This window comes from Sinohyriopsis cumingii, chromosome 10 (assembly GCF_028554795.1).
Source record: "Sinohyriopsis cumingii isolate HCF-2022 chromosome 10, ASM2855479v2, whole genome shotgun sequence".
NCBI lineage: Eukaryota > Metazoa > Mollusca > Bivalvia > Unionida > Unionidae > Sinohyriopsis > Sinohyriopsis cumingii.
The window spans coordinates 8,439,762-8,494,846 of record NC_142970.1 but is presented as its reverse complement, the minus strand read 5'-3'; the positions used below and the strand labels follow the sequence as shown (position 1 = coordinate 8,494,846).

The following is a 55,085-nucleotide window of genomic DNA, read 5'->3' as shown; positions in this document are numbered from 1 at the left end:
GGATAAAGTAGCGTGGACCCATTTCCTTTGCAATTGTAACGGGCAAGCCTCGTTTCTTTATAATGAAACATGTATACATCTCCTGGTATATGAGTGATACAGTGTACATACTACACACACACACACACACACACACACACACATATATATATATATATATATATATATATATATATATATATATATATATATATATATATATATATATACTACAACAAATACAAAAAACAGTCCCTATGTTTAGCTACCTTATTAAACAATAAAGCTAAATATAACACTCATATATTATACAAGTGTGCAACCATCGTAACAAAATTTAGTAGGCCAACTGAGGAATCGAAGATTAAACGAACCTGTATGCTTTGCCATCCTAACTTTATTTAATCAAATTCATAATAGATCTAAGATGTATAATTTGATATCTTGAATTTGAGTTTTGCTTAAAACATCTCAAGCATACAATTAAGGTTAGCATAACATATACTTATAATTCAGTAAGATTGTATAGGAAAATCATCTCCAGTATTTACAGTTCAATTGAACTACAGTCTGTTGATCGGTTTCATCGTAATATCCCATACGAATCCGTTAACTAAGTTTGACATGTTGCTCCATTAGCACTAAACCGGCGGTATAGGTAACACCAGAAACAATAAAAATTATTTCCACGATGTGTCTGTAACTAAAACACGGGTTGAGAAATGTAGTATTTTCTAGAGATTAATATGCTGAATGTTCGACAGTTCAACTAAATAAAAACTTAATGAGATACAATTTATAACGTTACATATTAATGTGACCCTATGCACTCAAAATTATATATGCAGACATCATTTAGGTTAAAGTCAGTGTTTATATCGTTACTTATCTTTTTATGCGAGCACCCTTATAAGGGTAGACACGATTTGCGTTTCACCAATATCTGTAGTACGAGATAACATTGATACGTGATCAAGGATCCGCGACTTATGATATCGAAAAATATGAATGTTATGTATGCACGCCTTTAAGTTAGACAGGTATAGAGAACGTTTGAACCTATGTGGATATGTGAGAAAGCTTGCAAGTAGTTTATCGATGGTCGGCGGTTCTTTCCGGGGTTTTCCCGGGTTCTTCCTACACCATCATTACTGTCCACCATGTATAGTCGAATTTGTGCTGAAAGATGGCGTTACACGAGACAACAACATTAACAACAAAAACAACGACGTTTGAACAGGGAATGCAAATTAAATCCATAAGACTCTGCCCGGTCATGAATAGTTAAACGACATAGGTCTTATGTTAATGTGAGTGTGTATGAGTCTGAGTGCGTATGTTTGAATGAACGAAATTATTTCTTCTTCTTACCCTCTAAATAATTGTCACTGACTACAAACTATATATATATATATATATATATATATATATATATATATATATATATATATATATATATATATATATATATGTGTGTGTGTGTGTGTGTGTGTGTGTGTAACTGTTATCATGGTCCTTCCCGAAGCGGTCATACGTTCTCTTCCGCAACGGACGTTTGACATTTCATTGTTATATACCAGAAGAGAGACACAGATAGACATAGGAAGAGACAAACCTTGTCTAGTGCAACTTTATACAAGAAAAAGAATCAAAATAAACAATGTATTTTAAATCAAGTGCATAGTTTATGAAGAGACAGCATTAATGACAAATACATAGGAAAGAAGGAAAAATGTGTATATCTTGTTTCATATTTTTTTAACATACACTTTCTATGGCAACACGAAAGTGAATACAAAATGTTATGTCAGCTACTAATTCAAGTAACCTCACACTGTTAACATCAATTATGCGAAGATATTTGGAAGGTGGTGGGGCAAAAAATGACCCTTATCCTATATAGTCCTTTCCAATCCTCGACAAGTTGTCATTCCACTGTGAAGCCACATGCCGTTGGTAGACTCATCAATATGGCTCTGTTTTTCTCACCCATGCGACAGAAAAACCTAGCTATTTTGCCACCCTACTTTTCGTACCTCAGTCTGTTTTTCTAAGTCAGGACGTAATATTCTTGATATTCTCGCGCCGCTTGGATCTACTTCTCGACAGAAGAAACTCCTGTTGTACCCTCCTGTGCTTGGCGGAGTTGGTGCAAAATCAAACAACAATATATACATAATAAGGATAAATTAACCTATAGAGCAACTTAACGTTGATCACACACCATACAAGTTGAGAAACTGTTCTTCTTGGATTTGATGCACCAATTTCCAACTGTCATCATTTTGGGTTAAAAATCAATCACAAGTATCGTTATTAACACTTTCTTAGCTCATATAATAAGATATAGTTCATAACTTTAAAACTGGTGTAATTGGCATTATCATCAACCAACATTTCCAGAAGGAAATGTAAATATAATGATGAACTACGTTTAGAATCATACAGTTTCATGTTAAAGGTAGCCTGCATTTTAAACATTCATTGGCAAAACTTCCTACATGCAAGGTTCAAACCACAACATAATGTTTCTTTCAAGGCCGGATGTGCGAACAATCTTTAATTTAGCAAACATTCATATCAAAACAAAGAACCCAAATGTGCAAACAATTACTAGCCTGAAAATCAGATGTCCCGACATCTACTACTGTACCTCTGAATGACTTACGTCGCGACTAACACTTTAACGAACAACAGTTAGATAAAAATTGTATACTGCACATTGTGCTGGTTTATATGTGCTAGTTTAAATCAATTTTAGGAAGTCTTCGTGAATCATTGTTCCCAATGTGCGCGAATTATCACAAATGTTGAGCGATTAACGCATTTGTGTCACGGACTTGCACACGAAGCATGTAAACAACAACTACATAGTCTCGTACTACAATTGGCAACGAATATCATAGCGATTTGTTTCGTGACCGTGACAGGTGTTTGTTGACAGTGGAATATAGATCAAACGAGGAATATTATATATATATATATATATATATATATATATATATATATATATATATATATATATATATATATATATATATATATATATATATATAATTACAACCGACCAGCAAACAGTGGCCAGTCAGATTGTGAGAAGCTTATTATGGGTCTAACCGTGTATTGGGTCGAAATATGACTGCGACCGAATGTTTCACGATCGATATATTATCTCCTTTTTCAGTCAGAAATATTTTGTTTAGAAACTATACCACTCTCATGAAAAGCAATAATGTGCTCTCCACATGTTCTAAAATATTGCTTTAATAGTTGTGGGTGGTTATATCTGGATAGGGTTGGAAAAAGTTGAAGGTCTAGTTTCGCGTTTGTTTTGGTGGAAATAGGTTTATATCTTCGTCTAATCTTTTCATAAATAAATACATTGCTATTTGTTCTTAAGTTATCGTGTATTATATATAAATATGCATGCATAAACATATTTGAAAGATATACCTTTCTCAAGAGTCCAAATATGGCACATATATCTTTTGCAGCACCCCTATCCAGTGAGGTACAGTGAAGGTACAGCAAAAATTGCGTCAGCTTCATACCAATGTGTTTTTCAGTGCTTTGTGTATTAAGGCAAAGCTATTATGTCTGTTACGTCACGTTTAATGAAGAAGACTGACGGTTTTATTAACAGTGATGTAATAATGTATTCTCTAGTATCTCTACCGACCATTTTGTACAAATGGAGGTCATCCAAGCGAGATAAAACCTGTTGTAGTCTCTGCCCCAGAAAGGGGTCAAAGGGTCAGTGTTCCATATGAATATAACCTTCATCTTCAAAATGTATGTTATTATTATTATAGGGTCAGGTACATGAACATATTGTACTGTTTCTTACATTTATGATTATATTCGTGGCTACATATCCGGTTCTTCTATTAGCTCTACAATGCAGGTGGACCCAATGTATATATTTGGTTAAAAAATAAACTGTACACACCGCTTGCTTTATCCTAAATAAATTTTGGTAGAAAAAAACGCAGATTTCATTTCATTTGCGTAGTCATAGATTGGTTCTTTTTATGTAGTTACTGATAAATTGTGGAAACAATCACATATCTGATCAATACAATCTCCCCAAATGACACATGTGAATAATTACAAAACTTTTAACAGATCTCGCATAATAACTTAAGTATACATGCCGTATCAGCTATCAGAGTGAGGTTCTATAAAGACATACAGACAAGCAGGCAGGTATACTTAAAGTGTCAAATAGATCATATATATATATATATATATATATATATATATATATATATATATATATATATATATATATATTAGAACTGAATTGTTCAAAAGCATATATTGTTCGGTAATCTAAATACGTCTCAAGCTTGATTTCTAATGAAATGCCTTCTGTCTTTTACATTGCGTCATCCATAGGTTATTGGAAATATGCGATCAAGTTTCATCTTTACAAGATCATCGATTAAGGAATTTACCATATTGTGATCATTTAGATAGTTTTGATCTCTAATTTATTGGGGTTCCAAGTGGCCGAGTGGAGCTCTCCGTTACGGATCACTGCCATCTCACCTCTGTCTGCGTCGGTTCGAGTCTCGGATTGGGCTAATGTGGGTATGTGAGAAAGCTTGCCAGTAGCTTCTCGTGGGTCGGTGGTTCTTTCCACGGTTTTCCCAGGTTCTTCCTCCACCATTAATGCTGGCCGCCATGAATATCCTATCGTTTGATGAAAAATGGTGTTAAACCCTACAACAACAACAACAACAACAAAATACCTCTAATTTCTTACAGAATAACAGCCTTCGATCGTTGTAGATGGTAACCATCTTCTTATTTTAAATTTAATCAAATCATCTGTCAAGCTCCTTCTTAAAATTGTTGAAAATCATTTCGAGTTTAGCATACACGTTTCAATAATGGATCACGATTGATCTATAACTGGCTTACACATTAAATACTTGAACAGCCCAATTTTTATTACAATAATAAAATACTATGAAGATTTATTTATAGGATGTCCGATCAGCGCGAAGATAATGTATCATTCTATGTATTTATTTTGTTCACGTTGTTTAGTTGTGTCATTGTATGATAGTGTAAGTGAACTTTCTTATACTGTATTATCTCTTACGTAATAAGAGTTTCTTTCGTCAAAAAGCTTTTGCTATTATAAAAACAAATTGTGTTGAGATAATTACCTTCTATTAGCGCATGACCTGGACGGATTAGCTGGTTTTTTTTTTTTTTTTTACATCGAAACAAATTATGAGGGCTTTAGTTATGTGTCCTGTTTGAGGCGGTGTCGTGAACCAATGTACTACAACTCGAGTGTGGACTAACATGCAAAACGGATGATCGCTATTGAGATAAGGAAAGAAGATGTCGCCTTGCACGGAATTTCGAGAACAATTTGTACATGTCAACGATCACTTCAGTAAAATATACGATATCAAGAGATTTTTATTGCATACATAACATGTTATCATATATGTAAACGGATACACATTTTACGGAAAGAGATAAACGGGCAATAATAGAAGTTAAGAAGGAAATAATGCAAATGTATCATATGCGCTAAAGTTTAATAAAATGTATACTATAGTAACTCATATATATATATATATTTTATATTAGCTTCTGTTAGGTATTTTTATATTTTAGGTTTTGAATTATTTTATACGTTTTTTAGTTTAAGTATTCTGTACAAAATCGGACTTTAGGAGAACATTGACTATTATTAAGGACAGATCGGTGTATTCTGTTTTGACAATGAATTTGATCCGTGAGAGAAGTTATAAAAAGGTTTTTATTTCAATTTCATATCAAATAAATATATCACCTTAACACAGTGTTTCTCAAACTTAGAACATTAGCGCAAACCGATATCGGCATACTCCTTCTTCCAGTGATGTAGTGTTCTATTTTTGGTGCAAATTTGTAGTGATTTATTTTCTGTCACGTTCCACTTGAAACCCTTTCGCCTATCATCGTTGGTACACTTACTACTCGTTTAGGATACATTGCAATAACATATTTATTAACTTTGACAAATATGAAGCATTGTGGAAATGTCTTAATGATTAGTCGCTGACTGTGGGAGGAACCACAGTCTTGATACACGGTTCACTATTTGCATAACAATAGTTAATAAACACGTGCATATCTTGCATTAAAATTTGTAAATATTAGTGTTCGGTAATATATACTACATATATGAAACTCTGTGAATCAGTCAGCAGGGCAATGTACACAGTGATAGCAAATATTAGGGTGATACAAAGTATGTAACACTAATACGGCTGTCAATATAATGACTGTCTCCATAATGACGGTTGTGCTGTAACACATACACATACATACACACTTATATATATATATATATATATATATATATATATATATAGAGAGAGAGAGAGAGAGAGAGAGAGAGAGAGAGAGAGAGATAACCAGTAGTTCCGAATAAGCAATACTATTACACTTGTATGCTTCCCAATTCTCCTGTCAATAATCTTGAAGTTCAAAAACAAAATCGTCATGGGTGAAAGAACGATAGTAGTTAAGTGGGGCACTAGAGCTTCAATGGGAATTAGCATTACAGAGACCCCTGGGCAAATATAGCCTCAATGGAAATTTAACATGGAGAAAAATCGTGCGCAAATATAGCCTCAAGGGGAATTTAACATGGGAAATAGTCTTGGGCTACTCTAGCCTCAAGGGGAATTTAACATGGGAAATAGTCTTGGGTCACTATAGCCTCAAGGGGAATTGAACATGGGAAATAGTCTTGGGTCACTATAGCCTCAAGGGGAATTGAACATGGGGGAATAAAGTGTGGGTCTATCTAGGGACAAGGGGAATTGAACATATGGAAATTGAACATGGTGGGTCTGTATAGCGTCAAGGGGAATTGAACATGGTGGGATTGTCTAGGGACAATGATGGTAGAGGGTCAAACACAAGAGAGACAGAAACATACATACACTAGTACAAGCGTGAGATTTATATATAAAGCATTACCAAGACCTGAAATCTTGCTGGGGTGTTCAAAAATTTGCATAATTGTAATGATGCTATAAATAGCTATAATCAAGGAAATGCTCAACGACAAAATGGATGTGACTAAAAGTAACGCTAAAATGACGAAATTGTCCCAGAATTTAAAGGAAAATAAACATATCCCCGAAAATTAAGTTACAATGGTTTAGACTAAAATGGATAAAATTAGTAACTACTTACAATATCAACTTCTGTGACGATCGTGAATAAATACCTATGTATCTATAATCAGCTGAAATTCCTATGAAATCCCACTATCTATTTATAGCTCCAACTTGTGGGTTTTTCCTTTGGAAAATCCCACTATCTTTTTATAGCCTCAGCTTGAGTGACGTTCCTGCATAGCTACAAAATGTGGAAATCCCCAAGTCGATATTTATAGTCTCAAAATTTCCAGCGTCAGTGACGTCACTGTACTGAACACTAGGGGATAAATGGCAACAGTGTTGCAAGTGGCTGACCTGAATACGCGCTACTGTAGGTAGGTAGGTAGAGTGTATCTGATAGGGATAAAGTGAGTTTTATAGGGACAAACAGAGACCAATACACACACACACACACAACATACGCGCGCAGACACACTCACACTCGCACACACACACACACACACACACACACACACACACACACAGAAGAGGAAAAAACAAACCCCAAATATACTATCAACACAGAAGGGAGATAATACAAACCCCAAATAAACTATCCACACAAACGTACGCGAACGCATACAAACCCAAAATATACTATCCACATAACGTCGCTAACGCATACAAACCCCAAATATACTATCAACACAGAAGGAGATAATACAAACCCCAAATAAACTATCCACACAAACGTACGCGAACGCATACAAACCCCAAATATACTATCCACACAACGTCGCTAACGCATACAAACCCCAAATATACTATCAACACAGAAGGAGATAATACAAACCCCAAATAAACTATCCACACAAACGTACGCGAACGCATACAAACCCAAAATATACTATCCACATAACGTCGCTAACGCATACAAACTCCAAATATGCTATCCACACTCTGGAGGAAGAAGAAAAAACAACCAAATATATGATCTACACAACGTACGCGAAGACACCCACCCACACACCCCCCCCCCCACACACAGAGGGAAGAGGAAAAAACAAACCCCAAATATACTATCCACACTCGGGAGGAAGAAGAAGAAAAACAACCAAATATGCAATCTACACAACGTACGCGAACACACACACACACACACACACACACACACACACACACACAGAGGGAAGAGAAAAAACAAACCCCAAATATACTATCAACACAGAAGGGAGATAATACAAACCCCAAATAAACTATCCACACAAACGTACGCGAACGCATACAAACCCCAAATACACTATCAACACAGAAGGGAGATAATACAAACCCCAAATAAACTATCCACACAAACGTACGCGAACGCATACAAACCCCAAATATACTATCCACACAACGTCGCTAACGCATACAAACCGCAAATATACTATCCACACTCGGGAGGAAGAAGAAGAAAAACAACCAAATATGCGATCTACACAACGTACGCGAACACACACACACACACACACACACACACACACACACACACACACGCACACCACAGAGGGAAGAAGAAGAAAACCATTATACACTATCCACACGCAGTGAAGAAATAACCCTTTATATATATACTATCAACAGAGAGTGAAGAAAATAACCCATTATATTCCATCAACACAGAGTGAAGAAGAAAAAGTTTTTTGAAAGCACCTAAGCCCTCACCTGCAATGACCAACTCTGCCAATCACCTACACCCCACCCACCCCCACTCCCAACACTACAAAACCCATTTAACCCGTTATTTTATGGCATCAGTGTGTGATTTAGGAAACATCAAGACACAAAATGATGGACGAATAGACTGACTATTGTTTACGGACTTGCATGCCTAAAGAGCGTGCGTGAAGGAAAACATCCTTCCATTTCAATTCTAACTAAAACATGATCCAGAGGGATAGAGAGAGGTGAAAGAGCACAATTTCATAAAGTGTGAGTAAAAACAAAACACGCCATCCTTATTATACAATGTCAAGACCAAGAGACACTTACGTTTTCTTTCTGGTCTATTCTCTTTTAGACGGTAGTATGAAATTTCACATCAGGGCCAACGCATCGGCTCACATTGTCAATTTTTCCATTTCCATGTTTTTACTGGCACAAGTTCTTCATCATCTTCAATTTCTTCTTCTTCTGAATCCCTCTTCTCTGTTTCGTCTTGTTTTTGTTTCTTCTCTTTTCTCGTAGGGCACTCTGAATTCCAGTGTCCTTTCTCCTGACAACGATATTAGGTATCTTGACTTTTGTCTCTCTTTCTTAGACGAAGCAGGTATTCTGGAGACAAATACCCATTTACCTTTGCAGATATAGCAAACTTCATTAGCACTTACACACTTTCGTATGACTCTCATCAAATCAACGACCAAAAGAGTAAGTTTTGTTGCCACTTTCGCATGTGAATTATGCTTTCGTATGACTTTTAGCAAATATTTGACCAGCAGGTCGATCTGTGCTGACTCTTCCATCTTCTTGATCGTTTGAGAGCGGAATGAATGCTCTGACGCTAAGACACTCTCCTTACATACATGGACCTGCTGCGTATGAAACCTAGTCAAATGTAATTTTGCAATAAGATGAAACGATTTCATTGAGGAAGTAAAAAGCAATGATGAACCGTATCGCCTCACACAAAACCTGAAGTTTTAGTTAAAATCCGTGTCAGCGATTTCGAAGACGACATAACTGAGCTTTAATCAATGCTCTCCAATTATGCCACAAAACCACGAGTCCTGATTCACGCCAAAAGAAATTTCGTTCGGTCCATAAAAAATAGTATCACATCTGAGAAACGCAAAAACGAACTTCCAGAAAACTGAGAACGACGGCTTACACCTACAACGTAAATACAGTGCGCTACTTGAACTCACACATTTACGTTGTAGGTGTAAGCCGTCGTTCTCAGTTTTCTGGAAGTTCGTTTTTGCGTTTCTCAGATGTGATACTATTTTTTATGGACCGAACGAAATTTCTTTTGGCGTGAATCAGGACTCGTGGTTTTGTGGCATAATTGGAGAGCATTGATTAAAGCTCAGTTATGTCGTCTTCGAAATCGCTGACACGGATTTTAACTAAAACTTCAGGTTTTGTGTGAGGCGATACGGTTCATCATTGCTTTTTACTTCCTCAATGAAATCGTTTCATCTTATTGCAAAATTACATTTGACTAGGTTTCATACGCAGCAGGTCCATGTATGTAAGGAGAGTGTCTTAGCGTCAGAGCATTCATTCCGCTCTCAAACGATCAAGAAGATGGAAGAGTCAGCACAGATCGACCTGCTGGTCAAATATTTGCTAAAAGTCATACGAAAGCATAATTCACATGCGAAAGTGGCAACAAAACTTACTCTTTTGGTCGTTGATTTGATGAGAGTCATACGAAAGTGTGTAAGTGCTAATGAAGTTTGCTATATCTGCAAAGGTAAATGGGTATTTGTCTCCAGAATACCTGCTTCGTCTAAGAAAGAGAGACAAAAGTCAAGATACCTAATATCGTTGTCAGGAGAAAGGACACTGGAATTCAGAGTGCCCTACGAGAAAAGAGAAGAAACAAAAACAAGACGAAACAGAGAAGAGGGATTCAGAAGAAGAAGAAATTGAAGATGATGAAGAACTTGTGCCAGTAAAAACATGGAAATGGAAAAATTGACAATGTGAGCCGATGCGTTGGCCCTGATGTGAAATTTCATACTACCGTCTAAAAGAGAATAGACCAGAAAGAAAACGTAAGTGTCTCTTGGTCTTGACATTGTATAATAAGGATGGCGTGTTTTGTTTTTACTCACACTTTATGAAATTGTGCTCTTTCACCTCTCTCTATCCCTCTGGATCATGTTTTAGTTAGAATTGAAATGGAAGGATGTTTTCCTTCACGCACGCTCTTTAGGCATGCAAGTCCGTAAACAATAGTCAGTCTATTCGTCCATCATTTTGTGTCTTGATGTTTCCTAAATCACACACTGATGCCATAAAATAACGGGTTAAATGGGTTTTGTAGTGTTGGGAGTGGGGGTGGGTGGGGTGTAGGTGATTGGCAGAGTTGGTCATTGCAGGTGAGGGCTTAGGTGCTTTCAAAAAACTTTTTCTTCTTCACTCTGTGTTGATGGAATATAATGGGTTATTTTCTTCACTCTCTGTTGATAGTATATATATAAAGGGTTATTTCTTCACTGCGTGTGGATAGTGTATAATGGTTTTCTTCTTCTTCCCTCTGTGGTGTGCGTGTGTGTGTGTGTGTGTGTGTGTGTGTGTGTGTGTGTGTGTGTTCGCGTACGTTGTGTAGATCGCATATTTGGTTGTTTTTCTTCTTCTTCCTCCCGAGTGTGGATAGTATATTTGCGGTTTGTATGCGTTAGCGACGTTGTGTGGATAGTATATTTGGGGTTTGTATGCGTTCGCGTACGTTTGTGTGGATAGTTTATTTGGGGTTTGTATTATCTCCCTTCTGTGTTGATAGTGTATTTGGTATTTGTATGCGTTCGCGTACGTTTGTGTGGATAGTTTATTTGGGGTTTGTATTATCTCCCTTCTGTGTTGATAGTATATTTGGGGTTTGTTTTTTTCTCTTCCCTCTGTGTGTGTGTGTGTGTGTGTGTGTGTGTGTGTGTGTGTGTGTGTGTGTGTGTGTGTGTGTGTTCGCGTACGTTGTGTAGATTGCATATTTGGTTGTTTTTCTTCTTCTTCCTCCCGAGTGTGGATAGTATATTTGGGGTTTGTTTTTTCCTCTTCCCTCTGTGTGTGTGTGTGTGTGTGTGTGTGTGTGGGTGGGTGTGTGGGTGGGTGTCTTCGCGTACGTTGTGTAGATCATATATTTGGTTGTTTTTTCTTCTTCCTCCAGAGTGTGGATAGCATATTTGGAGTTTGTATGCGTTAGCGACGTTATGTGGATAGTATATTTTGGGTTTGTATGCGTTCGCGTACGTTTGTGTGGATAGTTTATTTGGGGTTTGTATTATCTCCTTCTGTGTTGATAGTATATTTGGGGTTTGTATGCGTTAGCGACGTTGTGTGGATAGTATATTTGGGGTTTGTATGCGTTCGCGTACGTTTGTGTGGATAGTGTATTTGGGGTTTGCATTACCTCCCTTCTGTGTTGATAGTATATTTGGGGTTTGTTTTTTCCTCTTCCCTCTGTGTGTGTGTGTGTGTGTGTGTGAGTGAGTGTGTCTGCGCGCGTATGTTGTGTGTGTGTGTGTATTGGTCTCTGTTTGGCCCTATAAAATTCACTTTATCCCTTTCAGATACACTCTACCTACCTACCTACAGTAGCGCGTATTCAGGTCAGCCACTTGCAACACTGTTGCCATTTATCCCCTAGTGTTCAGTACAGTGACTTCACTGACGCTGGAAATTTTGAGACTATAAGTATCGACTTGGGGATTTCCACATTTTGTAGCTATACATATATACTAGAATTCATAAACAGGAACGTCACTCAAGCTGAGGCTATAAAAAGATAGTGGGATTTTCCAAAGGAAAAACCCACAAGTTGGAGCTATAAATAGATAGTGGGATTTCATAGGAATTTCAGCTGATTATAGATACATAGGTATTTATTCACGATCGTCACAGAAGTTGATATTGTAAGTAGTTACTAATTTTATCCATTTTAGTCTAAACCATTGTAACTTAATTTTCGGGGATATGTTTATTTTCCTTTAAATTCTGGGACAATTTCGTCATTTTAGCGTTACTTTTAGTCACATCCATTTTGTCGTTGAGCATTTCCTTGATTATAGCTATTTATAGCATCATTACAATTATGCAAATTTTTGAACACCCCAGCAAGATTTCAGGTCTTGGTAATGCTTTATATATAAATCTCACGCTTGTACTAGTGTATGTATGTTTCTGTCTCTCTTGTGTTTGACCCTCTACCATCATTGTCCCTAGACAATCCCACCATGTTCAATTCCCCTTGACGCTATACAGACCCACCATGTTCAATTTCCATATGTTCAATTCCCCTTGTCCCTAGATAGACCCACACTTTATTCCCCCATGTTCAATTCCTCTTGAGGCTATAGTGACCCAAGACTATTTCCCATGTTCAATTCCCCTTGAGGCTATAGTGACCCAAGACTATTTCCCATGTTAAATTCCCCTTGAGGCTAGAGTAGCCCAAGACTATTTCCCATGTTAAATTCCCCTTGAGGCTATATTTGCCCACGATTTTTCTCCATGTTAAATTTCCATTGAGGCTATATTTGCCCAGGGGTCTCTGTAATGCTAGTTCCCATTGAGGCTCTAGAGCCCCACTTAACTACTAACGATACCTTAAACGTAATATGCTCTTAATTTATTTTTTGTTGTAAGCTTCGTGAAACTAAACAGGGTGGCCCTCTGGTTTGCACTAAATAACATTGCCTCGAGCCAAGAGTACATAAGTACTTGTGTAAATGAGAAATTAAATAAGGATATCAAACTAAAAGTAACTGTCATAATGGCAAAATCGGTTACATATATTGATGGTCAATAAATTTGTAATTGAAAATCTAAATCCCTATGTTAGACAATGGGTGCATCCCAAAATAGTTCGTACTCTTAGTTAGTAATATCTCATCAGTATACCAGTTTTCTAGCTTAACATAATTATTGGCCCCTTTACGAATGAAATGACTCATAATCATTCATCCTTTACAAACATCATTGCTGTTGACTGAGTTATATAAAACGTAAATATGGGATAACATACTTGTTAACACCAGACTAACATAGTGATAACGTTGGTTTACTTCGACTTGTTTTCCTTTTATACAGGAGAACGCAAAACAGGAGATTAATTCAAAGTTTAAGTGAATTGTATCATAGATAAAAGTTGAAGATGCAACTGACTACTGCCCTCATGGTACGTACTGCGTTTGTTGTATTTGATATGCAACCTTTTGATACAAGAATATCCTAGATATGATCCTTTTTCCTGTTGCAATCTATCTATGTATCTATCTATGTATCTATCTATCTATCTATCTATCTATATTTGTCATAATTATTTTTCTAGTTGCAAAGATATTGCCCTTTTATTTTCAAATTATGATTAGTATGTACTGACACAAATATCTTCTCTATTTTCTTGTACAAATTCGAGCTAAACAATAGAGATTGATGGTCATTCAGATTTTAACATTAAATTCATTTTTTGGGGAGTATATTGAAGGCGAGGTTTACATCAATACTATGCTCCCCGCTCATTATGTTCATATACCTTCAGTGTGGGGTTCATTCCCATGGCCGACAAGATCCAATCATGTAGACAAAATAAGTTATGTGTATCTACTCAGAAATTACATATACATGGAGACTTTGTCACCTAAAATATCAATAGTAACAAAAATGACCGCCAAACCTAAACGGGGATGTCCGGCATTGTTACAGTTACAGCTGTGATGTCTTGGGTAGAAAAATTTTGCAAAGTAGGTAGCCCATAAATCAAGGTACTTGAAGTGGGTGGTTAGGTGAACGGTATGCAGGCTCTGTTTCATGTCTATACTGAAAATGTTCTCAAGGTGATTTCACTTTCGTGTATACCACAGACCGCAATGGAAATGAACAAATACTTTTTAAATATCTTTAAACATGCTGAATGAGCGTATCCGCTAGCTGTGGCTTCCTCTCTTTGTCACCAGTGTAGGTTAATTCTCACCGGCTATATTTTACGCGAGAGCTTCAGAATGAACAGAGAAAGAGGAACAATAGTTAAGTAGCTGAAGTTATCCTGAAGCATAAACTGGTCAATGGCTGTTTGTTTTGTCCCGGTGACAATCGGACAGCCTTGTCTCATCTCGGATGATTCATTTATGACTCCCCATACAGCACTCTTTTAAATGTGGATGTCTGTGAAGCCTCAGTAGGGATTGTTTTTGACTAGGCATATTCATTGTGAACAATATGCACTATCTGTTGGTAGGCGTCAACCAAACATCAGTTGTAATAGCCGCGATATATTGCACATATCCTCATCTACGATGTATTTTAGGATGCGTTGATCTTTTCACGACTCTCACGTTTTTTACGGAGAGTCTTAGATAAGTATTGACCATTTCGGATGTTGTTTCAGTGTTAAATTCACGCCCAGGTTCACAATTAAGATCAGCGTATTGATGTGGGCTAAACTGGCTGGAGTAGGGCATATAAGACGGTAAAGGTTATCAGCAACATGGTTAACTGGATAGGCATGTGCATGTTTAGGCTAGTCAATGTTGCCAGGATGAGTTGTCAACAAAATATTTACCAAATAAATCGTTTTGCTGTGGTCTGATTTTCACATGGTCAACCATTTCTTATACCCTTTACTCATCTTTATCAAGATGTAGAACTTTATTTGAGTGTACTAGTCGCTAGCGAGAGAGAATTTAAATAAAAATAGTTGCAGGGCGAGCAGTGGCTATTAAAGACCAAACAGCCACCCCACAAATAAACAACGCGACAATATCAGCATTGCCAACATTGGCCAGAGGATTATTTTCTTCAAAACCTTCCACCTCAAAAAGGCGAACAAGGTACTAACATCCATAAAGTCAATTTTGGCATTGCACAGGCGCCAGTCGAAGAAGACCATTCTAGGTAAAGCTGCCAAAGGTGTAATCAGCGGGCAAGATCAAAGTCATTGATAAACTCGATGTGCAGATTCATTCAATCTAGGACGCGCAGTCCCGATCTAGATCTACAGGATGCATTTTGACCGCTTCATATCTGCCTACTCAGTCATGGAGCGCATTAAAAGTTACGAAATTATATTGTACAGCGTAAGAGTTCTTTGAGCATTTGACGTGTTTACTGGCACACCTGTCAGTTTAGTATCTCTAAATAATCGTCTTTGCATGTATATGAAATGCTTAAACTTCTAATTTCTCCCTGCAACAGTTTGCATGGTTCGGTCTCTTTTGTCTTTTCAAGCGGGGACGAAGAGGACATGCAACACAGGGCACATACTCGTGCGAGCTGCTTAAATACGTTGTTACGTCTCTGTAAAAGGGTTTACAATATGTGCCAACGAACGTTTTTGTTTTTGCAGTTTATAACGCTTCCCAGCTTCATGTAGGCGCATGCGATTTTACCATTGAGGATGGGCTACGATATCTCTAAATCATCAAAACAAACCTTAGATGCATCGATCTCTACTTATATTAGTGCAGTTTGTTCGGACTAGTATTTATGAACATTTTCTGGGTGGATATGTGGGAGACTGCCGCTCCATAATGATATTCTTTACACTTCTCGGTAATTGCCTACTATAATACCAAGAAGTCCAATCAGTTTTATATGCAGTTGCACTAACTCTTGGTTATCTTCTGCATGCAATAGTTATAACTCTTCTAGCATGTTCTTAGATCTGGTATTGAATTACATCCAAGTCATGTTCACTGGCATATGTGTACTGATACAATGGTTGCGCAATGTCAATATACCAAAAAACAGTCGAAGAAAGAGACAATTGCCTGTGAAAGATTTCTCTTGATATTGTCTCAGGTTCGATGAGATAGGTTCGGTTTGATTTTGCTCTGATCAACAGGTTACTGACTGACTGGTATCAATTCAAACAATGGTCAGGTTACCTTAAAAAAATTCTTCATTGCAAAGAATAGTTTTGAGGCAAAGCAAAACGCACATTGCAATTCATGATATGGCACCCCTTATCAATAAAAGTCCCCGATATCAGCTGCTGTTGCTTTCAACACTAGTATCACGTGACTCGGCACTCATCACAAGATATAGACCTAAACGTGCAATAATGCTGTGTGTACAGTTAAATTATTTGTAGAAGTCGGAATCCATAGTCTCACTTGCATATGGTCAGAGCAAGCATGAGGCAAGTCTATCCATGCATCCCTGGAACCTAAATATTATGGTTTATGTTCAGCACAGTTGACTTCACACGAGTTTGTTCTTCAATAGTAAAAGGAATACTAATGGCTATCTCAACTTATATGTATCTGTTGTAAGGTAATTTCTCTCCACACATGCTTTCAGTGTTCAAAAGCTTTGTGATGGCTCGATGGAAATATTCCTCAAATGTGTTACGTAAGCAACATTTATAACATTCGATACTATCAATCTGTATCAATCACATCATCTGTTTTAATTGTATTGTTAACAACATAAAGATTGTTGTTTTGTCGTACCAGCTAATTAATTTATGTTACTTTAAGCAGTCTCTGCCATTACGAGTTTCCTGCAAGTAGGCATAGGCTTCTTAGCTTCTTATGGTCTAATAGCACGCTACAACCAGAAGGAAGACCGTCGATTTAGCCACAGCGCCGGGTCTTTCCGGTCATCTACATTGTCTTCATTTGCGGATGGAGAACTGATTGGGTGTCTCTAATTATATTGGCAGTTGGATGATCGAGATTCTGCCTGCTCTTTCAGTACCTTCGTCTCACTTAGCAGGACAAAATCGTTGAATTCATTGATCTACTTGTCTTCGAATGCGAGACAAGTTGATCTATATAAAACGTATAGCCTTCTTTATTTGTTATAGGCTGATCTTAACATTAAATGCGAGAAGATATATTAACAAAATCTCAAAGGTTTTCAGCGAATAAAATTCATGGATCAGACACATCCTAAAAGGTTTGCTTAAATCTTGTTTAAAACATATCCATTATTTCACTAGGCTTGACTCAACCTTTACGGAAGAGTTTGCTCATGAAATCAATAAGCCTACAACTATATGTATACATATATACGCCCTCTTTCTAGAGAGAACTGTAAAAGTCGGCTAATAATGTATCCTTCATTACAGTAAACTCGAAATGTGACAGAAACTCCTTTTTAGCAAAAGTATCAGCTTCGCCTTTCCAAGTATGACGGCGTGGGCTACATATTTCTGAGTATATTTGATTCATGGTCATATCTTCATATTTGACTTGTCTTGTCTTGCGTGAAAACAGATATCCTCAATTCATGTGGTAAAATGATGGGACTGAACCAATGGGAATTTGAATGTAATGCTTTTATATTCGAGTCTCCCACAGAAGGGTCAGAATCTGTCATCCAATTCGCAATTCTTAAAGTTTGTCCGCTTTTGAAATATTTCAAAACAAACTCATTTACTGTATACATCGGATGTTACAACTTCAGCATCTCTTCTTGGAAATCAGAAAGATGTGACGGCTATACTTGGACGTAAGCGAACGAAGCTTATTCTGTTTTGTTTACATACACTCGGGGTCGCGGTAAAGAATTTCATGCTAACGAGAGAGCATGGTATATTAATCGTATTCGGTATTGACGATGTGTGGAAAGTATCCTTTAGCCGTTTCCATCATTTAAAACGGTTTGGTCATTTTACTCAAATGCATAGCCATATATATCGCTAAATCCTTCAACTGTAAATCCCACTTATATACAAATCACCTTGGCTCTCGTCATGGTGGCTTGTTATATGTTCTAAGAAATACTTCAGAAGAAGTTACCGGTCATATCTTCAGAGTGAGCAGCGACTGAAACATATTGATGTTAGCTGACATCATGATTCAACTCCTTTTTCCAGGTGTCGTTGGAATAGCGAAATCAGAAAGAGAATGCGATCAACGTATTATCTTTTCTTGTCCACACGAATTACCCTTCAATTCTTACAGTGATGAAACAAAACTTCATTATAGGTAGGAATTTGTATCTGGGTCACTTGAGGATACTTGCAATCATAAACGATATAACCCACATATTGGTGCGTTTTCTTTGATTCTGGTGAATCAAAACGTTTGTAGTTCTTATAGCCGGTAATCCAATTCGACGGCTTGAGAACAATTGCGACCACGTTTCTTTCCATGAAACTGTATGCATCTTTGGAATTGTTGCACAACTTGGTGACACTTATAATTACTCGAAAGACTTGTCTGTTGCTAATATTGCTCCTCACGGAGGATTGAGGGATACACGCATACATACATACATACATACATACATACATGCATACATATATACATACATACATACATACATACATACATACATACATACATATATACATACATACAAACACGAAGGACACACACATACACACAAACACTCACTAATACACATTCACAATAAAACACAGTCTTGAATCAGGGACAGTGGTATACGTGATATTATTTATCTCTCTTCCAAGTTAAGTGTATGTTTGTAACGTTCTGTATTAGCTTATGTATGCCTTGATTTCAGCCAGATGAATCTGTGCCGGCATTTTCTCTGTATCTGGAGACAATTGACGATGCCCCGGTGAAACGTCTCTGCGAAGTCGGTCTGCACAAGTGACTGGTACAACGTGCTCCATATGCGAAACACAGTCATTTAATGTTCCGTTTTGTAAATAAATGTCATGTACACTAAAGCATTTTCTGACGCATAAACGAACTGTCCTCAGTCACACTCTCTTTATTTTTAGGTCATAAGGAGTCGGAAGCTGCTATATTGTCTGATCTTTCTCTTTTGTCCAGGTACGTTTGATACACAATTACTTAATAGCGCTTTTAGTTCTTATAACTATTTCGTCCTTTTCGGAATACTTAATTAAAGAAGAATATTTAATATAGCGTCAACAGCATTTTAGATGAATGTTACTGTTAAATTTTAACATCTGAATGCAACGCATCAACGGTTTTGTAGATTACTTTAAAAAAGTTATTTGAAATGAAACTTTACCCGACGTAATCAAACACTTCAATATTTGTAAGATATTTGAATATGCATGACATAATTTTAAGTAGGAAATCCATTACAAAATGTTTAGCAAGTTGTAAACACCGATTTGCAGGGTCGCTAGCAAATTACACACAAATGTACACGAACAAACATTATGCAGTGGATGAAAATATATTTTGTTGCGTCGGGAAGCTCTATGTCTGATAAGTTTTTATTTCCTCAATGGAAAATTACACTACCGATGTTACGAAGGATATCATTTATGTACTGCAGTTGGCGTTATTTTTGACGACGAAATAATCTATTTAGGGACTGTTGACGCCTACCGCAACTAATTTTACCGATATATCCAATGGAAAACCTGCTAATTATGATGTTTATGTTATCTTTATTATTGAGGAGATAAAGTAATTTTCCCTTTCGAACCGAAAAGGAACCTATATTGCCCTCGACTTCCAGTGAATGTAAAGTTATATGCATTCGTTTTAGTTGCTGTGACAATGAGAAAGAAATGAAAGGGACCGAAAAAAAGCACCCATATTTGCTAACAATTAAATTAAGCATTTGCTATTATAGCAGACATAAGTTGTATGTCTGGTCTAACATTGCAAGTACAAGTATTGATTTGGTAGAAGTCAGTACAGTAGGTTACGCTTTTCATACTAAGTGCTCTTAACAATGGTGTATGAAGCACGGTAACATGATGTGCAGAAAGAAAAGTCCTTTCTTGCCTAGATAAAATGTGAAATTTATAGAAAATGTACGTCACTGTCATTATAAGCAAGACATTGAAATGTCTTATGTATATTACGTAAGCAGTAAAGGTGGTTTCTCTGGAGGCAATCGGACCGAATTGGAGAAAATACTAACTTATCACTACGATGCCCACTTGAATGATATTCTAAGAACAAGGGAACTTAACATTAGTCTATACGTTTAGCCTTATGTGCTGGCCTGGAGGACATAGACAAAATGATGTTGAAACTGTCAATTGGCTAAATATTAATGGGCCAATCTGGGATTAGTGTTAGTAAGCAAACACAAGCTCCTGCCGTGCATTTGAGGATGATTTGGGTTAACATGTCTACTTGCCCCTTGGACCGTGCAAGGTTCCAGAAGTGATAGTTTTGGGGCAATATCCTTCATCCTGATTCTCTTATTGTATCTTAGTTATTTTACAAGGTAGTGAGCATTATTTATTCCCATCTTAACAATTGAAGCAGAATCGGTCTTTTAGTTTTGTACAGCTATTATTTAAGGGATTTATTGAATTATGTATTGTAGTTATTACGTGATCACTGACTTTAGGTCGCGCTCAACATTTTGGCATTATTGTGAACTCATTTAGGGACATTCTGGATTAAATCATTGTGATACATCAAGAGTGTTAACATATGAACAACATTTAAGAGTAAAGGCACATAAGCGCATTCGAGATTGGACATTATTTAGAAGATCAATGGAATTCATTCGGAACACTATACATTTAGGTTTAGCTCAAAATACTGTAGGTTCTTAAACAGATAAAGTACTAGTTAAATTGTACGCAACCTACAGGTTTTAGCTTTTATCTATTACTTAATTTAAGACCTTAGTGTCGTAGCACGTGAATCGTTATCCTAACTTGGACGGCTTCCTGACTCATATTATGTTGATAATTCTGATTGGATTGAGTCCACAAATATCTTGGGTATATTGAAATAGACGGACAGAAATCTCAAGGTAATCTGTCTCACTGCAAGTACTTTACTCGTGCAACATTGGGTGAACCGAACTCATTATTTTTAAAAGTTAAATACACAAATAGGCCACCTTCTAGTAACGATATACACGATAATGATAGCCGAACACATTTGGTACAGGCATAATTCATTAACATTATGTACGCACTATTCCTTGGCAAAGCACCGTTCATCGAACTACATCTTTCCGTTCATACATCGAGAGCAGGGATAGCAATGACTGAAAACTTTCAACACAAGATAATCAGTTCGGTTTATAAGAAGTCGGGCAGTCTGATGAGTTTAGTCAACACATCATGACCAGGTACAATGTTGGTTCTTTTATGGAGCATGTCTTTCATAAACAGTGTATGAAGTTCAAAAGCGATTCTTATTGGAAAGCCAAAATGAATAGACTAGACTAACTTTAATCTCGCGAAAGACGTTGTCTGTTACACTAATTGAATGGATAATTATATTTTCACAAGACACTACACATGTTATCAGTCTTTATTAAGATCTACTCAAAATAACTGGTGATAATGCGTGTTACAAGACCCACCAGTTGCTTGAGATATATTTGCAAATTTGCACAAATTATAGCGCAGTTTAAATCGTGTACAAAGGTTAGTTACGTAATTAATCCCCCCAAATGTCGAAGGATATATAATGCTATTCTCAAACGTAGAACTTTTAAAGACGATATTGACCATGTAGGCGATAGAGGCTAGTTTAACGCAGAGCGCTACCCGTCTCACATCCCCCAAACGAAGCCAACTATGAAACAACAACTTTCGTATTCTCAGCTATTAGAAGAAAAAGACAAAAAAAAAGGAATCAAACAATCCAGCTACGAATATATTTGATTATGATTGCATCATCTGCTTATAATATGTCTCATACGCTATCTTTATTTCTGTCTAATTGTTATCAGCATTCTGTTATGTTAGTGACAGGTCTAAAATTCGCATCACTCTCCGATATTGATATGAAATTTGCTGATTAAAATATGGTAAAACACATTATCTAGTGTACTCACTTAAGTAGATTTGCTTATCAATGTAAACTTAAATTGTTTCATTCTCAGTTTATGTGTTGCTGTATGTGATGATGGCAACTAGAAACAGTAGTAAATTATAAGATATATATATATGAATAATTTGTAATACCCTAAATCTCTCTTGATTTCAGCGCTTGCGTCGAAAGTGACTTTGGACTTTAATAAAGTTGCAACTTATAATGCGCTTGGTATGGTCTGTAGTGTAAAAGGCCGAGAGAAGGAAAGTTTAATTAAGATATACCATGGTGGGCTGGAAAAGGTTACCTTGTCAGATGGCTGTATTATAAACTCTAATGACACTAGACTAAACATTAGATGTACAGAGACAGAAGATGACACACTACTTAGTGTAAATCTGACATATTACAATTCATCGGACTTAGGAACCTGGAATTGCAGTGATGGATATTCTTTCGATACGGTTACTTTCCCGTATTTTGCAAGTAAGTAAATATCCTTAACACATTTCATTTAAAGCAATGCCTGTATTATACTATACATCATTACCAAAATGTTGTTCTTGATGTTGCGTGAATGTGCGCAACGGAGATATTCCAAATAAATGTATTTAAATTAGACTGATACTAGTAATTCTCAATTTCTTTTCTGGTCCAATTATGCATTGCGTTGTGTTCAAAACTCTAAACTATGATGTTCATTTTCGATCGAACTATAAAAGGTAATTATTAATTGCGATCAGGTATGTTCGTCATTTACTGTGTCGTGAAGAACTCTTTGAGGAGACGGGACATCCATATAGTGGTGCTAGACCTTTTTCAGGTCTAATAATATATGATGAATGTTACTTCATATATGTAAATTCTGTCATCACAAAGTTCGACAGTTCCGGTGGCCTAGTGGTTAAAGCGTCCACCTCGGAAGCGGGATGTCGTGGGTTCGAACACCGGCCAAGTCATACCAAGGACTTACAAAAATAGTACTAACAGCTGCCTCGTTAGGCGGTCAGCATTAAGAGGTTTGTGCTAGGACTGGTCGGCCTGGTATCAGGATACTGTGATTGGGTGGGACATCATGTTACATGTCTGCGGCATGATGCCCCAGTGCTAAACATCACTATAAACTGACACACTGCAGACATCGTAGCGATATGACTGAAATGTGTTTAAAGTTACGTTAAAATCATGATCACACACACACACACACGTACACTCACACACACACACACACAGACACACACACAGACACTCACACACACACACACACACACACACACACACACACACACAGACATTCACACTCGTTACAAAGTTCGAATAAGACCTATCTTGGACAAGTCAGCCATTTTAATCAGATTAAAACAGACACTTTTGCAACGTGAAATGACATATCCGTATACACGAAAGTTTATGCCACCCTCATTATTTGAAAATAATACATTTATATCACTGAACCATACTTTACAATGCTCATTTGTTCTATCTTGGACATTGATATGCAGAGACATTCGTACTCTTTTCAAACGTATCTCTTGAACCCTGGTCTGTAGTATACATTATTGGTGTCTTACATTGATATGTTAAGCACTAACTTTTAACAATGCTCAATATACAATTAAGGGCGAAAAGGTACGTTGTTAGGAACGTAATAGTTTTCAGAGTTGTAATATGGATAGTTAAAGTGGTTAACATGGAGACAAAACTGGCCATAACAATAGATAATGTCTTTTTTGGAACATTGGATGAGAAAGAAAGTGTAATCAAATTATAAAGCTTATAGTGGCACATTCTCGCTCAAGATTGGTATGGATATTTTATTAATATTGGGTGCTTAACCTTTTTCTAGATTAATTACGTAACTAACCTTTGTACACGATAGTACATTGCTCTGGTAAACAAAATATTTCCATTCCATATGAGTTCCATTCCAGTCTTGCTTACATTTAGACTTAATTTGTTTTTACATTATATTCATTTGCATCGTTGGTCAAATGAAAATGTATATAGAAATGGATCAGATAAACAAATAATTCATTTATATCTTGGATCAGTCTCTAGAATTCATTTGTGATCGGAGATTTCCTATTGTGATCAGATACAATTTGAGAGGAATTTTTATTTTCAAATATTCATTGGCATAACTAATGTGCTCGTTTACCTTTGGACGCGTACACTTGGATAAAACTATTCTGAATTGCATCCTATATATTTATATCAGGACATGGAAGACTATTAAAATTCACTCAGAATATTCTGTGGTTTTGGACACGTAATTTAGGATTATTTGGGATATACTTCACAATATTGTGTCTCTCAACATTTCGCTTGTGTATTGTACATAAATAAAGTGCTTGCTCTTTTGTACATATATTAAGACATATAGTCGTAAAACGATTGATGAAGTCGAAAAACTTAAACATGACCTTGCTCATCATCAGATTAAATATACTGGTCATCATATAGCTTGTCGCACGTCCTTTAGCATGTGTTTGAATCTGACTGCCCTTCTAAATATTTAGGATACGCCATAAAACATTATTTTCTCTTCATACCGTTTTCTCTTTCACCCAAAAATGCAACTCACATTATGGATAGAACAAATTAAATATCAATTTTGAAAATAATGTCTTCTATATTTATCTAATATGTTCTAAAAAATAAATCAAGGTATGTAAAGAACATTTTATTGGCTATCTAAATAATTAGTTTTCGTATTTAAGACAAGTTCCAGAGAATAAAATAAACACTACCTCCTTTTTCTTCGGCGTTTATGCCAGCAATTTTGTTCAGAACACAATGAAACAAATATTATCTGAGCTGTATCGGATAGTTTAATTCGCACATATGTATTGTTTACATATTCACTCCTGTTAAACTTCAATCCCATACTTTTAGTGTGTTTAATTTCGAATAAGCGTTCATTGCCGTTGTCTTTCGCACCTGTGTTAATATATTTCGAAACTTTGTTCTCTGCGAAATGCTGGTTTACTGACCTCCTTTTTCCTCATCGTAGGGTCAGTTTGTAACTCTGATAGTTAAATCCAATTCATATAGAGAAAAATGTCGAGTTTATTTACAAAAGATCTTCAATTAAAGTTCAGTTTTAGTAAACTGTTCATACTATTGCTATTGCAAAATTATACTGATCTAACTTTACAATAAATCACTCTCTAAGTTTTGTTTTTAGGATTGTTTTTAATTTTCTGATTCATTCATCTAGGATATTGGGTCAGAAATATGGAAAAATAAATGTAGAGCTTCTTGTATACCCGTTTTAGTTGGGGAAGCTATCTTAATATTTAATATCCAGTTCTAAAGCGTACAAAAAGTTTATGTTAGAGCTGAATATAAAGCTGTATAGAAATCCGAGTTAATCATATCGTTCATTTTCCTTGCCATTGATTAATATATGTTTGGTAAAAGTTTGTTCATCCTTGCATGTTCCTAAAATTGAATTTACTTATTGACTTTATGAAGCAAACATTATCGTCACCGTAACTTGTTCTCTTTTGTCCTTTTCGTCAACATGTTGTAGTAAAATAATAAAGATCTCATGTGGCCTAGTAGTTAGTGAGTCCACGGCGGATACGGGACGTCGTGGATTATAGGCTGCATCATAAATTAATCGGTGGATGATGTACTTGCTACTTTATAAACAATTTCCATAAATATACAATAAAGTGGAATGTGTGAATGTGTGTGTGTGTGTGTTTCGGATTTTTAATATAGTTTTAACAAAGTTTCAGTCATATGGCTACGATGTCTGAAATGTGGCAGTTTATAATTATGTCTAGCACTGGAGCAACATGTCTCAGACGTGTAGCATCATGTACCACCCGTCACATTATTCTGACACCAGGCCGACCAGTCCTAATACGAACCTCTTAAATGTAAGCGTCTTGCGATGCAGCTGTTAGTACCATGTTTGTAAGCATTTAGTATGCCTCTCTCCGGGTTCGAACACACGACCTACCACTTTAAACACTAGGCCACCGGAGCGATAACTAAAAGGGGAAACGGACCTAGTTTAATATACAAAATCATGGCTGAAACAACGATGCATCCACTGACAAACACTGGACAATATCATAACAAAGGAATCATCTTTATATTATGTTAAGTACCGCTATTACATAGTATTAATGTAAATACTGAGCAGCAAAGGTTGCCGACGTCAGCATTAAATTAGTAATTACATTTAAAGGATTTTATATATATATATATATATATATATATATATATATATATATATATATATATATATATATATATGTCTAATCTATGACTATAATTTACCACTCTAGACACCTCTTTGCTTGTGGTTCATAATCAATTGTTTATTTATATTCTAAATATAACCCTATGTGTTCAATTCACAGGGTACGCACGTGCACAGGAATCCGGTGGAGGAACATTCATCTGCATAGTGCATAAGGAATGTAATATTACATTGCCCTTAGCATATATGGGCAAATATTCGACAAATTTAACAACTATCGATGCAATCGTACGTTTAGTACTTAGTCATTCTGGACTACTGGATATATTAGACAATGAATGGAGAAGAAGAATGGTTATTTATGACAATATTACCTTTCCTTATCTGAATTTCACACTTCTGGATGTGTCTGTTTCAGATGCAGGAATCTACTATTTAACAACTGATAGACGTAAAAGGAAGCTCTTGCTTCCATTCTCAAAATAGCGGGTTGAGTATTACATTGCTTTTTTGAAATTGTAGATAATATTCGATGTTTAGACCTCAGGTCCATCGGTAATCTTAAATTTTTAATATCTCACGAGAACTCATAAAAGAGAATACGTTCTTTATATGAAGTTGAGTCCAAATATCGTTGTTGTCTTTGACATGCAGCTTATTCAGTCCAACAAAGTCTTGTTTTTAATGACGTCTTCTTTGTAAGTACCAAACTACAATTGACGTATTGATTAACTAACCATGAGGAATAGTGTTAATGCACAGGGAAAATAGATAAGAATAGGTTTACATCCTACAGGTAAATACTTTTCATGTTTCTATTTTCATTAAGCCATGAATGGTTATATCCAGATTTCATACCAGGTTATAAGCGTACTAAGTTATTTTCTGTTCTCTTAAGTGTTTTTAGTCTTTTCTGTTTCATTAGCACTTTGCGCATTTTTGAAAACACTCCTTTTCGATTTGCTGCGAGGTGCAAATTAATTTTAAAAATGCCATGCGAGAAAAAAGTGTTAGTTGCAGCAAAACTATGCAGAATAGTAACTATATTATGCATTATTATTATTATTATTATTATTATTTAATTAATTAATTAATTGTCATTTTACATTTTAAATTTCTCTCTAAATCTGTGCTGATTTGGATTGATAACTTTTGCTATTGTTTAAGTAAAAAATTCAGTCTCTTTAGCAAATGCTATTAGAAACGGTTTCAAGTTATTATTTGCTGTTAGGCAATCATATTAAAGGGTCTCCAATTCTGAAAATGGGCATTCTTGACCATCCTGTTCACGAATTACAATATTTATTGATTGTAAAACAAAGATGTCGCTCAGACTAAGAGAGCGACCAAACTATTTCGATATATTCGCATGATGCTACAGTAATGAAAGCTTCGGACTGGCTTGCATGTTTCTTATGACTGTACGTATTTGTATATACTGTAACAAATGTATGGTATCTGGTATTTGTATTTACGTCTCACCTTCTACGATCGATATATTTTAGTAATACTTTGTATGGGAAGTTGGTGTTGGGAATATATATTATAAACAAGTTATTTATCAAATGCTGAAGTACAGTCGTCATTCTGACCCTTACAAGCGTGATTTTATAGCGGCAATGATTAGTCTCTTAACTGGCCCTAATGCACTGATATGCGATATTCTCATCTAACAGTGTTAAGTTATGAGAGATAGTAATATTATGTGTATTGGTTGTTTGGGATTTTACTTCGCAGCGTTGAATAAAATACCGATTAACCATTTAGAAGTGCATACAAAAAAGAACACCAATTTGAAGTAAGAAAATCATAGACGTTTGAAATAAGAGATTTGTGACTGCGTGGTCTTTATTGTTAAATAGGGGAACTTGTTTGTAGAATGAGCGTGTTTAAAAACATTTCATTAAAAGTGTATGAATGTCTTCAAATATTCCAAACTGAAAACGAAGAATTACCGATGAAATCGCATACTATGTACATCAATGAACTGTTCGATCAGATTGTTTCTTCTTTGGCAGAGGTTTCATTTTCGCTATATCTTCATCTGAACCTATGGATTATTGAAGGTATCCTTTCGTCATCACTACCTGAATGAAATCAATTGATACTCTAACCCTTGAATCACACACACACACACACACACACACACACACACACACATATATATATATATATATATATATATATATATATATATATATATATATATATATATATATATATATATATATATATATATATATATATATATATATCCAGTGCGAATATTATTATCCAAGACTCAAATATTATATTGCTGCCTCTCTCTTACCGAATGAACTATAAATCATATGGTTATTTTTGTTGCAGACTATCCCGAACAGCCGGTAATTTCATTACACGAGGCAGAATCAAAAGTCGGTATTTACGAACTGCATTTTGCTTCTGAATCTAAGAGCCAGCCCATGTTGGCAAGAAAACAGCTTTCATTTATTTGGAGATTAAATGGATACAATTTGACTGAAGTGAAACCATGCTTTAGAATGAGTGGACCGGTGCTGATGATATTTCCAGATTCTTGTGCACAAGGGGTGAATGGCAATATTTCTAGAACCTGCGCATCTACAGAAGACGGTTTACAATCAAATGAAAGTCAACCTGTTATTATCCCGATATATCGTGTCATAGCAGACTTCGATAATCCGGGTAACCGTATTGTAATTGCACACAATTTTGAAATACAATGCAGTAGATACATTGCAAATCATCCAAAAGTGGTTGAAAAGTCTAAAGAATGTACCTGCCAAGCTATACAGATTAAAAAACCATGATACAATGTGTAACAACCAAGAAAGAATCTTACCGCAAAAGGGAAGAAATAATGCACGCCTTTGTTAGCAATTGTTGTACAATCTAAAATAAAGGATAAGATTATAAACCAGACCTATAAATACCACCACAAAATAACCTATACATTGAAATTTGACCTAAAGCTTCGTAACTCTAATCTACTGGATGCCTCAATTATCTTTGCTATGAATAACAACGGATAATTCTCTCTCAACACCTATCCAGCAAATAAAAACAACATTTGCATGAAAATTGTAAAGCTACACGAAATGTGGTGCACATAAACCGCCAGTCCTTGTGTCTATTCTTTATGCGTTATGCTTGAACATTATTTAAAATCACAGATATCATTGTATTGCACTTGTCTACTTGGATTGAAGAGGCTCGGAAAGTATACATAACGTTGTTTCCACTACAATGACCACGAGGACACACACACAAGCAAAGAAAACACATACACATTATAGCAACGAACGACATGGATAACAAATAGCATTAAATATTGATTATCGGAGGGAACTATTTATTTATGTAGGCTACAAAACACTTGATTGTGAAACATTAATGGCGATTCTTCAAATAATTATTTACAGATCACCAGATCGATTCGATAACAGGAATATTAGTTGGAGCTTGTCTTGGTTCTTTTATAACTGGGACAATTATTGCTGTGTTCTCTGTGCTATTCGTCACGAAAAGAGGCTCACTTTGCATCAAAGGTATGTATCAAACGTTTAAGGCGCGCTATATAAGATTTAGAATGTGTATTGTTTGAAGATATTATTTTGTTCAATACAAATGAGCGTTTACGACACATATGTATCTTCTTAGATAGCTAGTAAAAATTTGGAAATGCAGACAATATGCCATACAAATATAGATCAGAAGAGTGTAACATACATTTTATAATCATTTTCTCAGTATATTTCTAACCAGATAATTATTTTCTGATTTAGTTTCATAACTGTATGCTCGTACAATCTATACAATCTGGAAAGGATCCACATAAGTTACTTATTCGATCGAAGTTCATATAAATTGGAAGCCTGTCCGATATTACGATGAATTTCATAACACGTGCAAATGCAGAGGCACACGTAAAATTATAATTTCATGACTGATATACTTGACGGTATCAAATGAGAAACTAGTTTAAGACAGTTCCTGTTAAAAATAATTACAACTTTTACAACATTTCTCTTTGCTTATTGTATTGCATTGTCTTTCAACTGCACCCTATGTTTCAGAACACAGAGGAATAGAGAGGTAGGCCTACATTTCTTTCCCTTCCAACTATAAACATGTCAGAAAAATAAAAAACTTTGTTCTTAAATCATCCATGTCAGTATATGATGAGGCACAATAATGAATAGCATACATCTGATCTAACTTAATTTATTGAACTTGAGCACTTTTCTGACATTGAATTCCTCCGTGGTGCAGGCTACTCTACTAACAATGCTGTACACCATCACGTTTCAACTTTAGCTTAAGCAACAGAGTCGAAAGATTTTCGGTTTAAAGATTAATTAGGATGTTCCTGACATTATATTAGTCTGCCTCGGCTTGTATATTCTGGTGCAATAAATATCGCTGATTAATAAATTTCAATAGTTTCACGAAAATAGCTGTGAAACGAATAATTTCAAAAGGATATATAATAAACACATGCAGTAAAATACATCAAGTAAATTGAAGAAAAAAAAACCATGAAGGTTATAGAGTTTTACAGTGTACAGAAAGTTAGATAAATATATATCACTTACTGAATAGGACTGGTGACGTACCTAGCGAAAGTATGTATGTCAACTCTATCATGACGTATACAAACCAGGCCACTGAGGGCGAAGTTAGACAGTATGAGTCCCTGGACCGTAATGCCATTGAACATCGCCGAAATCAGTATGACGTTTTATATTCAGTAGGGTAGGTTTGTTTTTAAGGATTCATATTATATTGTATAATGAGACATTGAAATATAGCGTTTGCAAAAATATCTCACTACATCGGAACGAAATTTTACCTTCTGCAAAATGGATATTGGCTGATTGATGTTGTATATCTATATTAAAACCTAATTTATGTTTATTACGCTTGTTCCTCCTCTTCTTCATATTAGCTCTCTCACTCTATCTTTCTCTTTTTCTCTCCATGAAGATGAAGAAAAATCATACACTACATCTGCACAACACGTTGATGTCAACAATGAGGAGGTAACATAACAATCCATAAAAAATTATCAAACAAGTTTAAACTTGTTCAAAACAGCTTTCTACAAGAGTCGTTCAAATTGTAAATGACTGAACTAATACGACATGTTTATGAACGTATCATTGAAATTGTCTAATTAACAAGTTTAATTCCTTTAACGCGCATAATCGTAGTTAAATTTAGTGGAGAAATTCTAGATGGAAGAGAGCTGGTTGGAAATCGGATTGACAATCGAAATTTGGCTACAACATGTGTCATCGAATTAGATTGCAAGCTAAAGTATGTACCTGGAATGCAGACATACCCCCCCCCAAAAAAAATATATAAAAAATAAATAAATAAGCAAATTCTAGCAATAAACTCATAGTCATTATAACATTTAGTTCAGCAATGATACGCTCAAACGTATGTCAGATCAAACTGCTCTGCTATGATTTTATCCTAGCTCTAACAGTCTCATTAGTATCGGTCCACGCTTGTGTTAACGATAAAAAACTTTCGTTTCATTTCTTTCATAAAAAACAACGATCTGTGTGACAACATGTATATACTTTCATGATTTATTTTGGTAAACGTCACTATCCTGAATTTGAAACTTCTTTTTACCGATGAAAGTAAACAGCTTTAATGGAAACTTAATCCACGCAAGTTTGGATTTATTAGGATCTCTTTCATTTGTGAAGTGGAAACATTTTTTGTATTATTATGGATAAAAGACGGAAACATCCTCTGTAAACGTAAATAGTATTTCATAATTTGCATTCAAAACTGTTTAATTTACCAGTGATGATCAAATCAGAACACAGTATGTGCCAAATTGCAGTATATGTTAAATTACTGATAATATGAACATATGTGGTGTCCTTCAACCTATTATGACCCACGCCGCTAGTTAGCATTCATTAGTATCGTTGCGTATTGAAAACATATCATTAGCTTATGCTGCTCTGAGAGATTTTGTCAAATCAGAATGGAGTCATTTTCTCTCGTTGTTTCTGACAGTATTAAGGAAGACGTTTTCGTACAATTACACACTATTTTAACCGAGTTTGTTTAAGCTAAGTGCATGGTTTCATGGTAAAAGGAAAAGTGAAAAACAATCACCAATTGCCTAGTCAACAGGCCATTTGATGGACCATCATTCATACCAACTTAACAATACGCCGTTTCCTTTACCACTGCATGCACTTACTAACCATTGTGCAACTAGATTGACTAGAATCCACACATACTAATCAATGCCTCGTTTTGAGTGACAAACACTGGCACTTCTTAAGTAAACAAAAACGAAAAAGAGCTGAAACACGGTAAACACAAACATACATACATACATACTATAAACACGTCGAAATTAAGGAGAATAGAAGAGCAGAATGCTTGCACACTATATAGTAACATATAATGATCTCTAAAATGGTTGGGAGTGCTTACACACTATCCACATAAGTCTAGTTATATACTATCCACCGTGGAGTGTAAATACAGGAAAGATAAGTGCAAAAACACAATATACACAACATCGCAATAGTAGTTTTGTCACGCATAAAGACCAAAGGGTGTAGAAAGGAATACAAATAAATTACTCTGCAAGAATATAAATAAGCAAAGGACACACACAAATAAAGCACAGAGATTTGACTGTTGTTGAGCAGTATATCTCTGTTTCTGAGAGGTCTGTGTGGCCAGAAAAGTACTTTGGGTATTGTTGACCAAAACTGAATGGTTAACACATAACATATTTGTACGCTTTTCTTCGCCGCAAGCTTCTACCAACTAACTACTTAGAGCTGATACTGTTAAATGTATATTTTTTTATACTCTAAATCCCACGCCCATATTGAGGACCATCCAGTTGTTTCATACTTGCTATTCGAATGACTTCCAAAATTCAAACAAAACAAACCTCTTCATTTTTAAATGTGTGTATGTGTGTGTGTGTGTGAATATCCTAAACATATTAGAACACACAAAGACATGGATCAACTTACGTTTGGCGTATATTATTGTGAATACAAATCACAAAGACATTTAAATATACATAAAATAGTAAATGTTGTCGTCTTTTCGCTGTCATTATGATTTTAGTCATTATGATCAGATGTTATTATGTTGTTTCTTTTGTCTACCTTGAATTTAATTTTTCACTATAATGAGTTCTTCTTCTGCTTATTTGCAATAATGGTCCTTTATTCTCTTTCCTGTTCACTGCAAACACTTATATGCATGTCATGACATTAATAACTAGTATCTTCACTTTCGTATCTGGACGGGATTTCTTTAGTGTTTGAGGTTCCTCTTTTGATGAATTTTCATGATTCCAGGTATGTTTCCTTCAGAAACATAGCAGGTATCTTGGCGTTTGCCTCTAGAAGATTAGTTTGGGACTTCACCAGATGTATATTCGAGTGACTCTATAAATATATCATCAGAAGTGCGAGTTGTTGTTGCTCCTACATCTTGACATATTTATATGGATATGTATTCCTAGGTCAAGCGGACTTTATATATAGGGACACAGCGTATTATAGTAAACTCTGCTTCATGTTAACATCATTTCGTTTCAAGAAGAAACAAGAAGCCATACGACGATGATATTCTTCAATATAAAAAGGAGTGAAAATCTTGTAAGACGTTTACCGTGACCTTGAAGAGGATATACTAGATTCATATTTAACACTATCCGCTGCGTCCTCTGTAAGACAAGATAAATCAAGGAAGCAAGTCATTCAGTAGCCCTTGAAGACTGTTTGCACATTCAGGCTGTCCAAAAAATTTGGACAAACTGCACAGTTACACAGTGAATCTCAGACTTCAATCGTCAAGTCCTGATAGAGAAATCATCTGTCTTCAATTCTGACTTAGAGTAGTCCATATACTAAGAATTGAAACTGCAGTGCCAAGCTGAAGACCACGATCAAGACTGTCGATGGCTGACGACAGGTTGAAATCTCTTGTTTGAAGCGAAAATAATTCACATGTGGAATTAACTTCCAAAATATTGTAGAAAATTCAATACTGATAACATCTAATAATGTGTTTGGAATGACCGACGCCGATGTTCACCCAAAGCTTTCCTTTTGTAAATATCTCCTGCGAAGCTCAACACAGCTGATTACAACATACTAGCAGCTGTGGAGAAAAACAACCTGGATCTGTTTCTGCTGACAGCTTTCATTTAGTAAGAACCCAGAATCATGTACCAAGTTTAGGTGTTCATTTTAAGGATACTTTACCCGTTATCTTCAAAGAGACACGAACATTCCTTTGACGGGGCTCACTATGGAATAAATGCTCTTCCACAAACACATTTGTACCGTCACTTGTCTGATTCTTATAACAGAAAATTGTTTTAAGTATGTGGTCCATATATTGAAACGTCTAATTATACAAACCTTTTGGTCACAAAAGTACTTTGGCAGCAATGTCCGTGAATGCAAAATTGTTTCATGCTTTGCATCGTGGATATCAATGGCAAAACGTTTAGAAAATGTGTCATTTCCTACCACTGAACAATGTCAACAGAACAACGAATGAATTCCATGAATATTTCAAGTAACATCAAACAAATTTTGAAATTGAAACAAAGTGCCGGTGGTTATCATTCATGAAGATAAATATATGTTCAAAGTACAGTATCAATCGAAAGAAAGAATAACTTTGGACATTTTGGACATGTTGTTTGCAAACATCATGCTGAATTGTTTTATGGGGCAAACCTGATCAACATCCGATATTTCCAAAGGCCGAATACTTGTTGAATTTAAGTGAAGTGATATAACAACTCTTTGAAACATGTCGAAATCACATATGAAGATTTGACCTTGGTGAAATATGTTTGACGTCGTGGAATTTATCCCACTGGACTAGATTGACAATATTCTCATTTCGGATTACGTGACAGCCAATGTCCACTTAAAATTATATTTGCTGTTTGAACCTTTATGATGTCGCATATTTAACTATGATGCTCATAGTTCAATGTAAATCGAGCAACCCGTAGGCTGTCACCCTTATATCGAAGACGTAAGTTTATTAGCGTGGGCATATTGTACATCTAGAAGAGACAATTACCGTTTTCAGGATCGATATGAGAAAGGAAAATTTCATATAAAGTGAAAGGACTCTCTCTTCAATGAAGTGATAAACTTATAATTGACAAAAAAGGAGAAAAATATTACGAAATTTGCCTACATGTTGCACGTCCAAGCCATATTGTCTCCTTTGAGAGAGAAAGAGAGAGAGAGAGAGAGAGAGAGAGAGAGAGATACTTCAAGGAGGAAAAGAACGAAAGTAAGAATGAATGTAAGCAAGAAAGATGAACTAAACAGTTTATCAAAACATTTAACATTCTAAATCCAAGTGAGGACATCACAGACAGAAGACATGGACATCAGTAAAAAAAATTCAGGGGTAGGCAGAAAGGCTTGCAGGAAACTAAGCGTCGATTACCTTGTACACAGTTGGCATGTAAAACATCAATAAATATAAGTCACTACCTCACATTGCAACAAAACCGTAGCTTAACGCCAAATTCTTGGTGATTTTCACAGGATGCCAAGCTAACTCAAGCCTCTTTTACTAACAGCGCATTACCTTATTTAGCATTTCACTCACCATAGTAAACCATGAGCTACAAAACATTTATAATAAATGACATTGACTAGTTTGCACCACACTATCTGAGAATGTTTATTGACGCGACATTAGATAGTCGTTTAGTGAGCGAATTAAATATAAGATAACTAAGAAAACAGTATTACAAATTGTAAACCGTTTGCATATTTTTCTTGCATTTCAGAACCAAGACTTGAATCACACATTTTTGCATTGTTTCACCGTTCATGTGTATATCTGTTAATGTGTAAGCATTTTCTTTTCTTTCACTGAGTGTGATGTATGTATGTATGTATGTATGTATGTATGTATGTATGTATGTATGCATGTATGTATGTATGTATATCACTGAGTACGCGTAAATATTCATACCATTTTCTATCATATGACTCCATATAAGAATGTACGTTTTTGTGTATATGTGCGTGAAATGTTATATCCTTATTATCACTCTGAACCTTTTCGTTCACAATTAAGTATGGATGATGATCAATCAAGCAGTATATTGGCTAGCACATGTAGGTACTGCAATGAAAAAACCCCGCCATATTGGCCATTAGGTGGAGGCGTTTGTAATTTGAAATGGCGTATTGCTAAGTGGATGTAAGTGTTGGTCAATAAATGTATATTTAACAATACCAGCCTCCTTGTACCCAGAGTGGTAGTTTTTGCAAATAAATATATATGCAAATGGAAATATATTTCTGCTACATATCATTAACTTTCAGCTTGTTCCCATCAAGACATGTAATACCTAAAATAACAAACATTAACACCAACAAGTTAATCTTGAAATTTCATTTTCCTTTGTCGCTATACTTATATTACCGTGCTAATTTTAAGTTTCCATTGACACCATATTGCCATTATCGCAATAGTATCATTTTTCACCATTGCGCAACACTCTAATACTCAGGAATCGTTTCTGCTGCTTGTTTCTTTATATGACAGTTACATGCTCTCTTTCTCATTTCAGATCTGGACAAAAACACAAAGAGGACGCCTATGAAATCGTATAATCTATTACAATTTTACAGATTTTTCTTCTTCTTGCAACAGGATATTTGAATCGTGACATAATATTACTATATTCATGCACTTTTTGTCAAGTCTTCTCGACAACCTTGCCATACGCCATACTGCTCATAGTCGGTTAACACCCTTGCAAAAATAACACCACTGGTACAACTGTGTAAATCTACCACTAAAACGCCATCACAACTGCATCGAAGTTAATTTATATTGTGTTTCCTGTGTTATTTGGACTAAAGCGTCTTTAACTCAAAACATGTAGATTTTACCTACTACAGAAAAGGAAAGGTCGGGAATTCGCTACTTATACAGATAACAATAACACCACAACGACGGACATCTGCACATAGCTCTAAGGTACTAACGAGCGGAGACGACGGGCCAAGTTTTTTCTTTGTGACATAGGACACAAATCACTCTCGTAGCAGCAATATAATCTGAAGGCATTACAATCTAAGAAAAGCTTGACATGTCTCATTATTTCTTCTCATAATGAAAGCATTCTGATTTAAATTTGTCTTTCAAATCTAGACGCTCAAAATCATCGAAGTCATGAGTAGCAATTCGAAAAAGTAGTAATAGTCATCTCATTCACCAGTTTAGGTTTCGCTTGACGGGAGCAATAATTCTTACATCCTCAAAATAGCACATACTTACAGTTCACTCTCTATACATGTTAATGATCGATCTTAAACAAGATGGATCAATGGCTTGCAAAAATATGATGTAGACCAAGAAGAGTTTAATGATATGTGTAATGTAATGTACTCGTTGTAGTTGCAACTCGTTTGCACACAAATTTAACATCAAGCTGTTGCCACTCCGCTGACAGAGATGGAACACATCCTTGTGTTTTGGGAAGCTTGTCTTTCTCGTTATATATAATGACCTCTTCATTTATTGGTTCTGGTAGGGACGTGTTATTGTCCATGTGATTTCTTTAAGTGATCGCTTAAGGTAGTGACCAGTATGCAAGGTGTATTGACGAAGATAATAACCTATTTTATTTGTATTGTACATCATTTTGTATATATTACTCATTAATGCTACTTTTAAGGTCTGTATAAAATTATGTATTTGTTGCTTTTTTAAAGTTATTATAACATTTTATAGTATAAATGCATAATGTATCCTTCTGTTCTTTATAGTAATTCATATCTCTGAACGAAGATATCAAATACACTTGAAATTAGAAAAGAACGAGATTATGGTATACGTATAATCATTCGCACCATTCTTCGTAAACATTTTGGTTGATGTGTATCACAAACTATCTTTCTACTTGCAACTTTAAAATCATATGCTCTCCAAAAAGTAAAAAAAATCATTCATAGGAGTTTCGGAAACTACTTCACTAATTATTTCACACTGAATTTTATATGGTTGTAGTATGATTAAATTCTTAAGCGCTTTTAATTATGGAACAATCAATTTATGATCATCAGTTATCTCCTCACAATAATCTACAAACGTGTTCATCCATTCATGTATTGATGGAGGTTGACCATTATCGCCACACATTATTCGAGCACATTTTTGTCAATAACAAATCAAGAAATATGTGTAATGTCTCCAGCGACACTGTACATATTTCATGCCAGATAATAATCTTACTAATGTATTTCAAACCCCTTCATTCCGGTTACTATGTATCTCCCTTGCATCGGAAAAAGCTATGATAAGGATGATTTAACTCCTCGTGCATTAATTTTTCTGTAGTGTATATGTGTGGATGTAAAAAGAACAATATCAAAATTTCGAACTAATTCAATCACACCTGTTGTTTTAAATAAATTACCCTGTCCATTCAGTATTATGTCTGGTGACATGATCATATACATATGGTGCTGATAATAATTCTTAATTTATTTCTTTGTGTGATGAATATCCTTGACTTTGTGGTCGGCAGATTCATAATAACTAATTATTTTTTATCGTGTTGTTTTTCATTCACAACAAGATGTACCAGCGCCTATATGTAATTGTCCTAGCCATCCTGTATTTTGTAGTGATGTATAGTGAATCTGTGGCGACTCTAACCAAGAAACGTACGCAAGCATTGGAGATTCTAAATGAGTAAACTTTGGCTAGGCAACATCGGTGTAACTCAAAATGGTACCTAATATAACTCCGTTCGATAAGTTAACATTGCTTCGACTTTTAAATGCATTTCTCACTATTGTATCAGCAGTTATACAATCGAGCTCAGCATCGTCTATAATTAATCTTGTACAATTTTGTTTATAATCATATGATCCTCCTTCCGAGTAGCAACATTATTATTAATACGATTATTATTATTGTATTATTATTATTATTATTATTATTAGTCATATTAGTATCGCTAGTAGTAATATTGATTGTTGATTGATTGATTGATTGATGCATTTTAACGGCGCATCAGCACTGCTAGGCTTTTTAGCGCCATACAAAATGTTTTATGCACAATCGTTTAAAAAATTATAAAAATCTCATATCGAGCAGTGATATCAAAACCAAGTAGTTGAAATTAAAAGGATAATATAGTAACGGTGAAAAATAAAGCTTCCGGATCAACGGGGGATGTAAATATATGTATGTTAATGAAGACAGATGAAAATACATTAAATAAAAGGAACGGTATATATTACATAAAATTACTCTAGGTGAAAGCATACAAATTATAGTTTACAGAAAATGTTCACTGCTTTCAGGAATTCAATGAGACAAGTGATGTTTATTGTATCAAAAAAGTTCCTTTATGTCATGCACATTGTCTTACTGATCGTGCCTAGTTTGCAGGTCGAAACACTTTCATAAACACTTTCATAAAGTGTTTAACAGTGAATGGTTCATTGCAAAAAAATCACAATCTGGTGGGTCTTCACCTTTTAGCATTTGGGATTAGGTTATATAAGTATGACCAATTCGGATTCTTGCAATGACTACCTCCTCCCTACGCATAGTTATGTAGGAAGGAGACAATTCTCCTAGGGTTGGCTTGATGGCGTGAAATTTATTATTCACTGCATCATTCCATGATATCTGTCACGTCTGACGTAAAGACTTTCATACAAGGTTTAAATTCATGATAAGGTATTTTAAAATGAGTTGGTTCTTAACATTGGGCCATTTTAGTAGCGCGATTTGCTTTTTCATTATCTTTGATACCAACATGGCTAGGTAACCAGCAGTATACAATATTGTGGGAAGTACTCAGCTTAGTATGCTTGACGAGAAAATTTGTCAACAATGGGTTCTCCAGTTTTCTGTTGTGTTGTGACTGAATACTGATAAGGAATCGGAGAAGATGATGCTGTTTAAAATACGTTTGTTATCGATATATTCCAGAGCAAGGTCTATTGCTCTGATTTCGGCTGAAAAAATGATGAGCCATTTGGTAAGCAAACTTGTGTGATTTCCACAAACAAAGGCTGCAGCAGCTTTATCCTCATCCTTCCATTCTTGTGTAGCTTTTAAATTCGGTGAGGAGTTCATGATAAGATTTGTAGAAGATGGAATGGTTTGTTTCGGATTTTTTTTCATCTCGTACCGTAAAGAGTACTTTTGGTTGTTTAAGTGGCCAGGGTGGTGTTTCGACGATGGACGTTTTCTGAATTTTTAGAAAGATCAATGTTTGTACTGTCAAGGCTGGGTGATATTCTATTGCCAAAGGAAGGTAAGACGTTTGCTTTATTTTTGTAGAAGGTTTTGTATTGTGGTTGAAAAACAGCCGAAAAAGCAGGGTTCAGAGGGTTTGATTTTAATTTACTGTGCGGAAAGCGTTTCTCTACGATGTGATAACGGTGGTTCGTTCGCTTTAAATAGAAGGCTTTCACACGGGGATATCTAAAATGCTCACATAGCGAGAATTATTCCTTGATTATGAATTGGATCAAGCATTTTCAAATATGACTGTCTGGCTGAACTATAAACAACGTAACCATAGTCCAGTTTGGAGCGAATAAACGTTCTATATAAATTGAGGATAACCTTTTTTCAGAACCCCAGTCAGTGTGCACTACTACTTTAAGTAGATCTAGAGATTTTAAGCATTTAGCTTTCAAGTTCTTTAGGTGTTGAATAAAAGTCAGTTTTCTGTCGAAGATAATACCTAAAATCGTTGTTTTCTCAACAACTAAAATATTTGTTCCGTCCAGCGTGAGTTTAGGTTCATCATGGTGTCTTCGTAACTGACAGAAATTCATATATACCGTTTTCGATTTCGAAAATTTGAAACCGTTAGTACTGGCCCAAGTTTGAATCTCGTTCATGTTTCGCTGTATTTGCTTTTCGATTGTATGCATGTGCTTTGCTCGATAACGTATTAGAAAACGATCAACGTATAGCGAGCAATCCACACCAGAAGTCAAACACTTGGTAAAGCTATTAATTTTGATGTTGACAAGCGTCACAGATGAAATACTGCCCTGGGACACACCCACCTCTTGCTCGTGCAGATCTGAGAGGGTACAGCCCACTCGTACTTTGAATTCGCTGTATGAAAGAAAGTTTGATATCAAAGGGGGCAGACGACCTTTTAGACCAAGATCGTGCAGGTCATTTAATACCCCATATGTCGTTTCATAGGCCTTTTCTAAATCAATGACAACAACTGCTAAATGTTCCTTCTTGATAAATGCACCGCGAATAAATATTTCCAGTCTAACCAGATGATTATTGGTGCTCCGACCATATCGAAAGTCACTTTGGAAAGAAAATATTAAATTGTTAGTTTTCAGGTAACAGACAAACCGAGAATTGATAATTCTTTCCATTGTTTTGTACACACAGCTTGTGAGTGCAATATGCCGATAGCTGTTAGGATCTGTGCTGTCTCTACCTGTTTTGGGAACTGGTATTACCGTTGCTTCTATCAAATATTTGGTACATTACCAGTAATCCATAAACCATTGAATATTTTCCATAGAGATGCTAATGATGGTTCTGGAAGGTGTTTGAAAAGCTGGTAATGTATTTCGTCATGGGCCTAGTCTAAAGCCTCCGTAAGTTTCAATAGTGAGAACAGTTTGTTATAAGCTTCCGAGTTGTTGGATATGAATTTTAAACGTGATTGTGTTTGTTGTTGAGTTTTTATCTTCGGAAGGCTTCTGAATAATTAGATGATGTGGAAGATTTAGAGAAACTATCAGCAATAACACTTTCTATCTCTCGTTTTAAACTAAAGTTGTTATTGTTAAGTTTTAGATGTCGGAGAGAACTGTGTTTCCACTTTTCATTTTTTTTTACGAATAGTGTCCCAAACATTCTTAATAGAGGAACGAGAGTTTAAAGAAGAAACATATTTCTTCCATGATGCTCGTTTACTTTCTTTGATTATCCGGCGAGCCTTGGCCTGGATAATACGATATGTACTTAAGTTTTCGGGCGTCGGATGATTGTTAAATTATTTCAAATAATCTCGGCGATCTCTAATGGCTTCCTCACATTACTTAGTGAACCAAGGTTTTTGGGTTCTTTTAAAGTTCGGTGGGGACTTGGGAATGGATTCTTCTGCAATCTCAGTTGAAATAGAAGTAAAATGCGGAATAGGGTCATTAACGTAGAAAACTGCATCCACATTCAGCCTAGTTTGACAGAGTATTTCAAACTTAGCCCAGTCGGCATTCTTAATATTCCGTTGTGGAATTGCGTCATCTATTGTATAGATAATATTTACAAGGGAGATAGGAAAGTGATCACTGCTGTGAAGGTCATCAGCGATCTTTCATTCACAGTCTAAAAGCAGTGAAGGAGAACAAATTGTCAAATCAATTCACGTGTATGTACAACTTCCTGAGTGCAAATATGTTGGTGTTGTGGTGTTATATAGACACATATCGTGTCGAGAAATGAAGTCCTTAAATTTGTGACCTCTGTCACTTATATGATTTGATCTCCATAAAATGTTATGGGCATTAAAATCCCCGAGTAAAACAAATGGCGTGGAAGTACTAGGCTAGTGTTTGGTGGGAAGTAAATATAACAAAAGGTAATCACTCGATGTAGAATGACGCTTACAGCAATGGCTTGCAAATTTATGTTTAAAGGGATGACGCTATTAGGGGCTCTGTTGTTCACAATAAGAGAAACTTTTCATGTGGCCCTGTCAACATTTGGAAGTAGGTGTTAAACAGGGAGTAGGTTTTAAGTGTGATGTTATCCGTATCTTTCAGGAAAGTTTCCTGAAGGCATAGTAGTGCAGGATTATGTTCGTTTAAAAGCAATAGAATAGCATGGTAGTTGGCTTTAAGTCCTCGACAGTTCCATTGTATATTGGTGTTCTTCATTATAAATTTAAACTGAAGATTGTGGAGCTATTTTAGACCTTTCGCGGATGCACTCTGTGTGGTTATTTATGGGCAGAAAGTACGGGGGTAAATTTGTTGTTTGTAGGTCAGGAGCTACCTTGAGCGCATGCAGCAGTGTCTTCTGCATCCATGTTCTCAATGTCTCCAAACCTGGTATAGAGTTTGATGTGGTCATCTGACCAATTTTGTTACATGTTTCCATGATATTTTTTATTCTTTGATGATTTCGGTGGTGGTGTATTATTAAAGGTTGTCTGAGCAGATGCGTGTTTTTCTTTCCTTGGTAATATTGGTGTTTGCACTTGGTGTTGCATCGGGTAAATCTGTCTGTGTTTGAGCGTCCTTCGTTGTTTTAGGTATGTTCTTCACTACAGAGGAGAAGGATGGGCCAGGATGGGCTGTTATGGCCTGCACAAGTTTTCTGGCTTCTGGACATGGAATGTTAGCTATATACGTTACCCTCTGTATTTTGTTCTCCTGTTTCCAAGTATCACAATCCTTATAATTGGCATGGTACTCCTTTCCACAGCTGACATAATGCGGAGTTGATCTATAATCAGACTCCTGATAAGATTGTCTCCGCATCGGCCACATATTTGGCGTTTTGAGCAACGGTCTTCGTGATGGCCATATTTTAAGACCGATAGCATCCAAAGGATTTTGAAAGTATATCACAACCTTCACGTGCAAGAAGCAACTTTGACCACTCTAGGTACTGCTGGTTTGTTGAAAGTGAGTACAATTGTGTTGGTGTCCTGCAGGTTGTTGTTACTTATAATACGTATTCTACGTACAGCCGTGACACCTTCGTTTTATCATTCCAATGATATATGTGTTGCTGACTCCAGCCATATCGCGACAACAAATCACGTCTTTTTGATGTATTGAGAGTGGTGTGAATGAATGAAGTCACTGGAATATCGAAGAAAGTTTTCATTGCCTTGATATTTTCTGTCTGACCTCGTCGCTGACACTCAATTAGAAGGCAACCCGATTTCAACTTGTTGACAATTTTTGGTGCGCCAGTCGATCCTGTGATTGGTTTCTCGATCACAAACAGAGACAGTGAGGCAAGCGGTTTGTGGCATCTTTAGACTGTATGACCATGAAGCATGGAAATGGCTCCACATTACATGATTCGTCACTTGATTCAGATTAAGTTTTGGTACGCTTTGTTTGATATTTTTTTTTAATTTTCATGTTGGTTCATTGAAAATTCAGCACCCGTGCTCCCCGCCCATCATTGGAGCGGTTACAAAAGAGCAGGACTGTTTGCACAGAAGACACAAACATACTATAAGCCCTGAAAAGGATGGGATTGTTTACACACTATCTATATAAATATATGTATATACTATCGCCCATGGCATTTAACAAGAGAAAGAAACAATGATGATCAAACACTATATACATAATAGTGTAAGAGTACTTATGTCATGCACAAAGGCAAAAGAGTAGATAGGAAGTAAAATGTTTAGTCCTTCTGGAATAATATAAATATTCAATGACATGCACGCATCAAGCTTGGAGTTTATGCAATGATTGAGAAGAACGTTCATATTTCTGTGAGAACTGAGTGGCACCACAAAGAGCCATTGGGATTGGTAACCCAATTTCTTAACACATAACATACCTTATCGTTTTCTTGACTTGTATTGAGAATGGATGATACAAGTGGTAGACGAACCTATATATATATATATATATATATATATATATATATATATATATACTGCCACTCTAGAACTAAGATATTGTGTTGTGGTGAGTATGCTGTGGATAAATTGTATTTCCTGGTTGATAGTCGACTATTGCTACTGCAGTCAGTATTGTTATAGATGAGAATGGCTTTAATTTACATTCTGAGTATTCCGTCATTCTCCATTAAATCCAGCATACAATATTTTTTACGGAAATAAAAGAAAGAATCTGAGGCCTTTTAAGATCACCAAAAAAGAAGAAAAGTCGCTTTTGCAGGAGGAACAAAGACAAAACGAGAAGGCAACAAGAGAGGAAAACTAGGAGCTTTGAAATGAAGGAAGCGAGAACAGGACTGTCACTTTGATATAAGACATTTCGATGGAGTTGAAAAACCTGAGAGAAATGCAAGAAATTGTTTTTGAGAAACGTAAAGCAAGAAGACATGCACAATCCAAGAATTCTAAACCGTTTATGACTGTATCAGTTACTGCAACTACTCTTGCAGATGCAGTACGATTTGGACGTGGGAAAGGTTTAATGCTTATATCTGAAGCTCCCAAATCGTATTCAGGGCCTCCTTGTTTTCAACGAAAACAGGTACTAATGAAATGATTAAGATAAAAAAATGCTTATATCTTAAACTATGCATGTGTGTAAATATCTTACCATATATTCCTGTGAATAAACATCATAAAGAATATTTGAAACATATCTAACAATCCAGGTTTTTCTTCTTTTTATTATCCTCTTTAATTTAATCACTGGAATTGATTGTTCATCTTATGTTTATTCTGCTGGTCTTGCATTTAATTTCTTCACTAGAATATATTGGACTTCCGCTTAATTTGCAAGTGATTGTTGCTAGTTTTCTAGTTATCTCATTCTTGTAACACTGCGAAGACACATATGCCTCTTCTTGGTATTAATAACAAGTATCTTTCTTTTGTCTCTGGACTGGGTTTCTACCATCTTTAGGTAAACTTTCTTTGACATTGTGAACATTCTGGTGCCCATATCTTGAATCCGGATAGACATAGCAGGTGTCTTAAGTTTATCTCGAAAATATTTGCTTGGCGTTTCACCAGATATCTTAAGTAATTCTTGTTTCGAGAGAGTGGCTCTGCAAATCTCTCCGAATTACGTTTTATTAGTTCACATATTGATCTGATTGTTTAATTTTAGGGTGAGGGGACTATATATATATATATATATATATATATATATATATATATATATATATATATATATATATATATATATATAATAAGCTGAGAACGAGCAGTACAAAATTAGTATCTAAGCGCTTTCGACTTGTAATGAGTCTTTTTCAAAGGCAAATACAAAATATAGACAATACAAACAAATAAAAGAGACAAACTGTTGTCTTAGTAAAACTTACATGACTATGACTTGTTGCGGATGCTGAAAGATATTTTATGTTGACACAGAAATCCATGAACCAAAGCGTCATCTGTTATTTTATGTAAATGTATGTACGCGCAAATTATATCCAGTATATTTAATGGTAAGTGTTGTAATTACAGGTTATTTGGTGGCTAAAAAGCAAATTTAGAAAATTATTGAAAAGTGAAAGTTCTGGCTGCAAAAAATAGTTTCATTTGTGAACGGCTGTTTTCACTAGTGTTCATGGTTTAAACCGCTTTGTTGGCATATCCATCAAGATTCCTTTTCTTTAATGCTTTTGGAGCTCGATTTGTGGTTGTGAGCAATTGCTAAATGTGTTATATCACTGAACGTATGGCCATGGGAGGAGACGTGTTCTGCTACTTGGCTTCTGTACTGCTTCTTTGTCATCCATTCAGATCTTTGAAGGTTGATCCTTATGTGTAGTTTTTCATACTGGATGCTACATATCGTACATGTGTTGTGATCAATTACATTCTCTGCTTTGCACGTTTTGTTTGCTCCATGTTATGTTCAGGTTTTCTCTAGTCACTTTGCTAGAAACAGTTATGGTTTCTATCATATCTTGGACGGTTTTCCACCTTTTATCACCGGATTTAAACTTTGAAATATAATTTAAACCAAGTAACCTACAAGAATATGGTTTCTTGTAACGATACTGGTGCACTTTCCTTGTTATTTATCTGCAGTGTGTATCAAATATACAAAGTTGTGAAAAACTTCGATATTGAACAGCAAAATCCTCGGTTACGCGGTACACACACTGTGATTTATTTAATGTGTTGTTTTAGTAGTTTTTTCTTAAACACACTATAATGTTCTTAAAATCGATTATTGTTAATTAAATATAAAAATATCCAAAGGTTTCTCTCTCTCTCTCTCTCTCTTGATCGATCGGCTAAAATCAATGAAATGACGAACGTAGGTGTTTAGTTTATGTCATCCCGCGGACGTATGAATGATTGTAGACGGTTCATCAAAAATTGACCAAAGGATGAAAGAGAGTTTTAAAGTGAAGCCTATGTGTATGTGTCTGCTTGCATAACTTATGCGTGAAAATGATGCTAATATTATCTTGCATCAGATCGCTGTATACACACTTTATATTCGACTTCTGACAGAAGTAATACAGTGTTTCAAATTATGTTCAAAGCTTGTCGCATTCATCCCCGCCTTCCAATAATATCCCCTGCCTAAAAGACTGACTAATATAACATTTATAATGGGTTACTCGACTATACACACATCGTATGTAACATCATCGCACCTCATATACTTTTGTTTCCCTAACTGTGAACCATATTATCCTCCTCGCCCTAGGAATTTGGAAGCATATTGCATAAACGAATAACGAGTTGGATGTATGCCGCTTGCAATCCGCTCACTCCATGAACAGCGGGGTCTATTTTATGTGCAACGGCCTCTTGACATCTAAGCATGTCATTAGAAGGTTAAACAATGACAGCGAAAACTCACATAAACGTGTCAGAGTTTGGATTGTCCGTTCTTGGAAGTTAGAGTGTTATATCACTGACCAGAATTGCTCAAAATGATATTAATGCGAATACAGCAAGTATTTGTATATAGCTTCTTATCAATTCCCTTCAGTTTAACTTTGACTGCGGTCCACATTAAATATTTTGTTATGTACCAATGAGATCAAGTACCCAACGTGAGTATCGCTTTAATTATGACTGTAAGTCTCCAAAACTGTGCAAGGAAGAATGTGTTTATGTGTGTAAGTGTTTCATAAACTATCAGTGAAGGTGGTATATATATATTACCCCGTATCATATTCATATATGTAGAGCTTTTGGCTTCAAGGGTGGCGGAGGTATTACGATGTCTACTTTCATATGCTTGTTTTGTAAAGAAAATGATGTGAGTGACAATTTGCTATTCATATTTTCAAGTTGCAAACACATTTATTCAGCTTTGGGTGCAAGCAGTCTCGGATAACATTACTTGTGTCATTATTTGTAAAAGTCAACGGCATGCCATACTGGTTAGACGTCACTGTGTGTTGACCCGTTTTCATATGAAGAAGACAACATACTATAATTCAACCACAGTAAAGAGTAGTCCCATAATGAGAAATTTCAAATAATAAATAGTCTCTTCATAATTCGATACAGCACAAATATTGATGCTGAAAGGAACAGTTCTAGATGCAAAACACACACATAGAAAATAAAAATGTATGTACAACTAGCTGCATTTTCTTACAGACAACGAATAACAGAGGTTATTGCAGCCAGAGAAAGAAGAAAAGCAAAGCCCAAACCAACCCAAGCAGAATAATAAGAGCATACAAATGACATCATCATAAGAAAAAGGTCCATTTGAGATAGGGTTGGCATAATCCAGGCTACACCGAGGAAAACACCAAAAAATCTTCTAAAACAAAACAATATAAACACAAACAATGACAACCCCACAAACCAAGAAAACGAGACTGAAACGGTCCATAGCGATTCCTAGTAAGTAGTTGTGAAGAATTACCAGTAACAAGCCACACCAAACAGATGTCAATAGCGAAACAAAAATATGGAGAATTAATGCAAATAGAGAGACACACAACCAGGAGGAAGAGAAAACACCACCTCATAAACTATTGAATGATTCAAGAGATTATTACAGGTTCCATTCTACAGGTGAGGATAAAACACCACCACAAACAAAGACAGGAAAACTCGAGTTTGTATTTTTCACTAAACATTCAATTGAAATAAATTATATATGGCATGTTTATCCACCGAAACACGTACTTGGGTGCCAGCAAAAGGGTGAAAACGCACTTTGCTACTACTACCTACGAGACAAATCGCAAATTTGCCACATCGTAGAGGAGATCACGTGATTCATCATATTCAACGGGAGTTAATTAAATTCTTTTAAAATGCAATCTGACCGACCTGCCGAAAGGGAAACAAAGCCACGAAACTCCTATACATATTTTTACTGATAATTATATTATTTGTAACTGTCAAGAGATACGTAAGCATATATTAATAAATTATATGCAATCGTACTCTCATTAATATCTTAGAATAGACCGTATCTACATCAAATCCAGCTATAGACAATCACTACGATTTACAGTCATGAATACGGACACTTAGTCACAATCGTGTAGCAGGAATTAAAACAAACCATATATATATATATATATATATATATATATATATATATATATATATACATAACACTCTACTCAGTTAAACTGTCATACGAAGTTCATATGCATTAGTTTACGATCCTAAGTTCTCGGTCTTCGAGGTGTCTGTACGTAAGTCTACTATAGTCAATGGACCGTTGTATACCTCCCAAGTGTTGCCAAATTGCGGAGCACTAACAATCCCGCAGTATCCATCTACTATATGACAATATATGGGCGTTAAGTATTTGCATACTTCCGAAGGAGAACAAAATACAAACTTCGCAATATCCTCAGCTCCAAGTGAGTTTTGAACTACACACTAAAGAGTGAATGAGAAATTGTTTTTATAATTTAGATACATAAACTGGGAAAGTTTCATGAGGTGCATGGAGAGGGCGGGCTTACGTATTATTCCTTAACAAAGAGTTTTGATGTGCAGCACATAAATATTAGAAACGTTTTATTACCTTTAGTTCATTCAAAACCTGATGTTATCATTGTCTGAGTATAAATGGTTTATCGCGACATAGTTCGCGCATAAATTAGACAGCATATAGAAAGCTAATAGAAATGAGAGAGAATTATCAATACAGTGCAGTTCTAAATACCTTTATCAGAGTTTCGCCGCTGAGCTTAGATATCTCAGAGTGACGATGTCTGTTTTAACAAAACTGACTACGTGAGCGATGCACGTATACTCCAGATGTAACCAGCAATTATTGTAGTAGTTGTTGTTGTGGGGTTTAATGCCATTTTTCAGCACACGATAGGCTATTCATGGCGGTCAGTATTGTTGGTGGAGGAAGAACCATGGAAAACCCAGGATAGAACCACCAACCAACGAGAAGCTACTGGCAACCTTTCTCACATACCCATATTGGTTGAATCCGAGACTCGAACCGTCGCAGACAGAGGTGAGATGGCAATGATCCGTAACGGAGAGCGCTTTAGACCACTCGGCCACTCGGGGCCCCATAATTATTGTAATATATTACTTATTGATATAATTCTCCTTAAAACAGCTGAATTAAAACTTGACCGCACAAGGACGATGAGTCAACAGTGATCTGTACTTGACAAAAGAATCCAAGAAGTGTGTTTTGTTTGCATGACTTCTTCTTTTTCGTTATCTGCTAAATCGGGCAGTCTTTGTATTGTTGAAAGGAGAAGCTGATAACAGCGATACTGCCAACGACGACAACAAGGAAGAAAAAAGCGAAACAAAGTGAAGAACCAAACCTAGTCATTGGATGCAGCCTATTCTATTAAATCAAAATGGCTCCATCATAGACCACCATTACTTCTGCCAATGCTACGACTACTGCCGTCTTATACTATTACCATAGTGCACTCATCCTCAAACAATCTATATATTTATCTATCCATCCACCTACCCATTTTTCTTCCATGCGCAAATCCATAAATACACTCATACAAACATTTATTAACGAAGTGTGAGGGATGTTGAAGGGAATGTGCATCCATGATAAACATTTCGAAGCTGTTAATGCCGAGTTGATATTGTAATCTTGGCGTTAAATAAGGATCTTTTATGTGCAAGCAACTGACCCAGATTATGGAAAGATATGTTATCAGTAAGCAGTGACATCAAGTCAGGTGACGTAACCTGAACTAATACTATAAGGAATACCTTGAGTTGATCTGAAGTTGGCAACACACATTCATTTGTTCCGCTTCGTTTGGATTGCACCCTGACCGTTTTGTAAGGTACTGTGATGTCTATTTTTAATTAGATTTTCACGCAATAACAATGTCTGTATATTAGGCATATAATTCAGCAAATAACTACTTGACAAGAATATTCTACCCCTTTATTATTTCAGTGATAAATTCAAGAAGACGTAGTTGATTCAGCGTTGATTACATTTAAATTCAATTTCAGCTCCAAATTCAATCCTCGGAAAACATTCTGCCTCGCAAACATAAATTAAAGAGGGATATCACTGTGCGGGTGAGCAACTTTGTGGATAGGATTAGAAAGGAATAACAATATATATAGATATACACTATAAACTTGACTAAGGCCGTATATGTTTTGGACCCATTAAATAATATATGCAAGTAGGACTTCTTTTTCTTCAAAAACAGATGGCTGAGTTTAAAAATGTGACACTCACTGGATAAAAAGAGCTCAAATTGCAGGCTCCATCGCCAGTGTATAATACCATCTACTCCATCTACAATAAAATGCGAGATTTTTTTCTCAGCATGTTAACCAGTTGCAACCAATAGTGCTGTCATGTTTTTAAACTCGATTATTTGAAATTCCCATAGTGACTGATGGATGTTACTAATCGATACATCGATTAACCGGATCGTTCGCTCGAACAGACTTTTACCATGGCCCCAGAGAGTTTTGCTAATAACATTACTACAGCACAGATGCCTATAATTGAAATAATTTGCCGATCAACGTCAACAAAAGAACACAATATTCCTTGTCAAACACAATATTATCCAATACCATTCAATTATAATTACAATAGTAGTATGAATAACTAAATTCATACGATGCATTTAAAGTAGCTAATTTTATTCACATTTCTACTTCGTCAGCAAAATTATACAACTGATACGTCCGATTATCGTAACAAAGACAATTTCTCTGATTGAATCTTGATAACAGTGACTATATTGTATGTGTGATTCCCAGTATCGTGTTATCAAAGGACATAACTCGAATCTTCACAAAAATTCGACCATCCAGACGTTCGGTTAAATTGTATGACTCACTGCGAGTCCTGATAATCGACTTTGTATTGTATATGTGATTCACAGTATCGTCTAATCGAAGGCGCATAACCTCGACTTTGAATTTACAAGATTCAAGGGCTTTGGGACATTATATGTCATTATTCAAATATCTTGATACATACGTGTTTCTGGTTTTTATGATAACCAGCATAAAACAATACAACCAAATAGTATATTCTGTAAGGATGAAAGGTCAGCTAATTTTAATCCAAGCGGGGGATATTAGTTGTTGCAAATTGAGATAATAATATCCAAATTTAAACAAAATGTTTTAGATTTATAAATGCCACATTACTTGCTCACCAAGGCCCATAATGCAGATTAGTTTATTCAATATAATCAACCTTTAGTCCTTACGGATGGGATCATAGAATGGAATGTCAGTACTTACCTTGTCACATTAAATAGAAAGTACCGGTCTTAAACACCGAATTGCGCCCACTGACTGAACACCCCGACCCAATGTAAGGTATCGTGCTTAAAAACACGAACAGGGGAATAAAATCCTCTATTTTCTAAATTTTTTTTTATAGAAATCTAATACTTTGGAACAAGCAGAACGTTCAAAATAAGAAATGCTTTAATTTTAGTGATGAATTTCTATTATCCCATTAATGTAGTCAGCAATTAAATGGATATTGCATAAAGAGGCATTTATTGACTCGTTAATTGCAACAGCAAATCAGCAGGCACATGTATCTCCATAGTTGAAATCCCTCAAATGTTTTGCAGCTACAATCATTTATTTTTCTTACGGATTTCTAATCAGTCGTACGAATCAGGCATAGCGTCACTTTCTCATAATTGTGATTTTATTGATATATTCCAAACACGAGTAACCATTGGCAATATCTGAACTACTGAGCACTCATAACATAGGGAAAAAGATATCGAGCTGTAAGTTAATATAATAATATTCTTAATTCCATTAACAAAGGGACAAAAGTTTAATTAAAAACGTTCAAAATCCGTTAATTTTCGTTAATTCAGAAGACGCATATGACTTAATTTAAGATTAGTCTATAAACAAAATTTGGGATGATATATGACAATATCAAATATGATCAGACAAAACAGATGCACTTCATTACTTGGTCTCAATCGACCTTAAAGAAAATTCTTACATTTTTTCAATAATTCTTTGTTTTAAAGTTTCTAACTTATGATGACCAATTCCTTTAAATGAATAAATACGTTTCTCAATAACGGTACGGTGTGTCACGAATATCGGATTAGGGACTTTTTAATCGTTAAGGCAGAGATCACATTCTCACTATTGCGAGATGATTTAAAATATGAAGTTTTATTGTGCTGAATCATTCATTATTAAAAGTATCACTGGTATTGAATAAGCATTTTTAAGGGATTGATTCCTTTTCTTAATTATAATTACTCGTTGGAATGAAAAGGCTGCAAAATTCATTCAAAAAAGTATTTGCAATATATAAAAGCTGTACGGACAGCATTCAAGGACAATATAATTTATAACAAAATTTGGTTTACTGTGAAACCATTTAAAGGACATTTGGATTTAAAACATGTGCATCAATACATTATTGTTATCATTTTGATATCATTGGATTACTTGGAACTATTTAACTGATATAACATTTAGGATTTAAGGAGATAATAAAGTATACTGTATTAAATAATATCACTTTTTCTAAGTAGAAAGGAACAATATTTATAGAATTTCTACATTTGAATGGGAAAATATGAAGGAGTCTTTCTCTGAAAAGTACTGCACGGGGAACTTGCTGAGTGCAATATGTTTCTGAAGAAAGAAAAGAGTTCATATTTCCCGATTACAAAAGTTTAATTTCTGAGTCATATTGTCAATGAATGCGAATGGATTTTGTTTCTATATTGATCCAACGCAGTACTTTCAAATAGACGAAACAGCTCGCATTAGTTCATTCTCAAACAGATTTAAGCAACCAAAACCTAAAGAGTCTACTACACAAGTATACATAGTTTTTTGACAAAGTATTCCACACTTGTCGTGTATGTGCGTGCAACATGAATATGTTCAGTATCATAAAATACTGCACGATTCTGACAGTACCCTGGACAGAGACTCAGGACGGTAGCCAACATAAAGATCATACAATTAGATCCTGCCCCCTTGTGTCCTCGAGTCAAGCACGTGACATATAGAACGTCTGGTTTGCTCAATCTCGGGGAAGACAAATCAGTATGATTATTAAGCTACTATATAATTCAGAATTTTGCATTAATGAAGCTTTTCACATTTGTTAGCTGAATTAACAATATCCTTCATTTAGGCCGAGATGGTGATAGCAGAGAATTTGAGCACCTCTTAGATATTTA

The 55,085-nt window shown here is 35.6% G+C and overlaps 1 protein-coding gene and 1 long non-coding RNA gene across 3 annotated transcripts in view; both read left to right on the top strand.

The window, feature by feature from the left end:
* Positions 1–13,788: 13,788 nt before the first annotated feature.
* On the top strand, positions 13,789–39,665 carry LOC149789576 (uncharacterized). Of its 2 annotated transcripts, XR_016423955.1 has the most exons (9): positions 13,789–13,983; positions 19,504–19,555; positions 22,673–22,984; positions 29,067–29,402; positions 30,140–30,265; positions 30,794–30,812; positions 31,320–31,472; positions 36,556–36,618; positions 37,348–39,665. XR_016423955.1 is itself a non-coding variant. In XM_089973324.1 (8 exons), the coding sequence occupies exons 1-8, from the start codon at positions 13,960–13,962 to the stop codon at positions 37,388–37,390; spliced, it is 1,065 nt and encodes a 354-aa protein (XP_089829450.1). In that variant the 5' UTR covers positions 13,789–13,959; the 3' UTR covers positions 37,391–39,665. The 2 variants fall into 2 exon arrangements, 1 of the variants encoding a protein (XP_089829450.1); XM_089973324.1 differs by lacking the exon at positions 36,556–36,618.
* Positions 39,666–51,626: 11,961 nt separating this feature from the next.
* Positions 51,627–55,085, top strand: part of LOC149789575 (uncharacterized) — an 8,308-nt gene continuing 4,849 nt past the window's right edge. The window contains exon 1 of the long non-coding RNA XR_016423954.1: positions 51,627–51,707. This is a non-coding gene — a long non-coding RNA (uncharacterized LOC149789575). The remainder of the gene's footprint in view (positions 51,708–55,085) is intronic.

What these genes read in the sequence shown, in the direction of transcription:
- LOC149789576 (XM_089973324.1), top strand. Translation starts at nt 13,960, where the DNA reads ATGCAACTGACTACTGCCCTCATG. An exon ending in AGCAGACTTCGATAATCCGG is followed by an intron (nt 29,403 to 30,139) that starts GTAACCGTATTG and finishes AATTATTTACAG; the next exon opens with ATCACCAGATCGATTCGATA. An exon ending in GACGTTTTATATTCAGTAGG is followed by an intron (nt 31,473 to 37,347) that starts GTAGGTTTGTTT and finishes TTCTCATTTCAG; the next exon opens with ATCTGGACAAAAACACAAAG.